Consider the following 63466-nt stretch of genomic DNA (forward strand, 5'->3'; position numbering starts at 1 on the left):
CAAATAGTTATCAAAATGGATCTGGTTAGCTTATACTAGTATCAGACAAAATAGACTTGAAATCCAAAAGGTTACAAGAGACAAAAGAGAATTTTATATATTAATAAATGTTTCAATACAGAAGAATATCTAACAATTAGGAACATTTACACACCTAAAAACAAACCCTCAAAATATATATAAAGTAAAAGAAATAAAGATGGCAAACTGGTAGACACAAGGCATTTGTTCCCCATGGCAACATTACTAAAAAAAAAAAAACACAACCAGAGACTGAATAAAATATTATAGGAGCTCTGGAAAACCATCAAAGGACAACAGCAACCAAGTGAACACCAATCAAGAAAAGGACATATTCCAAAGCTAGGAATCCTTGGTCGCCCTTACACCACCCTTTCCCCAGTGCAGCACAGTAATAGTTCAAGGAAGCAGCAGCCCAGCTCCAAATCCCTTCTGTAGAACCAGAAACAGCAGAGAAGACCTTCTGTGCGATGTTCAAAAGTGTAGGGGGACTGCATGAAGTAATGGACTTTGGTTTGCCTAAGAGCTCGGGGCAGGAGAAGGGGCATAAGTCAGATACAGGCTTGAAAAAGAGACTGAAGGCTGCAGGCAATGGTTATAAAAGCTGGGAGGGACAATAGTCGTGTACTGCATAATGTGTCAGTCAACAACGGACTGCATATATGATGGTAGAACCATAAGACTACATCAGAGCTGAAATTTTCTGAAAAGAGTGACACCTCTTCAAGGAGAATCTCAGGCAGATCCTTCAAGAGGTATTCCAGAAGAAGGCATTGTTATCATAGGAGGTGACAGCTCCATGCGTGTTAGTGTCCCTGAAGCTCTTCCAATGGGACAAGATGTGAAGGTGGCAGGCAGTGATATTGATGTAGGTCCTGTGTAGGCCTGGGCTAATGTGCGTCTTGGTGTTTAACAAAAAAGTTAAAAAGCAAAAAAAAAAAAAAAAATTTAAAAAACGTTAAAAATAGAAGAAAGCTTATAGAGTAAGGATATAAAGAAAGAAAATATTTTTATAGCTATAAAATGTGTTTGTGTTTTAAGCTACACATTATTAGAAAAGAGTCAAAAAGTCTTATAAAAGTAAAATCTTATAAAGTAAAAAAATGACTAAACTAGGGTTAATTTATAATTGAAGAGAGAAAATATTTTTTATAAATTTGTGTAGCTGAAGTGTACAGTGTTTATAAAGTTTCCAGCACTGTGCGGTAAAGCCCTAGGTCTTCACATTCACTCACCACTCACTCACTGACTCACCTAGAGCAACTTTCAGTCCTGCAAGCTCCATTCATGATAAATGCTCTATACAGGTGTACTATTTTTTTTATGTTTTATATTGTATTTTTACGGTACCTTTTCCATGTTTAGATACACAAATTCTTACCATTGTGTTAGAATTGCTTGCAGTATTCAGTACAGTAACAAGCTGTACAGGCTTGAAGCCCAGAAGCAATAGGTGATACCATAGAGCCTAGCTGTGTAGTAGGCTATAACATCTAGGTTTTGTGTAAGTACACTCTATGACGTTCACACAACGATGAAACAGCCTAATGATGCATTTCTCACAACGTATTCCCGTCATTAAGAGACACAGGACCGTATAGATCTGTAGAAGCCTGAGGCAGAGATTACCAGGGGAGAAACACAATAGACCATGTAAAGTCCCAAGGGTAAGCTGTGGTGAGACTCTGCAAAATAAAGAAATTTCAAAGCAGTTGTGTTTACAGGAGAATTGATAAGCCACACAAAGATCAACACGGGATGCATTCTCAGAAAACACCTGAACAGACCTTGAGCATCACCTTGAGCTGATTACAAGGCCCAAAACACCCCCTGCCAATTACTGAAGGACATCCCTGAAGAAAACCAAGCTGCAAAGATTAGCAGAGAGAGATGCATCTTCTTCAAACACCAAATTTTCAAGAAAGCATCATAAGTCTGACCAAGAAAAGGGAAAACATGGTGCAATCAAAGGAAGAAAATGGCGGCAGAAACCATCCCTGGGGAAACATAGGCCTCAGACATACCAGACAAGGATTTTCAAACAACCATCTCAAATATGCTGAAAGAGCTCAAGGAAAACAGAGACAAAGAACTAAAAGATATCAGGAAAACTATATATGAACAAGATGAGAATATAACAAGAGATAGAAATTACAAAAAGGAACCAACAAATTCTGGAGCTGAAAATACAATAACTGAATTGAAAATAGAAGAATCTCACGCAACTCACTAGCAAAGAACCAAATAACTGAGTTTTACAATGGGCAGAGGACTTGAATAGACATTTCTCCAAAGAAGACATATGAATGGCCCATAGATATATGCAAGGGGGCTCAACATCAGTAATCATCAGGGAAATGCAAATCAAAACCACAATGAGACATCACTCACACCTGTTGGGATGGCTATTATCAAAAAGAGAAACGATGACTGTGTTGGTGGAGATGCAGAGTTATGTATTGCTGTGAAACAAATCACTACAAAACTTAGCAGCTTAAAACAACAAACATTTGTTATCTCACACAGTTTCTGAGGGTCAAGAATCCTGAAGCAACTTAGCTAGATACCTCTGGCTCAAGCTCTTCTGTGATTTTGCACTCAAGCTGTTAGCAGAAGTTGGATTTATCTAAAGGTTTGACTGGTGCTGGAGGGTCTACTTCCAAGATGCTCATTCTCTGGCTGCTACTGAAACAAGACCTCAGTTCCTTGTCATAGGGGCTTCTCCTCAAGGAATGTCCTCATGACATGGCAACCTGCTTGCCCAGGAGCAAATAACCCGAAAGACACAGCTACCAAGACAGCAGCCCCAGTGCCTTTTCACGACTTAATCTCCAAAACCACACACTAAATCCTTCCCAAGAGAGCAAATCAGAAATAATAATGTATTCCTGGTGAGTAGCAGAAATTATTCAACTTTTAGAATGCCTACAGCACGCAGTTTCCATCGTGTATCCATTTAATTATTTGCAGGGCCAGAGTTAATTCCACTTGAGTCCGGTCTTGCAAATACTTGATGGATCTTGGAGGATAACAGTGGGCCACTACAAATAGAACCAAATATTAGACCCAGTTAAGGCTTCTGGCCACGTGTGGTGTCTTTGCTAGAGCAAATTAACACAGATTCGTCTCATGGCACATGAGTACTAATCTGTGGAATGTGTTGTTTCCATCTCTATTAAGTAGAGGCCTCCTAGGCACTGTGCTTGCTTCTTAGTGGTGAGAGACACAAGGTACAATAATCTGTCTTCTATTTTGCAGGGTCTATTATGGCATGCCCCAGCCATCTGGAATTCTAAAATATCCCTGATGTTGTGGGCTCCTGAATATGTGCAGTTTATCTCCCCCAGTTAGTGTCACATATGTCTTGCCAAAGCCTTCAATGTATTGCTATTTCTTAATCATCTACTCTGATGAATATCATGTCATTGGTGTAAAGTACCAACCCGATATTCTATAAAATATGCACACTTTTATAAAATGATAATAACTAAAAGCATTTCATATTCACATGAGATTGCACTCTTGCCCCAGGAATGTTATCTCCCTGCCCTATCTTTATAATATAATGCAAAAACTTGGAGTGTGTGAATAACAGATCAAACATGCCATATATACCTCTTTCCACCCTTTTCTTAATATTATACATCTGCCAGGGTCCTCATGTTTAGCATCAGGGTATATGTTCTTGATGGACAAGCCTCTGTGAGCCTCCTCGACCCCACCTTCCTGAGCCCAGCCTTGCAGAGTAGTAACCCTGAGTGTGAGGCCCCAAAAGGCAGTTTCATCAATGACCTATAATCAGTTGTTAGAGGACTGTTTTCCTCTTGCCCTGTGAAGTCCCAGGGCCTTGGGGGAGGTGCCTCAGGGCGGCCCTGGACACCCACCCACAGAGTATAGGGGTATGCAAGAACAGAACGCTCAGCATCTGCACGTGAGCGAGACATACTGAAACTTCTTGCTCCATCCCTCTGAGAGCCAAGATGGTGGTGAAGCCGGCTCCTGCCACAGTATGCCAGGCTGGGCTCCCTGAGATGCCAAAGCTGCCCTCCTGAGAGAGTTCAGTGTTTGGGCAAGCTCTGCCACAGCCACAAGTTTGTGGCTAATTCACACCAAAGAGGTTCTGACATTCCATGGCTCCCTAGTTGCTCCCCAGACTGCGTTCCTCCCCCACCTCAAGCCCACATCCATAAAAGGACATACCTTGTTGCTTCAGCTCTGTGAGAAGATGCTAAATGCGGGTAATCACAACTCAGTGTCTATACCCTGCAGAGAACTTCCATCCCAAAGGTGTCATAGATCAGCTTTGAAAGTTTATCCTTCTCACAGATATCCATTACTACTCACCTTATAACCAAGGCCTGATGTTAGGATTATATGCAATTGATTCTGCCTCTGCTGGTGAGCCCCATGGATGATGTGGATGACTCATTCCTTCACCCTGCCCAAATTGTCCTTTTCCTTATATATCATCAGGTCTAAAGTAATCTCTTCCCCCCGAGTTCATTATAATCCAGCTCTTGATTTCAATTTCCTTATTCCACCAATGGAGACTAGACTGCTATAAAAATTTACCCAGTTAAAGCACTGGATAAAGCTGGTTGGGTGGGGCAGACGTTTAAGGGGCCATAGAGTCTGTAACGGAGATAAGCAACACATGGAGCCACAGGCCAAGTGAGAGTCCTAAAGCATCTAAAAGAGCACCTGGAACAGCATGAACACTCCATGAATGTCGCTATTGTTGTTGTGATTACTATTTAACTCCCGTCAACTGTTGCAGAGCATGTCTGAGGGGGGCATCCAGGCTAGCAGATGCTGCTCCAGCTGCCTACAGGAAGCTCTGGGCCCGGCTTCACCCAGAGCTGATCTATTTTTACACTTTTATACATCAGGTGGTTCAGTGACATCATTCCTGAAGGGAGGGTTCTGCTGCTAATGTAAAGTGTGGAAGTCATTGCTCTGGAAAATCACTTGAAGCCATAGGTTCCTTGTCTTTCCCACTCAGAACTTCTCCTTGCCACCTGATCACTGCTCACGGGTTCAGTCAAAGGTGGAAGAAGCCAGCTTCCATTAGGATGAAAACACAAGGGAGCTGTGGGTTCAAATGATTTTTTTAAAAGCCTTTCTTTTGAAGTAGAACTAGAAGTACCCAAAATCGCTCATTGACAAAGCATCCCCCACGTTGCTGGAAACTCAGATATGCTTTAACTTTGAAGTTGAACTTTAAGCAATCTTTTTGGAAACATGTATAAAAATTAATCTTTTTATATTTAACCTAGCAAACTGAATACTCAAAGTTACCAAAACTGTTTTTTTAAAAAAACACCATAATCAAGGAAAAACAAAAACCACTTCCTCTGTAGCAAGAAGCAACCTGGAATTCATAAATACTTGCCTTCTCGTAAAGAGTCTGCCTAGCTGATGGTCAGCTTCAAAAGCACTGGGAACAAAAACTTGGAGAGAACAGAATTTTAGTGACTCAAAGAGCCTTCTTAAGAGTTTGTATAACCATTTTCCATTCTGCTAAAGTGATGAAAGAAGTTTCAGTAGAATAGTGTAGGGGTCTAAATGGTCTATGATTGTCAAAATGTAGGGTATCCAATGCCCTCTGACTTTACGTGGCACTTGACTATGTGAGATGAAATCACCCAAGTCCTACAGATTCAGGAGTCATCTTTTCCTTTCAAATCTTACTTTTTGGGCCAAGCTCTCCTCCTACGTGACTGCAGGAAATCCAGTTCTCTCCCGAAGGATTCCAGAAGACATGGATATGGAACCTCTCTCATCTTCTTGCTTGCTAAGAACTCCCTCTGGTGGTCCCTGAACCTCTTCTCTCCATAGCTACGGTCCTCTTGTGTATCACAAACCACACACACTGGTCCCTTCTTTTACTCCCCTTCTCAGCGCTAGGCTTGAGAATAACAAAATGTGATTAGAAGCTTAAGACAAAAGCTTAAAACTAGGAACTGGGAAGGAGTTTATTTCTACTCCTAGTGTCACAAGGGGTCCATTTCTCCCTTCAGCCTGTGGCCTGCTGCCCCAGGGGTGGGGTTCATGCCCCTTCACTCAGTTAGCATCCCCGCCTGACGTGTTTTCCACTCCCTATCTCCCACTCCTAGCCAGAAAAACCAGATCCCTTTATTGTCAGAATAATCTCTTCAGAGGTTATTCACTATTTCCTGAACTTGGCCTTCTATCATTAAGCAAAACATCTGGAATGTGTGCAGCACCTGCGGGCTCATGTGTCCCTAATACCTGGGCCTCCCTCCCACTAAGGAACAGAGCACGCTCATGTTCTCTGACTTGCCGTGTGTCGTGCCAAGTGACACTGCCCCCACCTTCTCATCCTCCCAAACTTAAAAGGAATAAACACTAAAAATAAGCATACAAACAAGAGACCAGTATTTAACATCTCGGGAACATTTGCATTCAGATTACTTTTCCACAGGATGCCCCCACCAACACTGGGTACGTGCCTTATATCTACAACAAAAAGGCTCACCCAAGTGATCCTACTCCAAGCAGAGATTTCAGTTTTTACCCTAGAGTGCAGAAACTGCCACAGGTTTTTTTTAATAACATTGTAAGAAACCCTCATCTCCTCATCTGCAAAGTGTGGGGTGTGCAGTGCAGAGCTTGATGGACAACTCGGAAGCAGAAAGAGACTGCTCTCCAGCCGGTGGTCTCTGTTCCGTGCTCCGTCATGCCTTGTGTCCTCTCAACGGACTCAGAACTTCTCACTGCCATCCCTGACCACTGCTCGTGGGTTCAGGCAAAGGTGGGGGCAGCCAGGGCATAGCACTTGGTAAACACTCGAAAATGTTTGTTGGATGAAAGAGTAAACATAAGCCCTGATATGCTCCTGAGAGTCTTTGCCCCTCTGGGCACAAACTGTAAAGAAGCCAGGGAAGTGTCCTTCTGCCCCAAACGTAAGCAAGAGATGGATGAGTCCTTTGCTTGGAAGTTACTAAACCCTCCCTGGCATGCAGGAGTTGTTTGTTAATCAAACAACATCCATTTTGTTCAATTAATGATTAATATGGTCTGTGTGTTCAAAGTCATCTTCAGATCGAAAGATTCGCTGATACATGACTCAGTTGTTTTGAAGTTAAAGGGACTCTGCTCGATAAATTCCTGGTACTCGGGTTCTGCTTCAAAGGAAGTCTCAACCTAGACCTTGTAATGAATGAAGAGACTGAAGGAAGATGTATTGAGAACTCATGTGATTTTGGGGCTGGGGGAGATGACTGGGGAACTAGGGGCCATGGCTTTATCCTAGTCATGACTCACAGAAACGAGGTCGTGCTCTAACTACCAGCACCTGGAACTGCCACACAAAACAAAGAGAGGGGCCAGTCAGGAAGGGGAGGTGGAAGACAAAGACACACACCCAGGCTCCAGCGTCTAGGAAACAGGAGGAGGCAGTCAATTAATAATCTCCTATTTGGATTAATAAGAGAAGAACGGAGGGGAAAAAATTGAAGAGTTTCATTGCAGATCTATGTTCTCCAAATAGGAGAAAGGCTGGTGGGAGACCCTAACCGATCTTACGTGAAAAGTTCTGGGGGTTCCATCCTGCTCCCTTCCAACTTCTTCATATTTCCTAGGCATTTTGAGAGGCCTTCGCTGGTTTTGTTGGGTGGCTGTGGCTTTCAATTGACACTAATAACCCCCAGTCATAATTGTAGATCTTCCATCATGTCAACATTCTTCGAAACACAGAAATCACTTCTCCCTCACCCTCATTCATAAAGAAGTCCACTGATTAAATTATTTCAAATATTCATCTGGAATCAGTGAAAATAGAAATTTCAAACCTTCTGGTAATTACAAAGTAGAAAAGCAAGATAAAATGGTCTTATTGATTATACCTAAAATTGTGGTTTTTTAAACAATAAAGAAGAAAGCTGATATATAATTTTAAAAAGAAAATATTTCTCGGGAAAGGTGTTCCTGGATTAAGGCACAGATGGTCCTGAATAGTGAGTTGCAGGTTTCCCTAAAGTCCTCCTCCCCCGAACCGCACTGTGGGTCTGAAAGGGCAGAACTAGGATAAATGGAAACAAGCTAGAGACGTTTTAGTTCAATAAAAAGAACTTCTGAAAAGAGTTCTTCATTACTAGGAATGTTCCAGCAGAGGTTTCCAGGATGTTTCAGATGGCATTCAAGCATCTCAGACTAGGTCAGCCTAAGAAATAGGCAAGGCTCCGGCTTACAAAGAGCAAAATGAAATAAGCATATGAAACGCCTAGCACAGTGCCTGGTGCCTAATAGATGCATAGCAAATATTAGGTTCTTCCCATCCTGAGAGTCCATGGGTCTATGGTCACATTTTTGGATGTATTTCTGGAGGGGTAATTGGATACATTCCAGATTCTTCCAGAAGCTCACAATTTTCTTACATGGGACCATTGAGAGAGGAAGGCAAGGGGAGGAAAAGAGGCATGTTCTCTTTGCTGCTGTCAGCAGCTCCTCCCCTGATTGGAGTTTTCAGCACCGTCAGGCAGTCACTGGTTTGGGCTTCATGCTACCCACTACCGCTGAAATCACTGCTCCAGCAGCCTTTGCTCCTTCCATCAGGGCATGCTCCACCTGCAAGGCAGATTAGTCCACAGCACACTCAGTGACAATCCCAGGCTTGTGCCCTGCCCTCTCCCGACCTCACCTCTCCCCTTCAGGTACTGGCCTGCCTGTAGCTTTTTCCTACAGGAGGAAGCAACCTGTGCTATCCTTTATTTCCAGAGATCCCAGAGCTGCAAGAGACCTAGAGAAGCCAGGATAGCCTGAGACAGACATCAGAGGCAGATGCACTCCCCTTTGCCTGGGAAGCATCCAGGTCTTCTGGTCCCCTTCCTTCCTCAGAGCCATTTGGCCCAGGGTCTACCTCCAGTGTGGGGCTCAGAGCAAAGGATCTCAGAGTGGCACAGTCACTTAGGCCCTCATTCTACATACAGGGAATCTGAGAGCCAGGGAGGGGAAGTCACTTGGACAAAGTCACACAGTGAATTAGCATCCACACTCAGATCTGGGCTTAGGTCTCACTGTAACCATGGGACCAGTTTAAACTGACCCCGTCTTATCAACAACAGAATGTTAAAGTAGTTTTCCAGGGGCAGTGAGCCAAAACTACAAGTCATGTAGCTGAGCATACACAGAGGAGAAAATTTTGACCTGAAATAACACCTGGAACCAAAGATTCTCCCCAACAGAACCAAAGGACCGAGACACAACCAGGACTTGAAAGCCGCACTCTCTTCAGAAGCGAGGGGTCCGTTGTCGGGGAAGATGCAGTGTTAAAGCCCCTTTCCACACCTTACCATAAACGTGTAAATCCTTCCAATCAAAACCTGCCCCACCAGCACTTCTGTGTACCAGTCTGTTCCCCCAAACTCTTAAATTTCACCCCAAACCCTGGACAGGGGAGACAGATCTGACAGCCTTGCCTCCTATCTCCTTGCTGGTCAATCTCACAATAAAGCCTTTTCTTTTCTCAAAGCTGGTGCCATAGTATTGGCTTTCTATGTGCATCGGGCATCAGGCCCTCTTGCTTGGTAAGGTCATGACTGCCGGGCTCAGGCTCCTTAGAAGGGCCTCCTATAATCCTCTTAATCCTTCGGGTCTTCTTTTTGTGTACAAATGTTCATGGAATGGGAGACCCCTCATACCAGAGCCCACCAAGCCCCTAGCACTGAAGCAAGACCTTGCAAGAAGGGAATGAGACTAAGAGAGAATGCAGAGTGTAAAGGAAGAAGATGCAGAAAGTGGGAGGGTGCAGGAGGGGGGGGGGGAGTGGGTGAGGCCTGTCAATCTCCACGGAGAGATGGGATAGTGATAGTTGAGAGACCAATATTGGGATTTGAGCCAGTATGTTAAAAGAACCTAAGAAACACAGGAAAGAACGTGGAAAAATTATGTTTCACCTTTCACCCTGGATTTTTTCCAACTATTAAAAAGACGATAATAAATACTTCCACTCGTCTCATGGGATTTAGTAAGGATCAAATATTGACCAGAGCAGCTCATATTGTTACAGATATGCAGACTCTCAAGGCTCTTTCACTTGTACTGTACCACGTTTATCACCATCCTACATGGCGGGGGTCACAAATCCACATGCAGTACGGGCCAGGCAGGTAATGTGGGTGAAGGTGGTAGGTGGCACACCTAACCCAACGCACCCATTTAAAGGGCAGCCACTACGTGGCCCCACAGAGTGTCAGCAAGCGGGAATGCGGGCCAATGGCTTGATCAATCAGTTGTTCAAGACAGTCTGGGAATCCACATCTTTTTATACAAAATTTCTATATTTTTAAATGTTGGCAAGTAATTCAAATTAAAAAAAAAATACTGTTCATCCAAGCAAAACATTCTGTGGGCCAGATGTGGCCTACAGGCTACTAGTTTGCAACTTTAGCAATAAAGTGTCTACTTAAGTCTATCTCCATTTTGTAAAGGAAGAAATGGTCTCAGAAATAAGATGGCCTGACCAAGGAGACCATGCTAGTAAAGCACAGAGCCAGGACTCCACCTAGTGGTTTTACTGTTAAGCCTTTTGCCTTTTCTACTCCTTCGTGGGACAAGGGGAAAATTACCTCCCGAACTGTAGGTCCTGCAGAAATAGAAAACCAACTAGTACAACAAATGATACGAAAACACTGATCACCGTTCTGATCTCTGATAAGATGACAAGCCCACGAAAGCTCAGTGGGAAGCCATCGTCAGAGCCAATGGAGCCATACCTGCTGGCTCCTGGGCACACCGTATCGGAGGTTGTTGACAAAGTGCTCACAGTTCCCTTCGATCAGGCTATACTGCACTATCTTGTTGATCATCTGTTTTGTACGCTGGATGATGTTGTCCACAGGCAGGGGCAGGTAGGTCCCATCCAGCTTGTTGTTGATCTTCCAGGAGCAGCCATGCAACACATCCTCCAGGCGACTGTATTTTACGACGGCCCGGTTGCTAAAGATGGAAGTGATGCTGCCAGCCTCAAATTCCTCACCTAGAGACCAAAGATAAACAAAAGTTGGAAAGCCACAAGGGGTAGCAGGGCAGAGCACTCCAAGACGGTGGGTAAGCTGCTTCCCTTTGGGGTCTTGGTTTCACCATCGAGAGAAGGCATGGCAGAGGATGGGGAGTTGGGTTAAATGAACTGAAAAGGACCAACTTTCCCAAGAAGCCTTCTGCCCTGCACTGCACTCCCCATCTTCCACCCCCACAGCAATCTTTTTTCTCAAACACTCTAGAGGCACCTTACAATGTGGCCCGGGACTCAATCTTGTGTTGTACAGACCTGACCAAGTCCTAGGATTGGAGTCTTCTTTTCCTAACCAGACTTCAGTAATCTTCACAAACGTGTGACGAGCACCCTGTGTAAGCGTCAGCTCCTGGGAAGGGGCTGTCACGTGCTTCCATGACAAGCCTCCGTCTGGTGCCATGGCAGAGGCACAGGTGAGGCCAAGCAGACAGGGCTCTGGATGGTACCCATCCCCACCCACCAGCTTCCCCCCGCAACCCCCCCAGAGCCATTTCGCCTTTCTCTCTACTCAAACATTGGGATTTTCATTAACAGTTTAAAAACAGAGTTCCATAGCTTTGAAAAAAGAAATGTTTGAGAGCTGCTATATCATCATATTCAGTCCTTAGAGGAAACAGAGACTCAGAGAGGGCCAGGAACCTGCCCAAGGTCGAGGGGGTGGTAAAAACCAGGACTTTTTCTGCTGCAATCGTATGGATATGCCAATATGTGAACCCTCCCCCTCTGTAAGTTGTCCAAGAGCAAGAAATATCCCTTGTTCTTTTCTTACGTATTTGAAGAAAACCTGCTGGTTTTACAAAAGCTGGCAGTAGGCAATTCAACTTTCCAGAACAAAGAAGACGGAATTCATTTTTAGAGAAAGATCTAAGGGGAGAGTGGAGTCCTAACTTTTAATGGATCTCTTTGGTTGTACAAGAGGGAGGTTCCTGGATTTAATCTGGAAAGGAGAGGTGGTGGAGTGTGTAAGATGAAGCAATTTTTCCATTCTTCATGCACCCTCTGAGTTGGGAAATCGGGAAGGGTGTGAGTGGATGGGGCAGAGAAATGGGGAAGGGTGTGAGTGGATAGGGCGGAGAAGAAGTGATGGGGGCAGGACTCTGCTCTGAGGCAAGGTCCCAGCAAGGGGAGAGGCTAGGCCAACAGAGGAGGGCAGGATGCAGGGACAAGAGCAGTGAGTAAGGTGTAGCCACAGGCCCCTCCATAATTTAATCTTGAATGGGGAGAACTTTCCCAAGATATAAAATTCAAAAGCCACCAGAGAATATGCAGTGAAGCCCCTCCCTCCCTTCTCCCAACTCCTCCAGGTCCCATCTCCCATGGTGACCACTGTGGCCAACGCTGCTGAATGCCCAGTTATAAGTTGTTTCCCATTCTATGCTGTCATCTTCTGTTATCACTACCCCCAGCCCCAAGCAAATCTCCTCTAAAATTTAGCTAGCCACTAGCTTAATCTCAGCCTTGTGCTAACAGTGCCTTGAGAAATGACAGGAGAAACTCTGCCCACCCTGAGGGTAGAGCATCCTGGGACAGGTTGGAAGAGCAGGGAGACAAGGTGAGGGTGGAGGTAACAAAGGTGATCAGGAAGCCGGAAGCAGAATTTGGAGACAACCAGAAACAAGCAACGATCAGAACATGTAAGCATCTGTACTCATCCTAGGGAATCCTCAGAAATATGAGGAAGGATACCAAATTGTGGCCAATACAAATGGAGGCTCATATTCTGAAACTGGCATTTTAAAAGAAAGGGTGGTCTAAGCAGTCGGGGAAGCTGGGGGCTACTTTAACTTGCATCTCTCTGAGAGCTGGACACCGCAGTTTTTGGTAGACAGAGACCAAGCTCTATCAGACAGTAAATTAGGGTCCAGTGGTGCTTTGGGTCATTTTATCGCTAAAGGGCAGCAGCTGAGGAACACAGTAATTAGCTGTACTTCTTTTTACTTTGCTAACTTCAATATCAATAATTCAATAGAGTATCCACTCTTACTCGGGGGAGCCAGATGGACCACACAGTCGTCTTCCACGTAGATGGCCCAGTGCTCGTAGCCAATTCGGAAAATCTCAATCAGGTCTCCAGGTCTGGGTTTTGGTTTGCCCTAGAATGGAAAAAAATAAAACAAAATAAAGAAACCGCGCATGCCCAGGGAACTCCAGAGACCCTGTTTGAGGATCAGCTACAGGTCAGCCTAAAGACACTGCGTTTTGTCACTTCACAGAAACCCAGGCTACGGAAACTCTCTTCACACAAAAGACCAAAGGACCTCTCCCCGTCCTGCTGTCCCTCTCATTATTAAAGCCATCGAGGCTAACTGTGCCACTTATCAATGTATTGCCTCTCACTCTGAATGCACCCTCTGAAAACGCTCTGTGATAAGTGATGGAACTCCCCTATAAGCCTTTCTCCTTGAAACTGAGCACCATGTTAAGTTTTCTCAATAGAGGGCATTGGAGGGACATTAAAAGAGGAAGGCGAGCTCCCGCAGTTTCTGGCTTGGGGTGGCGGAATGATGGTCAGCAGGCGGGGTGTGAGGACATCTAGTAGAGCTCTGCCTGAGCCCAGAACATTCTATCCCCATCAGTCTTGCAGCCTTGGCCTGGCAATAACCTTTGTGGGGCCTTCTCAAGAAAGAAATCAGTGCCCAAAGGCCTTCTGCCCCTGCTGGTGTCTCGAGTCCCTGTGTGGATTACCTGCATGGCCTGCCTGTGGCCCAGAGGGTCCCCCCTATTCTGCATGCCCACCCCAGCAGTTTCCGATAGTCAGCTCCCTGCCTACACTCCAAAGGGTTGCACTTGCCCAGCAACTGCAACGGGCTCCAGCCTGGCCAAACCAAACTTCTCTGCTTCCCAGTGGGTGGACCATACTCTCCAATGTGGTCTGAAGCTCTTCAAGCCTATCCCTCCTTGACTACTCTTCGACAGGTCTGGGAGACCATATTGAGTTTCTTCACATTTTACAGTTACTCTTTTATCATAGTTTAATAACTCTTTACATTAAACGTCCCCTGTTTAACCTACCTTGTGGTGTCCATCTCTTGATTGAACCCAGACTACTGATGCACTATCTCTTCAAAGAGCCCTGGGGGAGCAAGACTGTTCATCTAAGAGGCATTGTGTGTGTGTGTACATGTGTGTACACAATACAGTACTGTGCACGTGAAAGTTTGTTAAGAGAGTAGATCTCATGTTAAGTGCTCTTACCACAATTTTAAAAAAAGAAAGAAAGAAAGAAAAAAGAAAACCCAGAGCCTCTGCCACTGCAAACCCAAACTAACAAAGGAAAAAATGAACTCTCATAGTCCATATCCATCTCCTCCAATAATGCGCATCCCTCCCAAACTGTCCCCAAGTTTGTCCGAGAATGATACTGGGGAGAAGCTCTGCTCACGGATTCTCTCCCTTAGGAAGTCAGAGCCAGCAGAGAGATGTGAACCATCCCACCCACCCATCAACTTTACATTAATGTCCTTGCTTGTCCCAAGTTTGCAACAATTTGCCCATTTAGTCTAAGTCTAATTTCCTCGAGGCTATATCTCTCTTCCAGATTCCCAGCCCTATTTCCCTGGCCGAGGACAGCCATTTGCCAGGGCAAAAACTCACAGAAGTAAAAGGGAGTTTTTCACCTGTTTCTTTTAAGGCTTTTCTGAGACATAATCTACATCCCATAAAATTCATGCATTATAGCGGTACAACTCAATGACTTTTAGTAAATTTACAGTTTGTGCAACCATCACCACAATCCAATTTTAGAACACGTCCATTACCCGAAAAAGATTCCTCATTCTCATTTCTCATCCCCAACCCCAGGCAACCTTGTCCCCATTAGCAGTCACTTACCTTTTTTCCCCCTATCCTCTCTCCCAGCCCCAGGCAATCATTAATCTGCTTTCTGTCCCTATAGATTTGCCTTTTCTGGACATTTCATATAAGTGGAATCATATAATACGTGGTCTCTTGTGTCTGGCTTCTTTCACTTGGCATACGGTTTTGAGGTTCATCCATTTGAAACATGTGTCGGTACTCCAGTATAAGGATACACCACATTTTGCTTAAACCACTTTGTTCTTTTTCAGTACTATTTTGGCTATTTTGGGTCCTTTGCCTTTCCATATAAATTTTAAGATCACCTTGTCAATTTATATCCCCTCTCCCCTCAAAAAATGCCTACTGGGAGAGGATAAATATTGGAGCAGAAATCAATGGAATAGAAAGCAGAAATCAGTAGAGAAAATCATGAAACCAAATGTTGGTTCTTTGAAAAGATCAACAAAATCAACAAACCTTTAGCTACATTGACCAAGAAAAAAATGAGAACTTAAATTACCAAAATGAGGAGTGAAAGATGGGACCCACTGCCAATCTTGTAGAAATTAAAGGATAATAAAGAAATCCTGTGAACAGCTTGATGCTCCCAATTAGAAAACCTAGTGAAATGAACGAATTCCTAGAAAGATACAAGTTACAAACCTGGCTCAAGAGTACCTAGAAAACCTGAATAGACCTACTGCAAGTAAGAGTGGATACTCTATTGAATTATTGATATTGATATCCTCTCTTTCCTTCTGCTTGCCTTGGGTTTAGTTTGCTTTCGTTTTTCTAGTTTCTGAAAGTAGGAACCTTGGTTGTTCATTTGAAATCTTCCTTCTTTTTTTACACAGGCAATTACAGCTATAAATTTTCCTCTAAGCACTGCTTGAACTGCACCTCATAAAATTTGATATGTTCTGTTTTAACTTTCATTCTACTCATAGCATCTTCTAATTTCTCTATTTTTCTTTTACTTATGGATTATTTAGAAGTATGTTGCTTAATTTCCAAATACTTGTAGAATTCGCAAATTTCATTCTGTGATTAATTTCTAATTTAATTTGATGTGAACAAAGAAAATATTTTGTATGATTTCAACCTCTTTAAATTTGTAATCTAGAATACGGTCTATCCTGAGGAATATTCATGTATGCGTAAGAAGAATATGTGTCCTGCTATCGTTGAAAGGAATATTCTGTAAATGCCACTTAGGTCAAGTTGGCTAATATCATCGTTCAAACCTTTTATCTACTCACTGATTTTCTGTCTAGTTGTTCTATCCAGTATTGAGAGTGGAGTGCTTAAGTCCCCAACTATTATTTCTGAATTGCCCATTTCTCCCTTCAGTTCTAACAGATTTTGCTTCGTGAATTTTGGGGTTATGTTGTTAAGTGTGTATACATTTATAATTGTTATATCTTCCTGATGCATTAATCTTTTTATCATTATAAAATGTTTCCCTTTTTCTCTAGCAATATTTCTTGTCTTAAAGTCTGTTTTGTCTGTTATTAGTATAACCATTCCAGCTGTGGTTACTGTTTGAATCTTTTTACATTCTTTTACTTACAATCTGTTTATGACTTTGACTCTAAAGTGTGCCTCCTGCGGATGGCATATAAGCAGATCTTGTATTAATAAGTCAGATGGTCTCTGCCTTTTGTGGAGTGTTTAACTGATTCAAGTTTCTTCCTGTTGACTTGAGTTACCATCTGATGTCATACCTTTAATGCAAAATAGCTTCATTTCAACCCGCCCCCTGGGGCTACTATTGTCATATTTATTACTTCTTTGCATGTTAGAAGACCCACAACAGAACTTTATGATTATTGCTTCATTCAATTGTCTTTTAAATTAGAATAATTTATAGAATAAAATATAAAATATAGATTTATTCTCTTTTATCATAATAACCTATGTAATTACCTTGACTGTGCTTTGTATTTCTTCATGTGGATTACAGTGACTATGTGAAGTGACTTCCTTTCAACCTGAAGATCTTTCTTGGCTGGTTTTTTCTTCCAGTGAGAAAGATTGGCCCTGAGTAACATTTGTGCCAGTCTTTCTCTATTTTGTATGGGGGATGCCACCACAGAATACCTTGATGAGCAGTGCATAGGTCTGCACCCAGGATCAAAACCTGCAAACCCTGCAGCACTGAAGCAGAGCACACGAAGTTAACCACTACGCCACCGGGCCAGCTCCTGATATTTCTTCTAAGACAAGGCTTCTAGCAACATAGTCTATCAGCCTTCATTTACCTGAGACGATCTTTTATTTTTGAAAGATAGTTTATTGAATATAAGATTTTTGGTTGACAGTTTTTCTTCTTAAGCAGTTTCATACACCATCCCACTGCTTTATAGCCTCCATTGTTTTTGATGAAAAGTCAGCTATTAATTTATCATGGTTCCCTTGTACATGATGAGTCTTTTTTCTCTTGCTACTTTCAAGATTTTCTCCTTGTGTTTGGCTTTCGACAGTTTGGATTCTGATTCCCCCCAGGGCTGGTAGCTGTTGCTATTTGTTTGGTTTTTTAGTGACTCATCTGGACTAATTCTGTGATATCTGTTTCCCTCACAGCATGCAACCATTGATGGATCTCCTTAGGTTGTTTTTTGTTTGTTTGTTTGTTTGTTTTTGTTTTGTTTTATTGAGTTAATGATAGGTTACAATCTTATGTGATTTCAGTTGTACATTAATGTTTGTCATTCGTGTTGTAGGTGCACCATTTCACCCTTTGTGCCCACTCCCCACCCCACATTTCCCCTGGTAGCCACTAATCTGTTCTCTTTGTCCACATTTTTAAATTCCTCATATGGGTGGAGTCATACAGAGATTATCCTTCTCTAACTGGCTTATTTCACTTAACATAATTCCCTCAAGGTCCATCCATGTTGTTGCAAATGGGATGATTTTGTTCTGTTTTGCAGCTGAGTAGTATTCCATTGTATATATATACCACAACTTCTTTATCCATTCATCTGTTAATGGGCACTTCCATGTCTTGGCTATTGTAAATAATGCTGCAAGAACATTGAGGTGCATAGAACTTTTGGAATTGCTGACTTCAAGCTCTTTGGATAGATACCCAGTAGTGGAATGGCTGGATCCTATGGTAGTTCTACTTTTAATTTTTTGAGGAATCTCCCTACCGTTTTCCATAGTGGCTGCACTAGTTTGCATTCCCACCAGCAGTGTATGAGGGTTCCATTCTCTCCACAACCTCTCCAACATTTGTTACTATTAGATTTAGATATTTTTATCATTCTAATGGGTGTAAGGTGATATCTTAGTGTAGTTTTGATTTGCATTTCCCTGATGATCAGCGATGATGAGCATCTTTTCATGTGCCTATTGGCCATCCATATATCTTCTTTGAAGAAATGTCTGTTCATGTCTCCAGCCCATTTTTTGATTGGGTTGTTTGATTTTTTTGTTGTTGAGTTGTGAGAGTTCTTTATATATTATGGATATTAAGCCTTTGTCAGATATATGACTTGCAAATATTTTTTCCCAGTTAGTGGGTTGTTTTTTTGTTTCAATCCTGTTTTCATTTGCCTTGAAGAAGCTCTTTAGTCTGATGAAGTCCCATTTGTTTATTCTTTTTATTGTTTCCCCTCTCTGAGAAGACGTGGTGTCTGAAAAGGTCCTTTTAACACTGATGTCAAAGAGTGTACTGCCTACGTTTTCTTCTAGAAGTCTTATGGTTTCAGGTCTCACCTTTAGGTCTTTGATCCATTTTGAGTTTATTTTGGTGAATGGTGAAAAAGAATGGTCAATTTTCATTCTTTTACATATGGCTTTCCAGTTTTCCCAGCACCATTTGTTGAAAAGACTTTCTTTTCTCCATTGTATGCTCTCAGCTCCTTTGTCGAAGATAAGCTGTCCATAGATGTGTGGTTTTATTTCTGGGCTTTCAATTCTGTTCCATTGATCTGCGCACCTGTTTTTGTACCAGTACCATGCTGTTTTGATTACTGTAGCTTTGTAGTAAGTTTTGAAGTCAGGGATTGTGATGCCTCCTGTTTTGTTCTTTTTTCTCAGGATTGCTTCAGCAATTCGGGGTCTTTTGTTACCCCATATAAATTTTAGGATTCTTTGTTCTAATTCTGTAAAGAATGTCATTGGCATTCTGATTGGGATAGCATTGAATCTGTAGATTGCTTTAGGTAGAACGGACATTTTAACTATGTTTATTCTTCCAATCCATGTACATGGGATGTCTTCCCATCTCCTTATGTCGTCATCCAATTCTCTCAGAAAGGCCTTGTAATTTTCATTATATAGGTCCTTCACTTCCTTAGTTAAGTTTACCCAGAGGTATTTTATTCTTTTTGTTGCGATTGTGAATGGTATTGTGTTCTTGAGTTTTCTGTTAGTTCGTTATTAGAATATAGAAATGCTACTGATTTATGCAAATTGATTTTATACCCTGCAACTTTGCTGTAGTTGTTGATTACTTCTAAGAGTTTTCGAATGGATTCTTTGGGGTTTTCTATATATAAGATCATGTCGTCTGCAAACGGCGAGAGTTTCACTTCTTCCCTCCCTATTTGGATTCCTTTTATTCCTTTTTCTTGCCTGATTGCTCTGGCCAGGACCTCCACTACTAGGTTAAATAAGAGTGGTGATAGAAGGCATCCTTGTCTCGTTCCTGTTTTCAGGGGGATGGCGCTCAGTTTTTGCCCATTGAGTATGATGTTGGCTGTGGGTTTGTCATATATGGCCTTTATTATGTTGAGGTAGTTCCCTTCTATGCCCATTTTGTTCAGAGTTTTTATCATAAATGGCTGTTGGATCTTGTCCAATGCTTTCTCTGCATCTATTGAGATGATCATGTGGTTTTTATATTCCTCAGTTTGTTGATGTGGTGTATCACGTTGATTGATTTGCGGATGTTAAACCATCCCTGTGTCCCTCGTATGAATCCCACTTGATCATGATGTATGATCCTTTTGATGTATTGCTGAATTCTGGTGGCCAAAATTTTGTTTAGAATTTTTGCATCTATGTTCATCAGTGATATTGGCCTGTAGTTCTCTTTTTTCATGGTGCCCTTGTCAGGTTTTGGTATCAGCGTGATGTTGGCCTCATAGAATGTGTTAGGAAGTGTTTCATCCTCCCTAATTTTTTCGAATAGCTTGAAAAGGATAGGTATTAAATTCTCTCTGAAAGTTTGGTAGAATTCCCCAGGGAAGCCATCTGGTCCTGGGGTTTTATTCTTTGGGATGTTTTTGATTGCTGTTTCAATCTCTTTCCTTGTGATTGGATTGTCTGCTTCTTCTTGAGTGAGCTTTGGGAGATTGTAGGAGTCCAAGAATTTTTCCATTTCCTCTAGGTTATCCATTCTGTTAGCATAGACTTTTTCGTAGTATTCTCTTATAATCCATTGTATTTCTGCAGAGTCTGTTGTTATTTCTCCTCTTTCATTTCTGATTTTGTTTATTTGAGCTTTCTCCCTTTTCTTCTTTGTAGGTCTGGCTAGGGGTTTGTCAATTTTCTTTACTTTCTCAAAGAACCAGCTCTGTCTCATTGATCCTTTCTACCGCCTTTTTCATTTCAATAGTATTTATTTCTGCTTTGATTTTTATTATTTCTCTCCTTCTGCTGACTTTGGGCTTTATTTGTTCTTCTTTCTCTAGTTCATTTAGGTGTAGTTTAAGATTGTTTATTTGGGATTTTTCTTGTTTGTTACGAAGTGCCTGTATTGCGATGAATTTTCCTCTTAATACAGCTTTTGCTGTATCCCATATGAGTTGGTATGGTATGTTATCATTTTCATTTGTTTCCAGGTATTTTTTGATTTCTTCTTTAATTTCTTCAATGATCCATTGCTTTTTCAGTGGTGTATTGTTTAGTCTCCACATCTTTGTGCCTTTCTCAGCTTTTTTCCTGTAATTAATTTCTAGCCTTATAGCATTATGATCAGAGAAGATGCTTGTTATTATTTCAATTTTTTTAAATTTGTAGAGGCTTGCCTTGTTTCCCAACATATGGTCTATCCTTGAGAATGTTCCATGCGCACTTGAGAATAATGTGTATTCTTCTTTTTTAGGATGAATTGATCTATATATGTCTATTAAGTCCAATTGTTTTAGTTTTTCATTTAGCTCCACTATTTCTTTGTTGACTTTCTGTCTGGATGATCTGTCAATTGATGTGAGTGGGTTGTTGAGGTCCCCTACTATTATTGTGTTGTTTTTAACATCTTCCTTTAGGTCTGTTAATAGTTGCTTTATGAATCTTGGTGCTCCTGTGTTGGGTGCCTAGATATTTATGAGCGTTATTTCTTCTTGATGAAGTGTCCCTTTGATCATTATATATTGTCCCTGTGTGTCTCTCTTTACCTGTCTTATTTTGAAATCCACTTTGATATAAGAATTGCAACACCTGCTTTCTTTTTTTTTTTTTCTAAAGATTTTATTTTTTCCTTTTTCTCCCCAAAGCCCCCGGTACATAGTTGTATATTCTTCGTTGTGGGTTCTTCTAGTTGTGGTATGTGGGATGCTGCCTCAGCGTGGTTTGATGAGCAGTGCCATGTCCGTGCCCAGGATTCGAACCAACAAAACACTGGGCCGCCTACAGCCGAGCACGCGAACTTAACCACTCAGCCACAGGGCCAGCCCCAACACCTGCTTTCTTTTCCTTGCTATTAGCTTGAAGCATTGTCCTCCACCCCTTCACTCTGAGCCTGTGTTTGTCCTTGGGGCTAAGGTGTATTTCCTGGAGGCAACAAATTGTTGGATCTTGTTCTTTAATCCATTTTGCCACTCTGTGTCTTTTTACTGGAGAGTTCAATCCATTTACATTGAGAGTGATTATTGATGCATGTGGACTTAAAGCTGTCAATCTGTTGCTCATTATCTGGCCTTCCTGCTTTTCTCTTCCTGTGTGCTTTATCCAACCCATTTGATACTGCAATTTCTTATGCTGGGTTTCTTAGATTTTGCTTATTTATGTTTTGTGTCTTTGTTCTGTTGTTTAGTTTAGTGGCTACCCTGAAGTTTGTATCTAGAATCTCATGTATAATATAGTCTATTCTCTGGTGGTCTCTTACTTACTTGGCCTAGACTAATTTAGTCCCTTTGCTCTTCCCCTCCTAAATTATTATTTTCACTTCTTGTTCCAACTTGTGTTATGAGTGTGTAGTTAGAGTGATAAGATCATCTCTGCTTTGGTAGTTTCCTTACCTTTATCCTAATGCTATAGTTGAATATTTGCTATCCTATTCTGGTTCTATTTATCTGTCTCCCTACTCTGTGGTTTGTGACCCCTTTCTCCCTTTTTTCTTTTTTCAGGTATGAGAGCCTTCTTGAGGATTCTTGTAGTGGAGGACTTTTGGTTACAAATTCCCTTAGCTTTTGTTTGTCTGAAAAAGATTTAATTTCTCCCTCATATCTGAAGGATATTCTTGCTGGATAGAGTATTCTTGGCTGAAGATTTTTATCTTTTAAAGCTTTGAATATGTCACTCCATTCTCTCCTACCTTGTAAGGTTTCTGCAGAGAAATCTGCTGAAAGTCTGATAGGAGCTCCTTTGTAGGTAATTCTCTTTTGTCTTGCAGCCCTGAGTATTCTTTCTTTGTCATTCATTGTGGCCATTTGTACTACTATATGCCTTGCAGTAGGTCTTTTTACATTGACAAATCTAGGAGATCTGAAAGCTTCCTCTACACACATTTCTCCCTCAATCCCTAGATTTGGGAAGTTCTCTTCTATAATTTCATTAAGCACACTTTCTGCTCCATTTTCCTTTTCTACGTTCTCGGGAATTCCTATGATCCTTAAATTCTTTCTCCTCATTGAATCTGCTATCTCTCGAATACTTTCCTCATTCCTTTTAATCCTTAGCTCTCTTTCTTCCTCTGTCTGGAGCCATTCAGCCTGTCTATCTTCGAGTACGCTAATTTGCTCTTCTACGGAGTCTACCCAGGCATTCAGGGAATCCATATTCTGTTTTATCTGGTCCATTGTGTTTTTCATCTCTAGTAATTCTATTTGATTCTTCTTTATAATTTCAATCTCTTATGTGAAGTAACTCCAGAACTCGGCTTGTTTCTCTATCTTTCTCTCTACCTCATTGAGTTTTTTGATTATAGCTGCTCTGAACTCATTTTCATTTAGTTTACCTAATTCCAAGTCCTCCGGACTTAATTCTATGTTTTTATTATTTTCGTTCTGGTCTGGGGCTTTTATAAATTGCTGGATGGTAGAGGAGCGGGTTTTTCTCATCGTGGTAGAATTCGGTTGCAGTTTCAGCCTGTCGCCACTAGATGGGGGTCAAGTGCCGCACTTTCTGAGCTCTCCGCCTTCGCACAAGATGGCGGCACCCAGTGCACTTTGCCAGGGCCGGGGTGGTTTCTCTCGCCACGGATCTGGATTTGATCAGTTCTGTTCTCTGGTCTCCCGGGGCCCTGCATTTATGGGGTCCCCGCGCAGGGAAGCTTCCCCCCTTCAGCAGGTTTCCACTGTACCAGTGGCGGGAGTCCTAGACGATCCCCTGGTCATGCGGCCCCTCCCCTGCTCCTTCCCAGACCCGTGCAGTGATCCCATTTTCTAGGGGATGGACTGATAGTCTCTCCTACTCCATTCCAGCTCCTCCGAGGTGGGCAGCGGGGTTCCATCCTCTGTCTTTTGATACTGTAGGTCTCTGAGTCCTGGTATTAGGTTCATTAGCTGAAATTCAGGGTTTTTTTCAGTCCTGTGTTGTACTTTGGAGGGGAGAGAGTCAGCTCACCCCGCCATTTTGCTCCGCCTTAAGTTTGTCTCCTTAGGCTGTTTTGTTTTTGCTGGTTTTTGGCTTTTCTTGCTCTCTTAGTTTGTTTGTTTAATGAGGAAGATTGGCCCTGAGCTAACATCTGTTGCCAATCTTCTTTTTGTGGCTTGAGGAAGATTGTCCCTGAGTTAGCATCTGTGCCACTCTTCCTCTATTTTTGTATGTGGGATGACACTACAGCATGGCTTGATGAGTGGTGTGTAGGTCTGCACCCAGGATCTGAACTTGTAAACACAGGGCCAGCAAAGCAGAGCACAAAAACTTAACTACTAAACCACAGGGCTGGCCCCCTCTTGCTCTTATCTTTAAGCCTGGCTTCCTGGATCAGCATAGCTTAATGGTCAGCCAGTGACTGGTCAGAGGTTGAGCCATATCTTGAGCCAGTGAGGCTTTACCCTTTGCCTACGGAGCTCTGTGTAGTTTGGGGAATTCATTCAAGGTTCTAAAGTTTACAAGTATTTCCAGGTTTTACTTTCTGCATTCACAAGGCCTCACATTCCTCCAGGAACTGGGGACTCATACAGGCTGCCTCTAGTCTCCAGTGAATGTGTGTACAGCCTTGTGCACCCCTTTCAGACCACCAGGTATATGTGGCAGCTTTACAAGACCCTCTTTAAATATCTTATTCCACGTTACATTTCTGGGTGATCTGGCAGTCTATTGCTTGGCTTAACCAACATTGCAACATTTGCCTAGTTGCAATTTTGGCCTTCCATGATTCTTATCACTGAGGTCACTGTTGTTTTCCACAACATCCCTGGGCATGGAATTTTCCATACTCTGCTGCAAATAAAGTCAGTTGATCTCTGCTGCCACTGCCCGTCCTCTTGGCACAGCCCACCCAGCCAGGTACAACTTCCCCACCAGAGAACTGGGAGGTGGAGGAGGGGGTGCTGAAACACTGCAGACTTCCACTGTTCTGAGATTTCAAGATTCCATAGACTTTCTTGAATTAACAGTCTTCAATTTATTCTATGCCTTTGGCCAAATTCCAGAGTCTTTAAATGGTTGTCTTTGATAATTTTGTCCAGGTTTATCTTTACTTTTTGGGGAGATTTTCTGAGATCCTCATTTAGCCATTCCAGAAGTCCTGCCCACTTGAGGATATGAGTTTTTATGGGCACAAAGCAGACCATCTACACTAAAATATTACATGGAAGGAATTGAGGCCAAGAGAGAAGGGCTTTGTCCAACGTTCCACAGCAAGTCAACAGCAGAATTACAACCAGAACCAGGTTTCTGCCCCCATGACCAAACCAACTCTGTCTTCTTCTGCCTTGAAAATACATCAGCAACCAAGCACCCAGTAGAGGGCGCCCCAAACCAGGATTCTCATCCAGAAAGCAGAATTATATTGCAGGAGACAAAACCAGACTTCATTTTCCTTTACCATAGGCCCAGAGAAAGAGATGTGGATTCATCCTTCCCTAAAATCTAGAGGGTGGTAGTATATCAAGGACAGTGAGAGCTAAGGGTTGGGAAGACAGCTCATAAATAATGGCACAGATCACAAGTGATGTGATGATGGTGGATGGATATGGAGGACCAGGAGTAGTCCAGGGCACAGGTAACAGAGCAAGCAAAGAGAAGGAAAGAGTAGAGAGCAGGAGGAGGTCTTCCTCAGCCTATAAAATAGATTAAAAAGAAACAATGAGCAAATTAATAGGATCCTCTTTGTGATTCAAACACTAAGAAGAATATAGCATTTTAAGCAATGCCTCTGTCCTGATAAATGGCAAAAAGAGATGAGAGTCATGTTTTAAAATGTCCCTAAAGAATTCCGAATTTCAAACATTTTTAATTTCATTTAAAAACTAGTTCTAGGTCAATATTTACATGTGCTGACACAGGTAAACAGTTAAATTATCTTTCATTTAAATTTAAGCATATACAGATCTTTGATTCATAGATTTTCTAATTGTTTTTCCCTTCTCAACATGTTTAAATGAGAGAGAAAGAGAACTTATTAAGTCCAATGTCTTTGCACGGACAAATGCATTAAGTGAGGCCATTTCTGCTCCTATCTACACATAACACAGGAAAGCCCATGCTCACTGATACAGTAGCCTAAAGACCATTAATATCTAAGCCCTGACAGTAGGCTGGAAAAAAAAGAAAGGATTGAGGACAAAGGATGAACAATAACAATAACCTCCTGCAGGTTCAGGAACTCAAATCAATCAAACTCTGTTTCAGGCTATTTCTGACACTGATCAGGGCGGGATGGTAGCGGCGATGGTAATGTCATGGGGCAGGTTTTGCTGAGTCAGTTCCAAGGCACACCCAGATGAGACTTCATGTTACCCTTGAACCAACCCCTGACTCCTCACTCTACTGAGCACAAATTCCAATACCTGAGAGTATTGACCAGTGACATTTACCCTCCAGAGTGTCTCATGGAAGGCAGGGCTCCCAGAGTCTACTGAGCCAGGTGGACAGTCACATACATTCTTCCTAGGAGTCTGCAGTTCCCCTGTGGATCCATCCCCCACAAACCACCCCCCTCTATTTCATTCCACCCAGCTGGGTCATTCCCGCTGACAACAGCGGCAATCAATCAATCAATACCCTTGCTGTTATTTCCTGGAATAACTGCCAGTAGGAGGACAGCACAATTCACTGTGATGCTAGTCTAAGCCAGAAAACAATCCAAAGAAAGCCATGTACTGGTCATCAAGGATGTTAAACAAGCTTTTGGTACAGGAAGCAGAAGGCTCTGAGATCGAGGGAGTGGGGAAGAGGTGGGAATTTTAGAATTTTAAGGAGTTGTCTTTTGTTCTTTAATACTCTTCACCTGCAGTGTAGCCACTGGATGATGGGCTAGTACAGTGAAAACCTGAATGGGATTCACGACAGACTTAACAGAGATCTAGAATCACCCCCTGTCTTGCTAAATTTTCTCCCACTGTAAATCGATTATATTGAGCCTTGGGTTCCAACTTTGGTTGCAAACGGAAATGACCTGGGGAGCTTGAAAAAACTGATTGGTGTGGAGTATGGCCTGGGACCAGTTTTAAGGGCTCCCAGGTGACTCTAATGGCAGCCAAGGTTGCAGCCATATTGGAGGCTTTCCCAAGGTCTCATCCATCTTTTTTCCTCTACTTTACCCTCTCCCCAGCATTCCATGAACCTCAGTAAAGTTGTGCATAGCCTCCGGGGAGAACTCCAGTCCCAAGAGATGCTTCAATCTCCAATTCCAGATTCAGGTTTCTCTGCCCTTTTTCTCTTTGGAATAAAACCTTCCATCATCTGCTAATTATTTCCTTTGCACAGAAAGGGAACCCAGCTTTGGCCCTTCTCCCAGAAACAGGCACCCAGTTAGGAAAATTAGTCTTTCACAAGGCCCCTGGATAAGAGTTTCTAAAAGAATTATCAATCTGACAGGTGTGGCGCAGAGAAGTGGGTGGAAGGTTTGTTCCTGCCTGTGGCATGTGACAGGGAGGCAACAGCAAAATCACAAAGAACATTCCTTTGAACTCCTGGGAGTAAAAACATGAAGCCCCTAGACTGTTTCTAGGACACAGACTCTCGGGTCAATCTCTGACCAGGCATAGAGCCGATGTGGAAAGCTAGGAGCAGAAGAAAATCATCAAGACACAGGAATTAGGAATTTCACACTCAGTTCTGATCCTAACCCAGATGATATCTCAGAAATAAAACCCAGAGCCTCAAATGTTGACATGACACAAGAGAGAGAATATGAGTTAGAATAGTAGACAGCTACAGACTCATAGAAAGAAGACAGGATTTGTTGTCACGAGAGCTGGTTCAAATCCCATCTCTGCCACTTACTAGCTGTTCAACAGATCTTTAGTAGAACTTCTGAGAGAGCAGAGATATTGTTCTTTACAATTTCAATGTTAAAAGACTATTATATGCCCAATGGAGTGCATCACTCCTAATTACTCTGTTATGAATCTATCACTGTGAATTTATTTCTAATCCATTGCAATGAATACAATGGTTTCATTCACTCTCAGAAATTCTCCCTTTATGTACTCAATCAACAAATATTTATAAAGAACCTACTATTTTATGCATTGGGAATATAGCAGTGAATAAGGATAACAAGTACTCTGCCTTCTGGTTAGAGGGAGACAGGTAATCAATAGGCAAATGACTATATAATGTGATAAGTGCTATTAAGGCAATAGATGGGGTGATATGATGGAGTGTTATGTTGCTGGGCTGCGGGAGACTACTTTAGATAGTATGCATAAATTGTAGCAGTGGTAGACGGTTGGCATTCTTCTGATAACAGCCCTCTCATTTTCCTTTGGGTAATTTCTCCCTTCCTCCCATCCATGTGATTCTAGTGGGGATGCCAATCATGGCACCTTTGTCAGCCCGGACCAGAGTCTTTCCCTTGGATTTTTATATGGAAAGCAAGGGAAGAGATGCTCTCTCTATTTTCTCTGGGATTGCTAAACTGGGCCTCTCTTCCTCAAACCCCATGGAAGAAACTGTTTTCTATAGAGGTAAATGAAGCCATCAACCCGAAAGACGCCAAGAGGAGAGGTGGGCAGACAGAGGGAGGCCCAGACAGTGCAGGGGCCCAGATCCTGGTTCCAGTTTCTAAAGAACCCTGAGCTGCCCAGGTTCCTACAGTGAGTCCTCCCTGAGCCTCAGCTACTCTAGTAACCTTCCAATAAAAAAATCTCTTTTGACTTATACTAGTTAAAGCTGGTTTTCTATTACTTACGACAAAAATCCCTTGTTCATGTACTCATTTCCTCAACAAGTATTTACTGAAAATGCACTATTTGCCAAATACTATCATAGACGACTAGGATCAGTGAACAAGGAAGAAGTGGTACCTCCTCTCGTAGATCTTATATTCTAGTGAGAAGAAAACAGACAAATAAATGAACAAGAAAACATCAGGTCAGAAAAATTGCTATCATCCAACCAAAACAGTGGTGTGGCAGAGGGTGACTGTGGAGCGACTCTGGGACACATGGTCAGGTGAGAGCTCTGTGAAGAAGACTGAGGCTGAGAACTTAGAGGTAAGAAGAAAATTCTGTGAAGACCTGGAGGATCACTCCAGGCAGGGGGCAGCACAAAGACGCTTGGGTGGGACAGTTCAGTGTGGCTGAAGGACACTGAGGGGGAGAGAATGTCAGATGAAGCTGTAGAAGAAGAAGAAAGGGACCAGATGATGGTGGAGGTGCAGGCCTTTCCGGCATGAACCAGACAGGAAATGAGAAGTGGGAAGCTGGAGACAATGAGGGCAGACAAGTCTTTCAAGATCCTGGATGCAAAAGGGAGAAGCAGCATAAAGTGGAAAATGAAGAGAAACAAGGGGTCCAGGGAGGGCATTTTCAAGACAGGAAAGACAACAGCTTGTGTAAGTTCTGGGGGTGAGGCTCCAGGAGAGGGGAGATGGAGAGGGCAGAGAAAGAGGATTAATGGGCAGCAAAGGGATCCCAGAGAAGGGGGAGGGGCCAAGATCAAGAGCACTGAGGAGGAGCTGACCTTCAGATAAAGAGGTCGGAGAGGGCCTTTCCCAAGACAAGACATGTATTGGTCTGTTCTGGCTGCCACCACAGACTGGGCACCTTAAGAGAAATTTACTTTCTCACAGTTCCGGAGGCTGGGAAGTCCAAGATCAAGGAGCCAACTCAGTAGGTTTCATTATGAGGCCTCTTCTCTTGGCTTGTAGGCAGCCGCCAGCGCCCTGTATGCTCACATGACTATTTCTTCATGTGTTGAGAGAGACAGCAAGCTCTCTGGTGTCTCTTCTTATAAGGGCGCTAATCCAATCCTATCAAATCAGAGCCCTACCCTTACGATCTCATTTAACCTTAATTACTTCTTACTCCAAATGCAGCCACACTGGGGATTTGGGCTTCAACACATCAATCGGGGTGGAGGCACGAACATACACTCAGTCCGTAACAACACATATGGGCTGGATTTGAAAACCCAGGGAAGAGCAGTCCTAGCAAGCTGGTAATTGCAAAGGCCCTGAGGAAGGAAAGACTTGGGTTCATCTGACGTACAGAAAGGAGGCTGGGATGGCTGATGCAGAGTGAGCGGGGGAGGGGATGATACACAATGAATTTGGAGATGATACATAGATGGAGAGACTAGAAAGAAAAAAGGAGAAAATATGGGCAGGGGAGGGGTGGACCTGTGTCCATGGCCAGCAATCTCTAAGGCCTCACTTGAGGAAAAGAGCTGGCGTTCCTCATGTGCTAGGACCTCAAGATGCATTTATTTCATCTGTCCTATCTTGGCATTAATTCACCCTGTTACATAAGGCAGTAAGTAATTCCGTGTATTTTAAAGCATATGTACGTGGCTTGGGGAAAGCAGCAGAAACAGGAGTCAAATGAGAGAAGGACTGCGTCCAGTGCCTCAGAACAGCAGGGGAGAACAGGAGACATTAGAGAAGGTGAAAAGTAAACATGTCCATCAAAGATACGTGCACAGACCTCAATCAGGTTAAGATGAAATCAGAACAGCTTGAAGTGAGACATCCCGGCAGGTTTTTGTCCTAACACTCTACAGCAGGGAAAAGTAAATGAAACCATGTATAACGTTATACAAAGTTTCATATGGGGAGCTGGTGATGACGTCACTTATCACATTGTAATGTAAGTTCTTATCTTCTTCCTATTTCCCCAAATTATCTGTGAGAACCTTGAAGGCAAGGACAAGAACATCCTCCCAGACCTCTGCAGGACAAAAATCTATAGAAAAGTAATGCTATATAATCCTTATTTCACTCTATTAAGTGAAGCGGTACCTGAGGTTTACTGTAAATATTCAAACAAGAACAAGATTACCCTTCAACCTTGTTCTCAACACAGACACAGATGAAAAGAAGTTAATCTTGTTAATTTGCTCTTTTCTTTTTTAACCTGGGGGTGACTCAAGAGTCACAAGATTTATGAACTTATTTTTGCAGAAGAAAAAGAATGCCTTTAAGGAAGTTATGATCACCAGATAATCAGCCCCCAGCTGCTGCTGACGCCCAGAAGTCTGGTTGTCCAGGGGCTTATCTGGAGTGAAAGAAACATGGATTTCCCCTTTGTTTCTCTAAATCTCCTCCTCCCAAATCCCTTAGCTCTATAATGACCCCCTGCTTTCTTCATTGTTAAGGCAGATTTGAGAGAACCTATCCTCCCACCTTCTTGTTTTGGCCAATTCTAATAAACCTTTCTCCATCTCCAAGCACTGCAGTCTCAGTGACTGGCTTCTTGCACATCAGGCACACGAACTTGACATTAAGAAGTTCGCTATCATAAGTAAAATCCTATTCATCTCACTATATTTTTGCCAGTAACATTAAGTCTTACAGGCCTGCTTTTTTGCTTATAATGTTATCAAATGAGATTCTAGAGCCTAATCTTAAAATGCAAGTCTTCCTAAATTTCTGCTTAAAAGGAGTCTTCTGAAGTCTTGAAGGCAAGGCCACCCTGCAGCTACAGAGGCAGCAGTGAATTTCTGCATCATAAAGCCTGCTAAAGAAGCTGACTTGATAAAGTATTAAATTGAAAACATTTATGAGAATATCAACCTTGTTACACTGTGCAATATGGAGGTTTCATGAACATTCATACCTATTACCAACTTGCTCTGTTCTCTGTTAATATAAATCAGTCCTTAGACTATCACTTGAACAAAATGGTCTGAAAACATTCTAGAAGTTTCTGTAGTGTCCTGTGGAAATACCCTTCAAGGAGAAACTGAAATTCTTATTTGTGGTTGGGCTTGACAATTCACTGACCAGTAATAACGTTGTCATCATCGACACCTCTGTATTCCTAGCCAATACAGTTTAGACCAACTCACTTGCCACTTTCTTCTAGCATAGAATCAACTGGCACTTTCCTCTTCTAGCACGCAATGAGAAATAAAAACCTTTGACTGTCAGGATTATTATTTTACTGAAGAGACCAAGAGTCTCGCCTCCCTTAAATGAGTATAGTGCATAGAGTCATAGTGAACCCGACAGTAACCAGGATCATCAAGTTCTCGGCAGAACCTGAGCATCAGGAATCAAATCGCACTAAAGCCACGGCTAGAAGACACTTTCAACAACACCGGGTCCAATCTCTCCATTTCAGTTATTGTCTGGGGATGGGGGAGGGATGGGAAGACGGATGGATTTACAAAGGGGCACAAAGAAGGTTTTGAGAGTGATGGAGATGTTCATTATCTTGACTGAGGGATAGCTTCACGGGTGTAGACATATGTGCTAAAACACATCCATTTGTATATTCTAAATACGTGCAGTTTATTGTGTGTCAGTTACACGTATGTCAGCTATACCTCAATAAAGTTCAACAAACAGCAGAATAAAGCTGTTTTTAAAAAACTGAAAAGGTATAATCAACATTCTAACTCAGTGTGCAGTTCAACCTGCCACACAGTCTCGAGAAAGTAACATACAGTATGCAGGTAGAGAAGAAGTCGCCGGGAGGTTAAAGCTATGCGCTGTCTAAGAATTCTCCTGATACCCACCTTAGCTGCTTGCTTTGTCAATTTGCCTGCCCTCGTGGGTTTCGGGGTTGAATTCCATTCTGCCCTCTTCTGGTTCGGTGTGATCTCCAAGTTAACTACGACCTTCTCCCTAAATGAATTTTGTGGTCGTAGAGTTAACAAATAAACATTATTTCACAATTATTGGAAATTCCGTATTCTTTCAGATTTGTGAATTTAAGATATCTTTCAGTTTTGTGATTCCATGAAACATTTCCCCTGAAGCTTGTTCCTATAATGCCATTAGCTGTTATACAAAATAATTGCTGTTTACTGCTTTCCAGATAATTGTTTAAAATGCTAACGATAGCAACGAGTAGCTTTCGGGGGGGGGGGGTGGAGGTTGGGTGAATTTTTTTGTTTTGTTTTGTTTTTGCTAATAATCTTTTCTAAATATTTACCAAGGTGATACTTGCACAAAGCTTTTTTTTTCTTTTTTCTTTTTTTTTTTTGAGGAAGATTAGCCCTGAGCTAACATCTGCCACCAACCCTCCTCTTTTTGCTGAGGAAGCCTGGCCCTGAGCTAACATCCATGCCCATCTTCCTCTGCTTTATATGTGGGACGCCTGCCACAGCATGGATTGCCAAGCGGTGCCATATCCGCACCCAGGATCCAAACCGGTGAACCCCGGGCCGCCGAGAAGCGGAACGTGCGAACTTAACCCCTGTGCCACCAGGCGGGCCCCTACACAAAGCTTTTGAAAAGTGGTTCCAGAACATAATAGCTTATAATGAAATGCAACCTTCCCAGGCTAGTAGGCCAGAAGCAAGCTCCTTGAGCCCTTGAGCTGTTTCTTCCAATAATTAGCTCCATATTTCGGAGAAATCTAGTTGAGTCACAAACACTGTAACCATAAGTAACGTGAAACAAATCAGTGTATTTTCTCCCTTGAAACAAAGTTTTACGGGAGACAAGTGAAACTGAAGGCAAGAATACGCTTTTGGGGTAGCATAGTAGAGTGAAATATATCGGAGCCAAAAAGACCTGGGTTTGAATCCTGGTTCAGATACTTGCTGCCCAGCACTGGGTTAGTAAATTAATCTGTCTGAACCTCAACTTGATTATCTATAAAACAGAGATGATCTTTGTCTCACCCAGTTGTCAAAAGGGTTAACTGAGAAAGCATATGTATACACCTGGAACATTACCAACCTAAAATGGCATTTTCTTTACCTTTCCCCACTCTTTAACTTTTCTCCAAAAGTACAACGGGGGAAGGGGGAACCCCTCACTTTTTCTATAGCTCTTCTCGAAAATTTCAGCCCCTCAGAATTTTAAAAAGAGGCAAACATCATGTTTTTAATGAAAGCGAGTTGGGGAAATTTGCAAAAAGGTTGCATCGTGCATTAGTTAGTGAGGCCAGCTGGCAATACTGTAAGCACCCTTCTTAAGCAATTTAGTTCTCAGGGGTCTGGAGAAGGCCCTGTGGCTAGCAACTACTGCAAGGCAGCCTCCTGCCAGCAGGTCCCCAGGCCTGGTCACAATCTGTAACTACCGTGAGCACTCCAGCCTTCTGCCTACTGGTTCGTGGTAGGCTGGTTCGCACAGAAACCATCTCAGGATTTGTTTTACAGAAACACCATCAAAGTCAGTTCTTTAAAGACTTTTACCAGCCAAAGACCTAGTCCTTCCCCGCAAAGAATCTTACCCCTGCTGGATGCTTCTGCCCTGTTCTAATGTGCCCTGCTCCGGCTGCTTGGGCAAGAGCTGGACCAATGCTTGAGAGTCCCCCGATTCTTCTAATTCAAGAAAAAAAAAGAAAACCTGTATTTAAACTACAATTGCCTTCTATGGGAATGAAACCTGTGAAAGAAGAGTTGGAGCCATCACCTTGACTGCTATACGAAGGTGGGGGTCCCAGCTCTAGCCTAGAACGTGCCTGGCTCCTGCCTAGTCCTCAATACACTTTTGGATGAATGAGGGGGATCCTGGGACGATACTGGAGAGGGCTCAGTTCCTCTGGAAAGAGAGACTGTGGAATTCCCGGGGACAGAACTGGGGAGAGGACGAAGTCAGAGTTGCCTCTGTCCCAGATCGCAGGAAGAGACCTTCGGTCTAGGCCCCACAGCAGAAGCTTCTGCGGAGCCAGAGCGCTCTTAACTCTCCCTGCCGGGCAGCTGCCACCTCTGTCCCACTTCCACCTGAAATACAGTAGGAGGGTAGATACCCGAGAGGGTCGCTGGATGCCTGGCTCGCTGTGATTGACTCATAACAAATGATCATTCTGAAATACGCACTCATTACGGTTAACAGGCATTTCACACAATCAACAAATATCTATGAGAAGGAGCCTTGAAGGCAGCTGCGGTGACGCTTGTGGGTCTGACAGCCAACGGGGACCTGGAGAACGACCCGGAGGGCTTCTAAGCCTCGGCGCGGCGGCTCGGTGGGGAGGGGACCCATTCCTGGGCACCCCTGTTGGGGCTCAGTTGAATGGCCAGGAGCAGGTTGACTGTCATTTGGTCCCATACCTGCGGTTCTTGAGGCGGGTTTGGGGCGGGACCTGGGGAACTTAGACAGGCTGGGCCTGCACTCCCCCCCGGGGGCACGGCTCAGGCCCATCTCGCTGCGGCCCCGCCGGTCCTGCTAGGGGCGGCACGCCCAGCCAGTTTCCAGTCGGCGCGGCCGGACCGCGGGGTCCAGGGCACCAGGGGCAGCGCCGTGCGGACTCGCGGCAAGGAAGGGCGGAGGAGCGAGGAGGTGGAAGCGGGGCGCGCAGCAAACGGCGGGGGCGCGCGGCCAGAGGCGCACGGGGCGTCGGCGGCGAGGGCCGGGCCAACGGTGAGAGCGCGGTGAGCGCGTTCCCGAACAGAGAGGGCGCCAGTCCTGGCGCTTGAGGCCCAGGAATCTGAGGGACTTTTGAGAGGAGAGGCAGGCAAGGCGGCCCAGGAAGTTGTTCACGGGATGGAAGTTAACGCAGAAGAGTATGTGCAAAGACTCCAGAGGTGGCACCTGTTGTGGCTGGAGAAGCTGGAGTCATGGAGCAGACGGAAAACGACCCAGAGAGAAACGTCGAGGGCCTTGGGAGGCACATTCGGGAGTTAAAATCCTAACAGATTCAGAGTTTTTCTTTAAATTATATATATTATATAATTAATTATATGTAATATGCATATATATAATATGTAATATATACAAAAGAATACGTGGGATACATGTAGTTATGAAACATGGTAATAAAAGAACTACCCGTGAATACACCATCCTACTTAAGAACCGGAACATACTAACAGGGATGCTCCTCACACCTGCGTGTTCTCTTGACCAGACTCCCTGCCTCCCGCACCAGAGATGACCACTCTCCTGAGTGTTATATCTATGCTGTCCTTGCTTCTTAAAATGACTTTTTAAATCACTTCTTTGTATCCCTAATACACTGTTTCGTGTTGCTTATTTGGAGCTTTATAAAAATGGTATCGTGCTGTATGTTATCCTCTGCAACTTGCTTCTTTCAAAATTGTTCCTGTAACACACACACATTGCTGTATAGATCTGTCATTTGTTTTCCCTGCTGGAAAATATTCCATTATGTGAATATACCACAATTTATTGATTGGGTGACAAAACCCCTTGATTTGTTTTTTCTCATTTGGAATTAGAAAACTATTGAAAAGAACCCGAATTGTGTCCTGGTGTATGCATGCAAGAGATTCTTTAGGATTTCATACCTAGGAAGGTATGCAAAAGTTCAACTTTACAATAGAATACTAAAATGTTTTCCCAATTGATGGTACCAATTTCACTTCGATCACCAATGTGTAAGAATTCTTGCTGAGGGCTGGCCCGGTGGCACAGCGGTTAAGTTCGCACGTTCCGCATCTCAGTGGCCCGGGTTCGCCCGTTCGGATCCCGGGTGTGAACATGGCACTGCTTGGCAAGCCATGCTGTGGTGGGCATCCCACATTTAAAGTAGAGGAAGATGGGCACAGATGTTAGCTCAGGGCCAGGCTTCCTCAGCAAAAAGAGGAGGACTGGCAGTAGTTAGCTCAGGGCTAATCTTCCTCAAAAAAAAAAAAAAAGAATTCTTGTTGATTTGCATCTTCACCAACACTTAGCCCTGTCATACTTAATTTTCCAAATGAGTGGATGTAAAATAGTATTTCACTCAAGTTTTAATTTACATCTCACTAATCACTAATAAGGTTGAGACCTTTACATATATTTATTATCCGTTTAGATTTCCTCTTTTAAAAAATGCCTGTTCATGTCTTTTGCCCATTTTTATTTGGAGTTATCTTCTTATTCATTTTTAGGAACTGTTTATATATTCTTGATACTCACCTTTAGTAAGTTGTATTTGTTTACACATATTTTCTTCCCATTCGTGGCTTGTCTTTTCCCTTTTTCTATGATGACCTTTGATGAAAAGAAGTTATTAACCTTAATGAAGTAGAATTTCAGTCCTTTTTTTGTGATTAGTTCTCTGTCTTTCCATGAAGTCCTTTCTTGCCCTGAAGTCTGAAAAATATTCCCTTATATTTTCTTGTAAGAGCTTTAAAACTGTGTCTTTTTCATTCGGTCTACCTAGAATTGATTTTTGTATCTGTGTGAGGCACAGATACAATTTCTTTTTTTTCCCATAGGAATGATCATCTATCTCAGCATCACTTATTGATACTTTCTCCTTCCCCTGGAGATGAGCAAGGCCTCCTCTGTCACGCGTCAGACTTTCATGTATGAGCAACAATATTGTTGGTTCTATTCTATTCCACTGGCAAATGTGTCTCTTTGTGCTACTGTCATGTGACCTTAATTTCTATATCTTTATGATGTATTTTATATGGATATCTTGAGATTCCCCCCTCCCTATTCTTCCTCAGGAGTTTGACCATTCTTGAGCTTTCCCTTCCATAAATATTTCAGAATTAGCTTGTCAAGTTGCTCAAAATACTCTCTGGGCATCTTAATTGAATACATTGAATCCATAAATCAGTTTGGCAGTTTTGACCTCTTTACAAAACTGAATCTTCCAATCCATTACATATTATCTCTCTCTATTTGTTGGTCTTCTTTACCATGTTTCAAGGAAGTTTTATATTCTTCATAAATATCTTATCTGAGGTATGTTACATTTTTCCTTCTACTCATTTGGAAGTTTACACTCTTTTATTTATCACCCTCAAAATTTCACCATGCATGCTCGAAGTCTAAAAGTCATATCCTAAATACCCCTTTGAAACAAAGCAAGGACCTAGAACTCTTTTGCTACAATCTCCCCCTCCCATGCTATTTTAGTTCTGCCCTTTTTTTAACCCTGAATTCATGTTATTGTTATGATTACCATTATTATATTATACAGACATATGTTTAGATTTCCCTATATGTTTGCCACTATTGTGCTCATCATTCCTTCTTGCAGCACTACTCTTCCCTCTAAGGTCACCTTTCTTCTGCCTAAAATATAGATCTTTGAAGCTCCTACAGTGAAGATCTCTTGGTGATGAACTCCCTGCTCTCGTATGAGGACCTCAGAGGTTCCTGTCGTATCACGCGAAGGAGGAGAGGCAGAGGAGCAACAAGCAGCCAGGCTGGACTAGAGGGCTGGGCAACGATGGACTCTTATTTCTGCAAGGACCCAAAGGGAGACCCAGTGCCTCTCTGAGAGGGTCCTCACTGGCAGAGAGTGTTGGAGTAAAATAACTTGGCCTGCACACTCTCTGTACCAAGACCACATAGGCAGAGGCCCCCAGCACTAGGGCCAGAACTGCACAGAGCCAGAGCGAGTCCCTGACTGCCCCATGGCTTGTCTAGGGTCGGTCAACCCTGTTCCTCCTCCCTGCCCCCAACTGTGGTAGCTCCCGCCTCCCCTTTCATTCCAGGGTACTGCGGTGGGAGGGTGCTCGAAGGAGTAAACTGGGCTCCTCCACTTCCAGCTCATTAAGTCATGCATCCCTCCCCAGCAAACAGGATGTGAGGTCAAAAGCTGTACACTGGTTGAGTTGTGGTTTTGGGTTTGGGGTTGTTTGGTTGTTTTGTTGTTGTTATTTTGTTTTACTTCTTATTATGGAAATTTTCACACACAAATAAAAATAAAGGAAACACAATAGTGGATCCCCATTTACCTTTCACCCAGCTTCTCCAGTTGTCACTACATGACCAATCTCATTTCATCTATATCCCCACCCAGTTCCTCTACACCCGGATTATTTTGAAGCACATGCCAGATGCTGTATCATCTCATCTGTAAATATTTCAGTGCCTATCTCTAAAAGATAAAGAATCTTTTAAAAATAGAGATGACTCCAATATGATTAACATTTAAAAATATTTTTGCAGTTCCATAATGTTATCAAATAGCCAATCAGTGTTCACATCTCCCTGATTGCTTATACGTATTTTTAACTGCTTTTTTGTTTGAACCAAAATTCAAATAAAGTCCATAAGTTACAATCGGTTGATGTGCCTCTTAATTTCTTTTAACTAAAGCAGGAGGCAGCAAACTGCAGCCCATGCACTGCCATGCACTGTCTGTTTTTGTATGGCCCAAGAGCTAGGCTTGGTCTTATATATTGTTGAATGGTTCTAAATGTAAAAGAAGAATATTTGTGTGGTGTGAAAATTACATGAAATTCAACTTTCAGTTCCATAAAGTTTTATTTGAACGTAACCACAGCCTCCATTTACATATTGTCCAAGGCAAATTTCACATCACAAGGGCAGGGTTGACTAGCTTGTGTGGCATCTGAGACTTTATGCCCTTCAAAGGCTAAAATATTTACTATCTGGTCCTTCACAGAAAAAGCTTGCCAATCTCTGACCTATAGGTTTCTCCTCCATCTTTTTTTCTCTTGTAAGTTTTTAATTGAAGAAGTTGGGTCATTTATCCTGTAAAGTCTCCCGTGGTCTGGATTTTTCTGTTCTTGTTCAACATGATCATTTGTGCCCTATATTCCTGTAAACTGGTAAAATCTAGAGACTCAATCAAATTCAGATCCAATGAATTTTTTTTCAAGGGGATTTCATTAGTGGCGATGCGTTCTTCCATTGGGAAGCAAATACATCTGCTTCTCTTTCTCTTTGTGATGTCAACAACAATTGATTACCAGTCCTAAACTGGTCTGAGTTGCAATAACCAAATGATTGGAAAGTGATAGTGATGAAGATTATTTTGGGCTGGTTACTTTTGAAAACTGCAGACAGGGAAGGAGGCTCTGAGGAGTGGAATTTGCTCGCCCTTTGATGAGAGAGAGACATTTGCATTTGTGAAGGAAGTCTCCATCTGTGGGGATGTCTCCCTCTCTGCACCAGGAGGAAGCGGGGATGACCTTATCTCTAGAAACTCTTCATGGGGAAGGCAAGGACTTAAGTTGTTTACGGTCTGGTAACCTCATGTAACTGACCCCCCACCACCATCACCAACATCCTCCTTTGTCTTTGGCTGAAAATAATATTTAAGGTGGTGCCTTCTGCCATTTACTTAATCTGGTTTGATTCTTATCTAAAAGTTATAAGACCACCCAATAACCAGACCCCACCGGCACTGATACCATTTTAACAACTCTTTTTACATATTCTTTCCTTTGTCTTGTAAAGAGATAACTCACATACCTATGCCTTAAATTTAGCCCTACCCTCAACCCATGTTTGCAGCAGCAGCTCTTTACTGCCCATGGATCCTGTCCCTATGCTATTCCACACTATTCTCTAAATAAAAGAGCACTACTGCCAGACCTTGAGAGTCCAAGAAATCTTTCTTTCGACTCCTCAGCTCACTGACCCCACATCAACAGGAGCTGCCTATCACTTTGATGGGGTCTGCAACCTCCAGGGAAGAAAGAGTCAACAGGTACAGTCAAGAGCAGTGGTTGGAAAAAATTCAAGCTGCCTCAGGTTTTGAGTTGAGATTCTTAATTGCTTTTAATTAAAGCAGGAGGCAATAAACCTATGATTCATGGGGAAGGGAAGAAGTTTGGTAGGACACATATCAAAGTAATGAGAAGCATTGTATTAGCCTTCTGAGGTTATGGATGATTCTTGGGGCTTTTTTCCCCCTCTTTTACAATATTTCTGTCCAAATGGTTCTAACTCTTTGGGGAAAAAAGATAAATAAAAAGCAAGTGGCTCTGGGGCTGGCCCTGTGGCCAAGTGGTTAAGTTCACGTGCTCCGCTGCAGGCGGCCCACTGTTTCGTTGGTTCGAATCCTGGGCGTGGACATGGCACTGCTCATCAAACCATGCTGAGGCAGCATCCCACATGCCACAACTAGAAAGACCCACAATGAAGAATATACAACAATGTACTGGGGGGCTTTGGGGAGAAAAGGGAAAAAAATAAAATCTTTAAAATAATAAATTGAGGTTGACATTTAAAGAAAAAAAAAAGCAAGTGGCTCTGTCCTGTTGGTTCTCCCCTCGAAGTGTATGCTTTCTCTCTCCATCTAGACTGGAAGCTTCTTGAGAGCAAGATTGATGGCTGCTCTCTTTAATCATCACAGCACCCACGTATGAAAAATGGCTGCAGCCACTAAAACTCACTTACAGGGCAGAATAGCACCAAAAGAAATTGAACCCTTTTTCTCAAGAGTATATTAAGATGCTTTCAGACAACGCACCTTCATTCATTCAACACAGATTGAACATCCCCATGGCCGGGCTCTGCCCAGACTGGTTCCTACATCCCACCCCCTCTAAAGTGGTCTTGACTGGAATCAGCCAGATTGCTGCCCCTCCAGATTATACCTGCAGCTTCCCTGTTTTTTGTTAATGCCACCAAAATCTTCCCAATCATTTGGTTCAAGGTGCCGAAGTCACTTTTTTGGCCCCCTTTCCTAACTTCCTTTATCCAGCCAGCTGTCAGGTTTTGTCATTTCTTCTTGCCTAGTATTTCTCCTAATTATCCCACCCTCTGTTCCAGGATGATGTAAAACTGGTCCCTTGAACAAGAGGATCCATGAGAGTTTCCAGTAACCTAGGAGGGAATCAGATGGAAGAAAGGGGTAGAAACATAGACCAAATTAGGTTAATCTATGCTTTAGTCCTTCCCTAGGCCCAGAGAGTTACACTCGTCCAGGAGCAGGGATTGTGAAAGATCAAAAGAATGGAGATCAAAGAATGGAGAAGAATGGGGCATCTTGAGATCCCTGACCATGGATTATGTTTCCCAGGCTATTAATTGGTAATTGATGGATATAGGTAAAATTACTTCAATTACAATCTGCGGCCAGGGGGCAGAGTATGTGACTAGTTTGTGCTTGGCCACAATTCTACATCTGCTGGGAGAGAGATAAGGAAGGAGGCAGAGACCAGACAGGAGCCATAAAGCATCACTTGCTCCAGTCATTCATTCTCTAAATAGATTCGGAGCACTTGCTCTGTATCAGGCATTTTGCTCAGTACTAAGGATGTAAGAATAAATCTGCCTTCATGGAAGTCATAGGTGGGGAATAGGAAGAATGGGAGATGAGCATTAAATGTCTTCAGTAGAGAATGACCAGTTAGGATAGTGCTCTGGGGGAGAAGTACAAGGTGTAGGGAGCTGGGCTGTGAGAGGGGGCCTGGGGCAGCGGGGTCCCCTCAGGGTCAGGGTCTTCATCAGCCCTTTCCTGGACCTCTCCCAAAGCTCCCCCTCACTCTGGCTCAGGAAGAGAGATTTTCCCTCTCCTTACGCTGGACAGACCAACAGACACTAAGACCCTCTCTAATTCCGGAGCCTCTAATATTCACCAAGTTCTTGAGGTGACTTAAACCCAACCAGGTCCCTCCCACCTGCCAAAAACCAGGGTCACCTGAAAAGAGAAATGAAACCGCACCATCCTTCTCCTTTCTGCTGCCTCCCCCGGTGCAGGCCCTTATCAGCCCCCACTCCTGACAGGTGCAATAGCCTTGAGGTTTCAGAAAGAGAACAGTTATAGCTAATCTTCCGTCACAGGCAGAGTTGTGCCTCTCCCTCCACCCCCGTCAGCCCCAAAATGCATGTTGAAGTCCTAACCGCCAGTAACTAGAATGAGACTGTATTTGGAGATAAGGCCTTTAAAAGGGTAATTTAGGTAAAATGAGGTCACATGGGTGGGCCCTAATGCAACATGATCGGTCTCCTTATAAGAAGAGATTAGGACACAAACGCACAGACCAAGGGGTAACCATCCACAAGCCAAGGAGCGAGGCCTTAGATAAAACAACCCTGCTGACACCTTGATCTTGGGCTTCTTGCCCCCAGAACTGTGATGAATTAAATTTCTGTTGTTTAAGCCACCCAGTCTATGGTATTTTGCGAGGTGTCCTTAGCAAATTAATACGTCTTCCTTCCTCAATGCCCAGACCAGAAGCTGAGGCTCCGATGGGCAGAGGGGGAGGGTGCATTTGCCTCAAGAATGGTGCTACAACACCGAGACCAGGCCCCAGATCTGACTCCCAGGGGCAGGGCGCCATGTTGCTGCCCAACTGGTTTTTCCATGTTTGGTTTCTCGTTCCTGCTGTGTATATAGATGATAGTGCCTGAACACACCTCTGATTGAATTTCCACACACAAAGCACCTTGAGCAGCCCAGCTCCACCTACCCTGCAAGATCTGAATAAACTGCTTGGTTCCATCCCCCAAGCCCTGCCCGTTAGCATCTAAGTCAGTCCTTCTCAAACAGTAACATGTATCAGAATCACTTGGGAGAGACCATTAAAATGCAGATTCCTGGGCCCTACACTCAGAGAGCTGTGGGGGACTGAAACTGGCCACCCCAAGATATGTCTCTTTGGCATGAGGATTATTTGGGGCTGGTTACTTTTAATAAACTGCAGACAGGAAAGCAACTGAAAAGTAGAATTTATTTACCCTTTGTTAAGCAACATTTACATTGTAAAGGAAATCTCCATCTGCAAAGATGTCTCCCTCTCTGTACCAGGAAGAAGGGGGGATGACCTTATCTCTAGAAACTCTTATCAATGCAGAAGGCAAGGACTGAAATCTGCATAATAATCTTATTGTTGTTTACTGTGCTTGTCTGGTAACCTCCTGTAACTGACTCCCCCCACCCCCAACATCCTGCTGTGTCTTCACCTGAAGATGATATTTAAGGTGGTGGCTTCAGCCATTTGGGTGAGTTGCTTAGATTGCCTGAGCCTCCCATGTATACATGTGATGAAGCTGTGTTTAATTTTCTCCTGTTACTCTGTCTCATGTGAATTTAATTCGTTCTCCGGCCAGAGAAGAACCCACAGTGGGGAGAGGAAATGTCTTCCTCCACTACAGACCCCTCTTCAGTAGGTTGAGGGGGGCAAAACTTTGCATTTCTAACAAGCTTCTGCCCTTGAGTAACAACCGCTAAGATGCTTTTCCCAAGGGGCCCGCCCATGCACTCACCCCTCCATCAGGGCAGCAGCTTCCTCTTCCCTCAGCACCCCTGCACTGGGGCCTTTGCCCAGCTTCGTCCTGCCAGGAATTCCCTGCTGCCAAGTGAGACGTTGTGGTCAGATCCCTGGGACCTCCCAACCCAGGATAAAGGTCACAGGTTCTGCTGCTTTTTAAAGGGAAAGCCTTATTGGAATTTGAACTAGAACTGGAATGACTCCTGTGCAAAGAATCATGGGAGAGCTTGATGAAAACGCAGCTATCTGGGCCCACCCCCAGGTACAGACCTGCCTTGGAGACATGCTGCAATAGTTGCCCTCTCTATACGCAGATGATGATAGGGAGGCCCAGAGAGAGCAAATAACTTGTCCCAGGGCACACAGCACGTTAGAACAGAGGCTGAGCAAGGTGCAGCTGTGTGTTCCCCACTGCACGCTGCTGCCTTTTCTCAGCCTAAGGGGACTCTCCTCTCCCCTTGCTCTTTTCTCACCTCCCCTCACTCTACTCTCTTGTGACCGCAGCTGGGCCCTGGCATTGCCAGCTGAAGCTGAAATCGAGCCACAGGGGACTATAAAACTTGCAAAAGGGAGAAGAGTGCGAAAGGGACAGGGAAATGAGAGAAAGAGAAGAAAACTTTGTGGGGAGGGAAGGGGGAGAGAGGAAGCAGGGAAGGAAGAAAGGTGAGTAGAGGCAGAGTGGGGAGGGGAAGAGGAGGGGAGGACGGAGAGGGAGCAGATGGAGGGAGAGGGGAAGCCACGCAACGGCATCCAGGAAGCTGGGGCGGGGCTTCTCCTGGGACCTGCCCACGTGCACCTCCCCCACCCACAGATCAGCCTGTGATCTGGGAGGGCTCAGAACAGAAGGCAGCCACAAAACCACAAACCTTGGTTGTCCCCAAAGGAGCCAGCCTCTGGCCTTCCTCTGCCAAGGCCGTGGGCTTCAGACCCAGAGGGGCTAGTTAGTCAGTTAGTATGAGCTTCCTACCCCTGGACAGGGATTTCTGCCCACAGCCCCACTCCAGCTGGTTGGGGCTCTCCCAGGCCGGCTGCAAGGGGCATTAGGACCCTGCTGGGCACAGGGGAGACTAACAGCTGGGAGAGCTGCCCCAGGCTCTTAGGATCCAGGCTGGGGCTGAGAAAAGTGAGTCAATCCAGTGGGGGCTCCTGGAATCAGGATCAGCAGCACAAGTTGGAGACACCCCACCCCTCATGTCATCTGGAGAGAAACTGGACCCACTTCCTGACACCTTCATCCTGCAGCCGCCGGTCTTCCACCCGGTGAGCAGTCGCTAGGATCTGCAACCGCCTGGGTCTCAGGGCTCCTCCCTTCCAGCTGAGCCCTGCTTCCCCGCTGCCCACCCCAACCCTCCCACCGCCCCCGCCAGCCCTCTGCACCTGCCTATAGGCTCTGGAAGGCCCTCCTGAGCTTAGCAAAGTGGCTGGCCAGCCAATTCCCACTAATTAGCACTAATTATCCCTTTCTCTCTACTTGGCCCTCTCTCCCATGAGAGTTGCATCGGCTCAGTTAATTACAGGCCAGGCCTGGAGCCTGGGAAGTGGGAGGGACTGAGTGCTGAGCCCAGCAAAGCTGTGGGAGCTGTGACACTCAGGAGCTCCCCGCCTCCCCAGGTGCCTGAGTAATGGGGGGAGCACTGCCCAAGTTCCAACGGCTCCTTGCTTTGCAGGCTGCGAGCTCCCACCTAGAGGGCCCACTGTTGGGTCTCGGCTCTTTCTAGGTGGTTTGGGTTTCTGAAGGCTGCTGGGAGTTGGAGAACGCCACGTGAAGGCCAGCTTGTGATACTTTTCAATGTGCACCTGCTGCATGTTCACATTCACTCTGCAGACACCTACTCAGAGCCCTCGCTGCGCCAGGCAGGGCACTGAGCACAGAAGGGAAAGATAGGGCTTCAGCTTTGAGAGGCTTGTGCCTCCCAGCGTAAACAGCCAGCCCATACATCTCCCTCTAAGCCAGCCGGCCAAGGAGCAAGCTAGCCATGCGGGTGAGGTGTTCTAGGAACACAGGGGAGAGAAGGGATAGTTGAGGCACCGAAGTGGACAATGCTTGGAGAGGGTGTCAGAGAAGATGTCAGGAGCCTTGAAAGTCAAGTTGGATTTCACAGGGTGGAGGGAGAGCAGAGGAAACAGCCCGAAAAGGCAGAGAGTTATAAAAGTGTGTGTTGTATTTTAGGAATGCCAGGCAGCTTCGATTGTTAGGAATCTCTCCAGCCATCCATATCAGGGTACCTCTCAGGACCCGACTTGTCCATCCTTCTGCCCTCCAGTTCCTGGACTCTGGCCAAGAAACAGGCCTCAGGAAGTTTCTGGAGGCCACGGCGCCATCTAGTGGGCAGCAAGCCTCACTGGGGACACTATTGCGCCCTAGGAGCTGGGGAGAGGCACTGGGCTGGTGCTCCAAGGAGGTGAAGGAGCTGAACTTGGCTTCCCTGGTGCAATGTGGCTTTGACATGTGAAGGTCCAGGAGTGGGGAGTAGGCGGAAGGGAACATTTCAGAGAAAACTAATTTTTCCCCCAAGGGCATTTTCCGTTTGGGGCGGGAGAGTTGAGTTTCCTTGTCCTTCTTCCCTTCCCACCATCCTGTCACAGGGGTCTCTAGGCTCTTTCTCCAACCCTGTATGGATGGGTTTCTCCCCTTGTTCAGGTGGTTCCTTATGTCACGACAATTTTTGGTGGCCTGCGTGCGGGCAAGATGGTCATGCTACAGGGAGTGGTCCCTCGCAATGCACACAGGTAAGGGGAGTGCTCCACGGGGGTGCTGGAGCTCAGCCCCAGAGGCATCGAGCTAGGGGTTCCTCTCTGCCTTCGGGGTCTCTGGGGGTCTCTGACGGGAAGTGTCCCTTCAGAGCCCCACCTCTCACCAGGTTCCAGGTGGACTTTCAGTGCGGCTGCACTCTGTATCCCCGGCCAGATATCGCCATCCACTTCAACCCTCGCTTCCACACCACCAAGCCCCACGTCATCTGCAACACCCTGCACCATGGGCACTGGCAGGTCGAGGCCCGATGGCCCAACGTGGCCCTGCAGAGAGGCGACAGCTTCCTCATCCTCTTTCTCTTTGAAAATGAGCAGATGAAGGTGAGTGGAAGGGATGGGCCTCGAGTGTCTGGAGCTTGTGTCCTTCCACCCCTCCTTCCTTCAGCTGAATTCTCCATGTCACCGTAGTAAGGGGTATTGGGGGGAGGGGTTGAGGACCAAGGAGCTGCTGAGCCCGCTTCCAAGCTGCCCTGGGCCACATGGCCTGGAACACATGGCAGCAGGAGCCCTGTATGGTGCCCTGGCCCTGGAGAGGACACCACTACCATAGTCACAGCAAGCACTGGGAGAGCTCTTGCCATGTGCCAGGCACTGTTCTAAGCCCTTAAATATCAGCTCATCGAATCCCCAAAACAACCCTTGAGGAGGGTACTTTCAATCTCCCCATCTCACAGCTGAGGCGGTGGGGGCACGGAGAGAGAACCAGACCTCAAGGCTGTCACCACCCATGTGACCTCCTGCCAGAAAGATGGTGGGATCTCCAGACTTCTCCAGGGGAGAGGGGAGTCGGTGGGGAGCCAGCAGTGGGGGGAGGGAGGGACAGGGGTTCACACAGCCTCCTGAGCCTCCATTTCCTCCCCTGTGGATGGGGATGCTGCTGCTGGAGAGTCTGCTGAGAGGCGAAATGAGGGGCGATGTGGGGAAGTGCTGTGTCAGGGGCAGAGAGGGATGTCGAGAGGTGCCTTGGTTCCAAAGCCAGCTCTGCCATCTGCCAGCTTTGCAACCTTGGGAAGGTCACTTAAGTTCCCCAAGCCCCAGGCACCTCGTCTGTAATATGTACGCGCCTCCTAGAGTTGCTGTGAAGTTAAATGAGGAAAATTCCATGTAAGAGTGTGCACTGATTCCTGGCATGTTAGCACAAACTCAGTGAGCATCAGCGGCTGCTGAGCCAGCTCTGTCTGTCTCCAGGTGAGCGTGAATGGACAGCACTTTCTCCACTACCGCTACCGGCTCCCACTGTCTCGGGTGGACACCCTGGGCATATTTGGTGACATCTTGGTGAAGGCTGTTGGATTCCTGAACATCAACGTAAGTTCACTTGGAGCCGAGGACTGGATAGCAGCAGCCCCTGACTCCCCCTGATGCCTGGACAGGCCTGGGACCCCCTCCTGCCCGAGACAAGCCCTGTCACACCAATTATAGCCAAGGTAGAGGGGATCCGTCCCGGTGTCAGATATGAGTGGGGTAAGGGGCAGAGAAAGTGACCTCAGAAGGGGTACCCCAGAGCCTTAGGCAGCAGTCTGTCCTGGATGTGGGGTCTGGCTGATGCAGAAAAGCAACGGCCAGGAGGTGAATGACTTGGAGACTTGCAGCGGGTGGCCCAAACATGGCAGCTGGCGATATCATCCCTTCCCGAGGAACTTAGTAAAAATGCAGATTTCTAGGACCAGTCAGTCTGAGGTGGGGCCATGGAACCAGCATGTTCAAAACGCCAGGTGTGAGAACCACTGACGAGGCCGATGGGAAGAATGAGGGAGCCGGCAAGGCCAAAGCTGGCCTCTGCCCGCCTCCCAGGCACAAGCAGGGCAGGCAGGGCAAATAAATAGCTCTCCGGGCTTGCAAGGGTCCGGAATCCTGCCTGTTTCTTTTTCTCTTTCTGAACAGCCGTTCGTGGAGGGCGGCAGCGAGTATCCGGTTGGACACGTGAGTCTCCTGAGAACAAGTTTGGCCCCTGTGGTCCCAGCCATGCGAGCTGAGCTGCTGGTTCTCCCCCCTCCCAGCATGACCTGTCCTGCCCTGGGCTCTTGCTCAGGAGGCACAGGGCCCAGCTGCCCTTTCCTTCCCTGTGCTGTTGCCATGGATACGACCCGCTCAGTCCCTGCAGAGCCTGGATTTGCCTCTCCCAGCCCAGCTTGGGAAGATGGCTAGGGGTGGGCTGGCTGCCCAGACTGGACAGGGCCCTGGCATTCCTTTCAGAAGATCGCTTTAGGTTGGAGCTTTCAATTCCCAGAGCAACCCTGCAAGGCAGCTGGGGTCGGCCTGTGGGGCGGAAGGCTAGATGAGGCCCATGTACTTGCCCAAGGCCACACAGAGCCTCCATCGAGTTCTTCGCCATTATTCCAGGGCTAGTGTCCCTCTGAATTCAAGAAGACCCTGCTGGAACTCCAGTGACTTACTTGCATTGTCTCTGAGAGAGACAAACCCCAAATATCCTCAATTTTTAATAATAATAACAAGAGGTTCCCTCATTGAGCAAACTCCACAAGGCTTGCATGTCTCCTCTTTCCTTCCTTGACAGCCTTTCCTGCCGAAGAGCCCCCAGCTGGTAAGTGACCTCCCTCAGAGGTTCTGTCCCCCCCTGCTCCATGAGGGGTGGGAGGACACCCCCACCTGGTAGGAAAGGCCCCCAGGGTTTGTCCTACCTTTATACAAAGCTGCAGGCTGTGGTGGGCAGGGCAGCTTCAGGCTGAAGCTACAGCTTCTTTGTGCCTTCTCTCCGTTTACTCTGCACGCAATTAACTGATACTTTTCTATGCCAGGCCCAGCACTGGGCTCTAGGATAGAGGGACAAGCCAGTCCCAGCCCACCAGTTGCTCTTGGCTGGTGGGGAGGCAGACCAATGAAGGACCATTACAGTTGAGGGTGCAGTGATGGGGGACATCCATGATGCTCAGGGCACAGAGGGGCCCGGAGCTCAGCCTGGAGAGGACTATAGGAGGCCAGGCCGGCCGTACGTGCTCAATAAACGAGCAGAGCTGAGTCTCCTCCTGGCTGCAGGCCGAGAGGCAGAGACTGACCTGCTCCAGGGCTCCCGGAGGGCAGCCCAGAAAGCCACTCCTGGGGGCGGCAGCCCCCCAGAGCCCCTCTGTGAGCCACCTTCTCAGTCATCTCCCTGTTCCTTCAGGAGGTGCCCTGCTCACGTGCCCTTCCGCGGGGTCTCTGGCCCGGACAGGTCATCATAGTGCGGGGGCTGGTCTTGCCAGAGCCAAAGGAGTAAGTAGGCGGATGGAGGGGAGGGAGAAGCGTCTCTGTGCCGGGCACCAGCTTTATAAGCATTACCTCTTTATCTCCAACTCCACCATTTAATCCCCATCTTACAGATAAGGAAACAGAGGAGAGGGAAATCGCCTAGGGTCACAGACCTTGTGACAGTCAGGCTGGGATTGGGACCAGGGCTCAGGCTGCCTCCCGGGCCCCCGCAGCCCCACTTGTGGGAGTATCTTCCCTGCCTGTGTATCTGGTCAGGCCAGCCAGCCTCTCCTCGCAAGTTCCTGCTGGGGCCTCAGGAAAGGCGCTTTGCAGGCGCAGGCTGAGACCCAGCAAGAGGATGGGCCCCCCTTGGTGACACAGTGCCTGGTTTAGGAAACACAGCCTGGTGGCCCCAGAGGGGAGGGCTGGTGCTGGGAAGTGGGGACTCGGCGGGACGCAATAACTAACTTCTCCACTAGGGGGCGCGCCCGCTCCCTGTCCCAAACCCGTGAGCTCCAAGCCAGTTAGACAAGGGTCTTTCTTTTTCTTTTTTTCTTTTTTCTTTTTCTTTTTTTCTTTGTCTCTTTCTTTCTTTCCTTCCTTCCCTCCTTCCGTCTTTCCTCCCCTTCTTTCTGGAAATGCATTGGATTTCTAGGCCAGATTGCCTGGGACTGACTTCTGCTGAGGACACTTTCTACCTGTGCAACTTCAGGGCCGTTACTTTTCCTTTCTGTGCCTCAGTTTCCCTGTCTGTAAAAGGGGTAATAATAGTGCCGGCCTCAGGTGTGGTGTAAAGGCTTAGAATTGTGCCAGGCGCACAGCAAGTGCTCCACAAATGTGGTGGTACCAAATTCTCTCAGTGGAGGGGCAGGGGGATGAGGGGGGCACCCTGTGTGTTCCCTGCCAGATCCCCTTTCATTTTGATTTTATTTTTGAAGTCACTGACCTCACTAAACCCTGGCCCCGCATACTCCTGATCAGGCCTCTGAATTCTGGGGCAGTGCTGCACGACCCTGGACAGCATGGGCCTCCAAAGTCAGACACCACTGGGTTAGGTTCCTGATTTTGCCTCTTATAAACTGCGTGGTCATGGGCAAGTCCCTACACCTCTCTGATTCTGGCATCCTGAGCTTCCCTATTGTAAAAAAAAGAGAAATATAATCCCAATTTTATAGGGAAAATGAAAAAATTCCCAGTGATAGAAAGAACACTTCCTCCTGCCAAAATGTGGAGAGGTGAGACCAGGTTCATAGTTCAAAGTCACATGGTTATTATTAGTGATACAGCAGGTAATTTTTTTTTATTTTATTGAGATCATATTGGCTTTTAACATTGTGTAAATTCAGGTATGCATTATTATATTTCAGTTTCTGTATAGACTGCATCGTGTTCATGACCAATAGTCTAGTTTTTAGCCAACACCATACATATGTGTCCCTTTACCCCTTTTGACGACCCTCGACTCCCTTTTCCTCTAGTAACCACTAGTCTCTGTTCTCCTCATCTGTGTGTTTGTTTATCTTTCCCATATGAGTGAAATTGTACAATATTGTCTTTCTCTGTCTGACTTATTTCCTTTAACCTAATACCCTCAAGGTCCATCCATGTTGTCGCAAACAGCACAACTCTGTCTTTTTTTAATGAGTAGTATTCCATTGTTATATATACCACATCTTCTTTATCCATTCATCCTCTGATGGGCACTTGGCTTGCTTCCATATCTTAAATCCTTTTGAATTGTTTATTTCTTATCTTGGATAAATACCCAGTAGTGGAATAGCTGGATCATATAGTATTTCTATTTTTAGTTTTTTGAGGAATCTCCGTACTGTTTTCCATAGTGACTGCACCAGCTTGCATTCCCACCAGCAGTGTAGGAGGGTTTCCTTTTCTCCACATCCTCTCCAACACTTATTTCTTATCTTATTAATTATAGCCAGTCTGCCAGGTGTCAGTTGATATCTCATTATAGTTTTGATTTGCATTTCCCTAATAATTAGTGACATGGAACATCTTGTCACGTGCCTGTTGGCCATCTGTAAATCTTCTTTGGAAAAATGTCTGCTCAGATCTTCTGCCTATTTTTTGATTGGATTGTTCTTTTTGTTGTTGTTGAGTTATACGAGTACCATTGTTATCCCCACATTACGGATGAGGGAACTGATACAAGGAGACAGTAAGTGACTTGTCCAAGGTCGCAGGGCTAGAAAGTTGCACAGGAGCATTGAACCCAAATAGCCTTGCTCTAGCCCCTACACTATTGGCAAAACACTTAAGACTATACCTAGCACATAGAACTCAACAGATGTTAGCTAGTACTATTATCATAATTATCGCTATTTTGAGGAGCGGAAACTGAGGCTCAGGCAAGGTAATTTGCTTCCCAGTGGTCCTCCAGCCAGAAGGTGATAACATGGGGATTCATCCTAAGACTCCATCAGCGGTTGCCACCCCTCTGAGTTGTTAGGTGTCCAAGGGCTTGCCTGTTTCTGCGAGGTAATCTTCCAAATCTTCCAGCCCTTCTCCCACCTCCATCCTCCCATCAGGGCCCAGCAGCCACAGCCCAGTGGAGTCAGGGAGACATGGCCTGGCAGCTATGGAAGCTGAGTCCCTTCTCGGCCCTTCCACAGTTTCACACTGAGCCTGCGGGACAAGGCCGCCCATGTTCCTGTGACACTCAGGGCTTCCTTCGCAGACAGGACTCTGGCCTGGATCTCGCCCTGGGGACGGAAGACGCTGATCTCGGCCCCCTTCCTCTTCTACCCCCAGCGATTCTTCGAGGTCGGTCAGAAGCAAGTGGCCTCGTCCCTCCGTCCCTCGGGGGTGGAGTGCAGAGCAGCATTCCCATCCAGGAGACTGGGAGTCACTGGGGAGGTGGGGAAGCCAGAACCCACTGGGGGAGAGAACACCCATGCCATGGCTCTCAACCCTCCATGGTGGCACCAGGGAGTCCACACCCAGAAACCCAGATTTAATTAATCAGGTGGCCCTGGCAAAAGCATTATTAAAAAGCTCTCTGATGACTCCAACGTGCAGCCAGGGTTGAGAATCACTCCTCCAGGGGAAGCAACCCCTGTCACAGATGGTGAAACTGACACCCAGGGCTGGGAAGATCCTTGTGGAAGGTCCCAGTGGGCTGGTGACAAGCTGGGCCTCTTGTCCTGTGCTTTTGCACCACATGGGTCCAGTCCTTGTGTCCTCTGAGGGAAGGAGGGGCTCTCTGGGTGGGGCATCAGGCAGGTGATAGAGGGTCTATCTGGAAGCCTGCAGTGCCTCATGGCCTCATTTTCCAGGTGCTGCTCCTGTGCCAGGAGGGAGGGCTGAAGCTGGCGCTCAATGGACAGGGCATAGGGACCACCAGCCTGGACCAGCCAACCCTGGAGCGGCTACGGGAGCTCCGGATCAGTGGCAGCGTGCAGCTCTACTGTGTCCACCATTGAGGAGGGATCCAGAGGGCCTGACCAGGGAAGAAGAAGGCCAACCTATGCCTGGAGCTACACAGTATGGCCTGCCTCTCCTCCTCTCATTAGACTGTCCACCTGTCACCACCATGTCAGGCCTGGCTCGCTCTGTGGCCATGAGCCTATGACTGCAGGAGTGTTGGGCCCCACACAGAGAGAAGGCACAAGGGGGTGAAGGCTCCTCAAACTCTGCCCCTCCCTCCACCAGGAGCCTGAGATGTGTCTCATCTCCCTTCAGGACCTAGAGCAGGAGGCTGGTTTTGTAGCCCAACAAAGACACTCAAAATACAGTGGCCTAAAGAATTTAGACGTTTATTTCATTCTCACCTAACAGTTTAGGAGAAAATGGTCCAGGTCAGTGAGGCAGCTCTGCTCCCCATGGACATTCAGGGTCATCCTGGTCATCGTCCCGCCACTCCCAGAGCATCAGCATCATCTCCCAGGCTGATGCTCAGTGGCAGCCATGTTTAGGTTCCAGCCACTGAGAAGGCAAATAGGGAATGTGGACAAGGCCCCTGATTTCCTAAGCCCAGGGCCTGGGATTGGCACACACTGTTTACACTCGCTCTCAGGGGCGAGCACGCAGTCACAGAGCCACGCTGTCTGCAAGGGACGCTGGCAATGTTCCCTGGGGGGAGGGCGGGTGCCCAGTCACACTTCTATTACTGCGATTCCTGGTATCTTTGGGTTTATTTGTACCATCTTATTTTGTGTTTTCTATTTACCATGCTATTTTTTCAGCTTATATTTTCAGCTTTCTTGCTTGCTGTTGGATTAATGAGATCTCTTTATCATCCTCGCTTTTTTTTTTAGACTGATTTGTAAGTTATAGATATGGTTTTACACCTCTGGTGGTTATCCTTACTGTATACTTTATTTTTTATTAACACAATAAAATTGACCTTTTGGAGTGGGTAAAATTCTAGTTTTAACATATATGTAGATTTGTGTAACCACCACCACCATCAGGATGTGTAAGAACTCCTTCACCCCAAAAACACCCTTAGTCACCCCTTTGTCGTCAAACCTCCTCCACCTCCTCCCTGAGCCCAGGTGACCCACCAATCTCTTCTCCATTACTCCAGTTCTGTCTATTTGGGAATGGTGTGTAAATGACGTCATATAGAACGTGGCCTTCTGAAACTGGTTTCTTTCACTCAGCATTATCCTTTTGAGATTCATCTAAGTTGCTGTATGTATCAGTGACCCGTTCCTGTTTATTAATCAATGGTGTTCCATTGTCCCACAATTTGTTTATGTATTGACCCACTGAAGAACATTCAGGTTGTTCCCAGTTTTTGTCAATTATGAATAGAGCTATTAAAAACATTTATGTACAAGTCTCTGTATGAACATAGCTTTCCATTTCTCTGGGTTTAATACCTACTAGTAGGATCGATGGACAAGACAAACCTGGATTATACTGCTACAACATAAAGGAAGTGTTATAGGTTGAATTATGCCCCCCTCCCATTCTTATATTGAAGTCCTAACCCCCAGTACCTCAGAATATGACTGTATTTGGAGGCAGGGTCTCTAAGAGGCAATTAAGTTAAAATGAGGTCACATGGATGGGTCCTAATCCAACTGGTGTCCTTAAGAGATTAGGACACAGACACACAGAGAAGACCAATCTTGTGAAGACAAAGGGAGAAAGCAGCCGTCTACAAGCCAAGGAGAGAGGCCTCAGAAGAACCCATCCCTCTAGAATTTCTAGCCTCTAGAATCATGGCGAAATAAAATGCTTTTGTTTAAGCCACCTTGTCTGCAGTATTTGTTACAGAAGCCATAGCAATACACTCTACCTTCAAAACATATGAAGAATCGAATCATTTCTTGTTGCCTGGAAGACTGCAACCTGCTTTTCCCGCCTCGACCCTTGACCCCACAGACTATTCTCAACAGGGGAACCAGTGAATCTACGAAAACTACATAAGTCAGATCATGTCACTGCTGTGCTCCAACCCTCCAGCGGCTCCCACTTAATTCAGAGTAAAAATCAACACCATTACAATGGCCTGTAGCCCCATGTACATCAGGTTCTTGTCAGCTCTCGGCTGTCATCTCCTATGACCCACTCCCCGGCTCCAGATACCCTGGCAGACACGTGCAGCCTCAGGGCCATGACAATAGCTGCTTCCCCGCCCAGGACACCTTTCTACATATTTGCCCAGGGCTCATTCCCTGCCTCCTTGAGTTCATTACCCAAAAGTCACCTACTCGGTGAGGCCGTCTCCAAACACACTATCTGAACCTGCACCTCCCCACCACCTGCATCCCCATTCCCGTCTCCATTTTTCTCAGCTTTGACCATCTCATATAGTGTCCATCTCACTATATTTTTGTCGGTCTCCTGGACAAGAAGATAAGATCCACAATGGCACCTATTCTTATCAGCCTTCTTCACAGGTGCATCCCCAAGTGCCTGCAACAGTGCTTGGCATGCAGTAGGCACTCAGTCGATACCTGTTGAATAAAGGACCAAGGTGAGGCTCCACCAAGTGCTGGGTATTGCATCAGGTGGTCATCTCAGAGTTAGACCCCCTGACAACCCCCGGCACTTGCTCACCTGGGGAACAGTGCAACCTCGATGACTAGCCCTACCTCTTCCCTCAATGCCTTGTCCTCCTTGCCCTTCTGGTTGACATGGGAGGTTATGTTTGCATCTGTTACTGGCTACCATGAGGGATGACCCTAGAAATATCTGTGAGACAAATGTGAATGGATGGTAATCAGTCTTTGGCTGGCGAACATGATGCATTCTACACGGAAAGTGAAAAATAATGATGCACGTCTGAAATTTGTGTGTTGTAAACCAATGTTACCTCAATCCAAAAATAAGATGTGGAATAAATCCCAGAGCCAGCTGAACATTGCTCAGGGAGGATCGATGCCACAAACTGCTCAAGAGCTGAGCCAACCTGACAGCAGAGCCGCTGAGGAGGAAAGAAGGCTGGAAGGTGAGGCAAGAGTCACATCCCAGATGTGGAAGCACGAGAGGAGCAGCTGAGGGGAGAGGCACAGAGCTCAGCGGCAGAATCCTCCTGACGGCCTCTACCCTGAAGACGGGCCTCCGTAACTGAAGCCCAGTGACAGAGGCGGCTCCAGCTGGGCCAGCAATGACCCAAGTCGCCACCTTCTGGAGCTCCAGGTCCACAGGCTCACTGCCTCTCTGCTGACAAGAACGAAGGCTCCACTCTTAAAGAGAAGGCCATCGAGAGGAGGAGAGGTCAGGCGACTACCCAAAGTGACACTACTTGAAAGAGACAAGGCCTGGCTGCTTTTTTTTCTCTTTTTCCGTTTTGAACATGACTTTAATGCAAGGAGGTGAACAGTCAGTGACCCTTTTACTTCTTTTACAAATAAAGCTCTTTTGGAAACAGAACGGGCAGTGCCAGGCCTGGGGACAAGAACAGAGGAGCCAAGGGACTTTGGACCACTGTGTCTGGAGCTCTGTCTGGCCAAAGGAACCTGGGGCGGGGGCTGATGCTGGGAGAGGCCGTGCCCTTCCTGAGTGCCCTGGGCGCAAGCTCCTTCTGATGAGGTCTCTGCCGACATCCACAAGCCTGCTGCGTACTCTTCCAGTCTCCAGTGAGTCAACCACCCCCACTTTCATGCCAGATCCTACAGAGAACCAGTCTGATTGTTTGAGAACTGGTTTCATCCTCTTTGTCGCCTTATAATAAAGCTGTTAGTGATGGTGGATGGAAGTAGGTGAGTGCATCTTATGTGCTGGTTGCCTAGTCAAAAGCCACCCACCGGCTTCCAGTGGCTTAAAGGCACCAGTGATTCCATGTTTGGAGGTATGTAGTCATTGGCCTTTCCATCTAGAGCAAATGTTTAGTCTCTCTCTAAAAAAAGTTTAGTATTGAGTAGTTTTTAAAGAGTGTCAGAAGGAAAGCGAAAGTGAAATTCCCAACTTTGGTATGAAGCTGGTCCATGAGCAGCAGAACCTCCGGACACCATGGCTCAGGTCAGTCCCCGGGACATTTCCATCAGTGGCTGTACAGCGGAGGGGCCACTCTGCTCCTACAGAGAGCTCAGTCTGGGTTGCTGACCTTGAACACAATTAACTCTAGAGCTTGAAAGGCTTTGGAAGGCTTTCACAGAAAACTGTATTTGTGATTTAAAAGTCCCTTTTCCTACAGGGCTGTGAGCTCTTCAGGCAGAGTGAGCCTCCTCTCTGTGTCTGGCACAGTATGGGGAAGCGGGGGCGCAGGGACCCCAGTGTGGGAGGAACTGTGGGGGTCTTGGAGCTGTGGCTGGCTGAGCTGAGAAAGAAGCTGGAGTGTGGGCCATGGCAGGACCCAGAACTGGGGTGTGAGTGAACCCCCACCTTGTCTGCTCAGCTGCCAGCTGGAGTTTGGGGCCTTCTGAGCTCCAGTCCTGTCTCTCTCCTCTTTCCCCCACGGCATTTGTCCTCCCTTACTAAGTGCATTCGAACTTCAGCGTTCTGACTCTTAAACCTCCCCTCTTATCAGCCCTGATCTCCAGGTTAATGCAAGTTCCAGGGAGGGGCAGACAGAGTTCAGCGGTGTGCAGCTGAAAAGAAACCCAGCTGACTTGGGCTATTGCTGGAAACGGGGCAATTGTGGCAAGACACACTGCACATTCCAGAGGACAGTCTACCCTGTGTGTCGCCTGGTTCTGAGAAGGGCTTCCTTACTGCCAAAATGAATCAGGGTTCTGTTGCCTGGGGAACCTGTCTCCTTATCCAGGCAGGAACCAAGGTCATAGTTCATCTGCCACCAGCTGTTGGGACAGAGTCCAGGCCTTGCCTTAGTTAGACAGTTTCAGAGTGAAAAAATCCCCTTGTGATTCCAAAGTGGAGACAGTCTCCGGGCCTGCCCTGTCCTGGCTATGATGGAGGAGGAACTAGGCAGCAGTCTTGGCCCCGCTGGTCCTCCAGCCCTCTTCCATGTATATTTCTTTGTCCCCCTTTCCAAGCCAGGCCCTTTGCTGTATCCTGGAGATGCATGGAGAGAAGGAGAAGAGCATGCAGGATCCTGCTTGAATGGAGCTCAAAGCCCAGAGGGGTGCAGGCAGGCACAGAGAATTGCAACACATGACCCATGCAGGGAGAGGCAGAGGTATTTGTGGCCTACGGACCAAGAGAGTGAAGTTGAGCTCAGGTGGGGCCTTCAGGGCAGTTTCTCAGAGAAGGAATGTCTGATGGAGGAAGAAAAGGAAGAGTGGGTATGAGGAAGATGGCTGGGGATAAAAATAACTCATGTGCAGAGCATCAGAGACAAGAGCAAGCTCTGCGATGAGAGAAAGGAAGTGGTTCAGTCAACCTGGGGGTCAGAGCACAGGGAAGGCAAGGAGGGGTGAGGAAGGACCAGTCATAAAGGGCCTGTGAGCTGCCCAAAGGGCATGCCCTGTGCCCTAAGGCCAGAGGAAGGTCATGGCCAGAGATGTCCTTTGGGAAAGCCAAGTGGGTCTTGGGGAGACTGGATGTGGAGTGGCAGGGATAGGAAGAGTGGGGCTGGTTGGGAGGCCATGGGGGTCACAGAGGCAGGGACTGACTGCCCTGATCAAAGTCAGTGGGTGGGAGATGGGAGAGGAAGTAAAGTCAGGAGAAACTTCTAGAGTTAGCATTGACTGGACTTTGTGATTGGCTGCAGGTGGCAGTGGCTGGGGGTAGGTGGGACAGAGGGAAGGGATGAGGGAGGGAGTTGGAGGACCTAGGATGGCCCTCTTTTGGGGCTGGGAAACCTAGAATGAGGGGTTGGAGCAAGGGATGTTATTCCCCAGATCAAGAACATAGAGAAAAGGGGGTCAGAAAAAGAATTAATTCTTGCAAACTGGGTGACCTGCAGTGGCCCATTGACGTTGTAGGGGAGAAAGACAATTCCTCTACCCTCTAGGTCCTTCTGGCTGGCTTCAGAATTAAACTGACGTGAGACAGAATAAGAGGACAGAGTAAAACAAGGTTTAATAACATGTACATATGGGAGAAACCCAGGAAAACTGAGTAGCTTGCCAGAATGGCTGAAGTCGCCACCTTAAATACCATCTTCAGCTAAAGACAAAGGAGGATGTGAGGGGTAGTGGTTTGGGATTTCAAAGAGGAGAAATAAAATTTACAGAGAAGGAAACATAAATGTTTGCTATTTGCTGAGCCATCTATAGACAACGTGACCCGAGAGATAGAACTTTAATAAAAAGGGGCTTGCTGGTGCCTTTCTGTCTATCATAGCTATTTTACATTATACTGTAGTTATCTTATGGTATTAGATCCTTCCTGGGACAGGCCTTCTATCTTAAACTCTTTTAGGCAGTTGTGGGAGAGGTCAAAATCTCTTTCAGAGTCTTTTGCCCTTAAAAATAATCTAGGAGGTGCTGGCCCAGTGGCCGAGTGGTTAAGTTCTCCTGCTCCGCTTTGGGGGCCCAGTGTTTCGTTGGTTCCAATCCTGGGCACGGATATGGCACCGTTCATCAAACCACACTGAGGCAACATCCTACATGCTACAACTAGAAGGACCCACAATGAAGAATATACAACTATGTACCAGGGGGCTTTTGGGAGAAAAAGTAAAAAAAATAATAATCAAGGAAGAGAGACACATTTTGAGATGGCCAAGTCTAATCCCCCAAAAGATCGAGGAGTGGGGTGAGGAAAGGGAGGAAGGCAAGACTACGGGGTGACTGGGGAGACATGTGGGCAAAGAAAAGACCCACCTGGGCCTCTTCACACAAGTGACCTTGAATAAATCATCATTCCCTTGGAACCCCGGTTCCTGCACCTGTACAAGGGGATAATAACCCCTCTTCCTCAGGTTGCTGTGTGGATTGAAGGGCCAGATGGCAGGGGTCTACGCAACTGCTGACAGCTGTGTGACCCCACAAGATTCTGGTCCCTGGCCAGACTGCCTGTTGGGTCACAATAAGATCCCTTCAATTTGCGTCTCTCGGAACATCAGCTGTGAGAGAAGGTCATCCCAAGGCCACAAGGGGATCTAAGGAGAGGACTCGATGTGACTATGGACACCATGAGTAGAGGGTGCTGGGCTCCAGGGCCAGTCTGCAAGGAGAGAAGAGACTCAAGACCGACTTTCCAATGTTGGAGCTTGGATGGCCCTGGAGCGTGGACATATAGGAAAGATGTGGCACATACGACCTCGTGAGAACATATGTGCAGAAACACAGACACAAGCATGTGAACACACATCTGAATGAATCAGACACACTCCCTGGACCCGCTCTCCTTTCCCACATCTTGGGTAGGGGGAGGGAGGAAGAGGGGTTCCCCATGCTCAGGTCCCCGGAGCCTGCACAGTGGAGATGCTGTGAGAGCGACAGCAGGGCCTGGCCTCCTTCATGTGACAAGTGCTCCCATCTCCCTGGTTTCCTATGCAGCGATGAAGCTGTAGCATCACCCCTTCCCCAAAAGGAGCCACTCTCTTGAACAGGGGCTGGGGCTCCAGTTCATGTACATCTGGTAGTTCTGTCACAGGGAAGCCAAACGCCACACCTGGAGGGCTCGTGGAGACTCTGGAGTGGCTATGAGCACTGGGCCCTCTACATGGGAGATGAGAATATGGTCCATCTGGCCCCTGCGAATAGGGAAGGATTTTCAGCTTAAATAGCAGAACTTGAGTTTGTTTGTTTGTTTGTTTGCTGAGGAAGATTCGCCCTGAGCTACCATCTGCTGCCAATCTTCCTCTTTTATTTCATACGAGCCCCTGCCACAGAATGGCCACTGACAGACAACTGGTGTGGGTCCACTCCTGGGAACCGAACTCTGGCCACCAAAGAGGAGTACGTCGAACTTAACAACTAGGCCAGCGGGGCCGGCACCAGCCCTTGAGTTTAGAAGCATGAATGTGTGCGCACTGAACTGTAATATTGTATTGCTTCCTACTGAGCACCCTGGATTCTTTGGAAGTAAAGGACTCAGGACCTTTATTCTCTACAGGATGCAATTGTATGGCATTTTTTGGTAAACCCTCTCCTGTGTCCCAAACGGAACTTGTTTGCAAAAGATCCATACATATTAGCCTGGCTCCATGGAGAGAGGGGCCCTTCAGAGTTTGCGAGTCCTGGTTCCAAATCCTGGCTCCACAACATCTCAGCAGAGACCTGGCGGTGCTGCTCCATCCCCCTGAGGCTCTGGAGACAGTTTCACGAAGGGGGATGACAACACTTACCCCTTTGGGATGGGGAAGGGATGAAATGAGATAGCATGTCAAACACCAGCATGGGGCCTGGCACAAGGGAGGTAGTTAAGAAAAGCTGTCTCCTTCTGAATAATCAATGAAAAGAGCAGGATCCATTAATCATTGAATCCCATACACACTGAAAGAGAAAGAGAACGAGTGGCAGAGGAGCACCCTGAAAGGTGAGCCTGGAGCTCCCTGTCCTGCTCCTTCCCCCCTCTTTCTGCCCTGCACCCTGATACTGTCAAGAGCTGAGAGTTTCTCAGTCTGTGATTCCCAGGTGAATTCTCCACTTCCTTAAGCAACGAAGTCAACAACCCCCTGCACTACATAGAATACAGACCCCGGCCCGCAGATGCGATTGTCAGTTCTGTAAAGGAGAAGTTTGTTGAACGGATGGAGTACACCCCTGTGTGGAAGGCAAGGTGAGCCCTTCCTCACTAATCTGCGTTAGGTCCCACAGGTGAGACACCTTTGGCAGGAGGCCTCATTTTCTAGGGTTCTGCTCGTGCTGGAGGAGGGGTTGCTGACAACATCAATGGGGCCAACACATTATTTCTCACAATACTGGGAAGAGCCACTATTTATTGAGTTCCAACTCAGTGTGAGGCATTTTTAGTAATTTAAACTCATAGGTTCTCACAACCACCCCGCTAGGTTGATGTCATTTCACACCTTCCCATGTGAGCACCCTGAATTCACCTAAACCCATGAAATCTAAGCTCATTGAGGTGTGGTGGTGGTGTTTTTCCCCCAGGACAGCACTGCTTGCTTGGGGAACTGTGCTCACGAGGATGGTCAGTGGGCAACCCTGAGAGCACACACTGACCAAGCAGAAGAGCTGGTTCTGACTCTGGTGCCCCACGGCCCAGCTGTGTGACTTCTGAGCCGTTATTAGCCAGTCTGCCATCCTTCATCCCTCTATCCCATCTGCATCCCAGGGGTCTCACGAGAATGAAGTGTATGGGAAGTCCCGGAAAAGTGAGAGTGCTGCTCATATGTGGGCCGCTGTTATGAACGGCTTGTTGTCCCCACAGCCCTGGGGGTGATCAGAAAATGACTTATCATCTCTGGTCTACGGTGGAGGGAATTGAGGCTCAAAGGAGTCACATGATCTACCTAAGGTTCATCAGCACAGATCCTGTCACTCTGAGTCCAGCTATTCTCTAGTCTCCCTCCTGCCCTTGGAATGAACAGGTAACAGGATGCAAAGTCAACACACAGAAATCAATCATATTTCTATATAATTGTGGTAAACAACTTCAAAACTAAAGTTAAAAAATACCGTTTCCAGGGCCAGCCAGGTGGCGCAGTGGTTAAGTTCGCACATTCCCCTTCGGTAGCCTGGGGTGCCCTGGTTCAGATCCCGGGTGAGGGCATGGCACCACGTGGTAAGCCGTGCTGCAGCAACCCATTCCTATTAATCACTCAATGATGTTCCATTGTATCACAATTTGTTTATCTATTGACCCACTGAAGAACACTTGGGTTGTTTTCAGTTTTTGTCAATTATGAATAGAGCTATTACTAACATTTGTGTGCAAGTCTTTGTATGAATATAACTTTTCATTTCTTTAGGGTTAACAGCTAGGAGGAGGATTGATGGATCACATGGTAAATGTCTGTCTAACTTTAGAGAAAACTTTCAAAGTAATCTCAGAGTTGTTTTAGAGTGGCTGTACCATTTTGCGTGCCCACCAACAATGTATGAGATTTCCAGTTGTCCTGCATCCTCATCAGTACTTGTTATTGTCAGTGTTTGTTATTTTATCCATCTCGTTGGTGTTTAGGTGTATCTCATTGTGGTTTTCATCTGTATTTCCCTAATGGCTAAGGATGTTGAGCATCTTTTCACGCACTAATCTGCCATTCGTGTATTCTCTCTGGTGGAGCACCTATTCAGATCTTTCCCCATTTCTTAATTGAGTTATTTGTTTTCTTATCATTGACTTTTAAGACTTCTTTATATGTGCTGGGTAAAAGTCCTTTGTCAAATATGTGACTTGTAAATAATTTCTCTCAGTCCCAGCTTGTCTTTTCTTTCTCTGATCACATTCTTTCATGGAGCAAAAGTTTTAAATTTGGATGAAGTCCAATTTTTTTCCATTTTATTTATTTATTTATTTTTTATTTTAATTTTTGTTTTTATAGCAGTAACACTGGATTTATAACAATACATAACTTTCAGATGTACATCATAATATATTTCAAATTCTGTGTAGATTACAACATGTTCACCACCCAAAGATCAATTATAATCCATCACCACATGTGAGCCTAATCACCCCTTTCACCCTCCTCCCTCTGCCTCTGGTAACCACCAATCCAATCTCTCTTGCTATATGTTTGTTTGTCGTTGTTTTTATCTACTATGATGACGTCCAATTCATCGATTTTTCTTTTATGGATTGTCCTTTTGGTGTCATATCTAAGAATTCCTTTCCTAATGAAGATTTTCTCCTCTGTTTTCTTCTAAAAGTTTT

At 45.6% G+C, this 63466-nt stretch overlaps 2 protein-coding genes across 4 annotated transcripts; one reads left to right on the forward strand and one right to left on the reverse strand.

The window, feature by feature from the left end:
• Positions 1 to 6228: 6228 nt before the first annotated feature.
• Positions 6229 to 34685, reverse strand: PLAAT5 (phospholipase A and acyltransferase 5). Its single transcript, XM_070487259.1, is given in 8 exon segments — positions 6229 to 8610; positions 10758 to 11020; positions 13041 to 13149; positions 32105 to 32213; positions 33772 to 33862; positions 34028 to 34051; positions 34458 to 34526; positions 34529 to 34685. Coding segments are annotated over 8 exon segments (915 nt in total). The 3' UTR covers positions 6229 to 8517.
• A 9319-nt stretch (positions 34686 to 44004) lies between these two features.
• LGALS12 (galectin 12) lies at positions 44005 to 54583 on the forward strand. 3 transcript variants are annotated; one of them, XM_014827095.3, is made up of 9 exons: positions 44005 to 44680; positions 46062 to 46150; positions 46282 to 46495; positions 47363 to 47482; positions 48059 to 48097; positions 48693 to 48719; positions 49299 to 49387; positions 51994 to 52144; positions 52657 to 54583. In XM_014827095.3, exons 1-9 carry the CDS (start codon positions 44612 to 44614, stop codon positions 52801 to 52803), a joined length of 945 nt encoding a protein of 314 aa, XP_014682581.3. In that variant the 5' UTR covers positions 44005 to 44611; the 3' UTR covers positions 52804 to 54583. The 3 variants fall into 3 exon arrangements, with proteins under 3 accessions (XP_014682581.3, XP_070344150.1, XP_070344151.1); XM_070488050.1 differs by lacking the exon at positions 48693 to 48719 and having other exon boundaries at positions 44478 to 44680; XM_070488049.1 differs by lacking the exons at positions 48693 to 48719; positions 49299 to 49387 and having other exon boundaries at positions 44086 to 44680.
• Positions 54584 to 63466: the final 8883 nt, after the last annotated feature.

This window comes from Equus asinus, chromosome 17 (genome assembly GCF_041296235.1).
Source record: "Equus asinus isolate D_3611 breed Donkey chromosome 17, EquAss-T2T_v2, whole genome shotgun sequence".
In the NCBI taxonomy this organism is placed as follows: domain Eukaryota; kingdom Metazoa; phylum Chordata; class Mammalia; order Perissodactyla; family Equidae; genus Equus; species Equus asinus.

Coding starts and splice junctions, on each gene's coding strand:
- LGALS12 (XM_070488049.1), top strand. CDS start 44,612: ATGTCATCTGGAGAGAAACTGGACCCACTTCCTGACACCTTCATCCTG. Junction 46,151..46,281: donor GTCCCTCGCAATGCACACAG/GTAAGGGGAGTG, acceptor ACCTCTCACCAG/GTTCCAGGTGGACTTTCAGT. Junction 46,496..47,362: donor TTGAAAATGAGCAGATGAAG/GTGAGTGGAAGG, acceptor GTCTGTCTCCAG/GTGAGCGTGAATGGACAGCA.